Consider the following 72,089-nt stretch of genomic DNA (forward strand, 5'->3'; position numbering starts at 1 on the left):
ATTTTAGTATAAGTGAAGCAACATTTTACATACACACACACACACACATTTCTTGGAGGAAGGCATATGAAATTTACACATTTTATCCCATGATTCCCAGCCCCAACCAAAAAAACAAAAGAGCTATATTCTCCAAGTGGTTTCAAAGGACTTTAAGGTTACCAAGTGTATTGTGCATGACCCCAGTACTTGCTTTGCAAATAAGATTTAGTTTCAGCATCCTACCTCTTTATGAGGCCTTTCTTGACTAATTCAGTTGGAAGTGATTGTCCTCACTATGAAGAATTCACATAGTACTTATCTTTTCTTACATAATTTGGCATCTACTGTTTTGTAGCTGAGTTTATTCTTGACATAGCTGCTGATCTCTTCAACCAGAATATAAGTTCCTAGAGCAAAAGATGAGTACACTTCTCGTATCTATATTCTTCAGATCATCTTCCATGTAGTTGAATGAAAGAGGCAGCAAAGTTACTGCTTAGTTGACATAAATGTACAACTTAAAGGTAGGAAACAAGCCATTGTGGGTTTGAATTCTGGCTTCTGTCTACTAATACTGCAACATTTAGCAAGTTGCTTAGCCTACTTTAGTCTTAGTCTCCCCAATAATAATATCAACCTGATAGAGTTGTTGTAAATACTAAAAGTGATAATTTATGTACAGTAGTACCTAAAGAATGATAACTTCTTGTCATTAAAAGATGGGTGAAACTTTTGGTTAAAGATGGAGGAGTAAAGGTATTTTTACAACATTTTTCTCTTTTGAAACTCAATTAATAATATGAAAAAAAACTACTCTTAGTGAAATAGGAAATTTGGTAAAAGCTCAAATCATAAATTACAAATTACCTAAAAAATGTTGAGATATCTAAAATAGCATGCTGAGCACTGACATTGTCACTTATTTATTCATTTGAAAACATGTATTGAGTATCTATTTTACACTAGGCAGTATGATAGGGGCTAAGAATACAATGATAAACAAAAAAATTGACCCAGTTGTTCTCATCAAGAAACATGCTTTCTTGGACTTCTAAGGAAAAACATAAAAGTTTCCCAACTTAGATGTCATCATCCTGAAAGTGATATATAAATTATTTTTTATTCTAGTAATTGAATTTAAAGGTATGGGTAGGAAAAATAAGTTAAAGAATATTTGCACACAATGAGCAAAAGTAAAGGAGGAAGAAAACATAAGACAATAAAAAACATAAGAAGAACATGCACTGTAAGAGAACTTGCCCAAGAACATGCAAGAATATTAACAAAGAGTCCTTTACAGTCTCAAATATATGTTATCTATATTATCTATATCTATATCTATCTGCCTATCTATCTATCTATCTATCTATCTATCTATCTATCTATCTATCTATCTATCTGTAATATAGATATAGATAACATAGTATCCCTAAAGAGACTTAAAAAGAGTATCAGAAAATGAAAGTAAAATAAAAACAAACTGGCAGTGTTCAAGAATAAGAGAGAAAAGCAAGGAGATTAAAACCAGAAAAACTATGATTGCAAAAAAAAAAAAAGAATATGTTGGATTGGCTCAGGGAAATTTTAGAAATTGAAAATTAAGAAATGAATATATCCAAATTATTGTAGATGTGTGGCCAAGATGGCAGAGTAGGAAGATCCTGAGCTCAGCTCCTCCCATAGGCACCCCAAAATTACAACTATTTATGGAGCAACTATGTATTAGAACAACCTGAAGAAATGATTTTCCACAACTAAAAATATAAAGAAGGAACCACAACGAAACAGGTAGGAGGGGTGGAGATGTGGTATACTCAACACCCAGACCCCTGGGTAGTTGACCCACAAAAGGGAAGATAATCATGATCACAGATTCTCCCCAAGGAGTGAGGGATTGGAGCCCAACATCAGACTCCTCAGCCCCAGGATCCTGCATCATATATAAGAACCCCCAGGATGTCTGGCTTTGACACTAAGAGGGGCTGGTGTATGGGAGATCAAGAGGGCTGTAGAAAAGAGAGACTCTACATTTAAATGGCACATGCAAAATCCCATAAACTCTAAATCCCAGTGCAGAAGCATTAATTTGAAAGGAGCCTGGATCAGAACCACTAGCTGATCTTGGATAGCCTCCCAGACATGCAGGAGACAACTGGGACTCCCCTTGGAAACATAGACAGTGGTGGTGGCCATTTTTCGGAGCTTGTTCTATCCCAAAGACACTGGTGCTGGCAAGCACCATTTTGGTGTCCTCCTACAAACCTCTTTGTGTTCAGGGCTTACCTGCCCATCAGAGTGCTGGTACCAGCACCAAAATCCCCTGTGCCATGCAACCAGCTATGCTAGGACCCGATCCTGCCCACCAATGGGCTGGCAAACACCATAAAAGGCAGGTCCTGGCAGCAAAAGTACCAAGGGCCAACCTCCCCCCCCCCCAGTGCACCCAGTGTAGTTGGTCCCACAGCAACAGAAGGGCCCACACAGTACACATAGAGAGCATCATCAGAGCATATAGCTCTAGTTATCAGAGGGGAGTGTGATGCTGAATCTCTAAGATGTCTCCTACAGAAGGCCATTTCTCCAGATTGGGAAAGGTAACTGACCTACTCAATACATGGAAATACATGCAAAGAATCAGGCAAAATGAGGGAACAGAGGAACATATTCCAAAAAAAAAAAAAAAATAGACAAAATCTAGAGAAATAACTTAAAAAGTGGAGATAAGCAATCTATCCAATAGTGCTCAAGGTAATGACTTATGATGCTCAAAAACTTCAGGAGAAAAATGGATAAAAAAATGACAAATTTGACAAAGTGTTATAAAATATTAAAGAAGAACTAAACAAAATTGAAGAATGCAGTAACAAATAAAAAATACACTAGAAGTAATCAACTGTAAATTAGATAATACAGAGGAAAGGTCAGTGAACTGGAAGACAGAGTAGTGGAAATCACCCAAGTTGAAGAGAAAAAAAAGAAAAAAATAATAATAATTAGGATAGTTTAAGAAACTTTTGAAACAACATCAAGTTTACTAACATTTTCATTATAGGGGTCCTCAAAGTAAAAGAGAGAGAGAGAGAGAGAGAAAAGGGCAGAAAACTTATGTGAAGAAATAATAGCTAAAAACTTCCAAAACCTGGGAAAGGAAACAGACATTCATGTTCAGTAAGCAGATCCCCAAACAAAATAAACCCAAAGAAGTCCAAACCAGGACATAAGTAAAATGTCCAATTTGAAGATTAAAAATAGAATCTTAAAAGGAGCAAGAGAAAAGCAACTAGTTACAAACAAGGGAAGTCCCATAAAATTATCAGCTGACCTTTCACCAGAAGCATTGCAGGCCAGAAGGTAGTGGCACAGTATATTCAATGTGATGAAAAGACAAAACCTACAACCAAGAATACTGTACCCAGTAAGACTACCATTTAATTTTGAGGGAGAGATAAAGAGTTTTACAGATAAGCAAAAGCTAAAAGAGTTCAGCATCAATAAACAGGCTTAATATAAAGAAATGTTAACAGGATTTTTCTAAGCTGAAAAAAGACCAGAACTAGAAGTATGAAAATTACAAATGAAAAAATCTCATTGGTAAAGGCAAATTTACAGTAAAGGTAGTAGGTCAACCACTTTTAAACCTAGTAAAATGATTAAAGGACAAAGGTAGTAAAATCATCTATGTCCACAATAAGTAGTTAATGGATATACAAAACAAAAATATGTAAAATATGATATCAAAAACATTAAATGTGAGGGAGTGTGTAAAAATGCAGGGTTGTTAGAATGAGTTTTACCTTAAATACTATCAACTTAATGATATATATATATATATCATATATATATATATGATATATATATATTTTATATATCATACATATATATATATATATCATATATATATATGGAGACCAAAACCCAAAAACCTATAATAGTTATACACATTAAAAAAGAGAAATGAATCCAAACACAACACTAAAGATGATCCTCAAATCACAAGGGAAGAGAGAAAAGATGAAGAAATGAACAGAAAAGAACTACAAAACTGCCTGAAAACAATGAACAAAATGGCAATAAGGACATACATAACAAGCATTACTTTAAATGTTAGTGGATTAAATGGTCCAATCAAAAGGTATAGGGTGGCTAAATGACTGAAACAAAAAACAAGACCCATATATATGCTGCCTACAAGAGACTCACTACAGATCTAAAGAAACACACAGACTGAAAGTGAAAGGATGGAAAAAGGTATTCCTTGCAAATGAAGATGAAAAGAAAGTTATGGTGGAAATACTTGTATCGGCTTTAAAACAAAGACTGTAAGAAGAGACAAATAAGGACATTCTATAATGATAAAAGGATTAATCCATCAAGAAGATATAAAGGGGGCAGAGTCAAGATGGCAGAGTAGGAGGACACAAAGTTAGCATCTCCTCACAGGTAGGGCATCTACCAGGCATTGGTGGGGGACCTCGGACACCAACGAGGATGGGAGGAACTGCTGAGTGACCAGGTAGGATGCTGGGGAGAGTGAGGGGGGAAGATAAGTGGAGGTGGGACAGGACTGGCACCCCTGAGGGGTGGCCAGCAGAGGGGAGGGGTTCTCCCACCTGGAGGGGCCCACTCACCATGAAGGGATCAATGGGGAAGGGACAAGACCAAAGGGTGATAGGAGGATAGGCAGGGAACACGGCCAGCATTTCCCCCATCAACTTGGGCCCAGGAAGCATGCTGAGGTCCAAGGCCAGATCTTCCCCCCTCCGAGGCCCCCTGTAGCTATGTGGGGCCTGGGGGCATGGAAGGGAGGGAAGGGGGAGGAAAAGTAGAGGCAAGATGGGATTGGTACTCTGAGAGGTGGCTGGGAGAGGGTAGGGGTTCCCAAGCTCGGAAGGGACTCACTCATGGTGAAGAGATCAGTGGGGAAAAGAAGAGATCCTAGGGGGATTGGAGGATGAGAAGGGAAAGCAGCCAGCATTTCCCCTGCCCACTTGGGTCCTGGCAAGCATGCTGGGGTCCTGAGCCTGAACCTCTGCACTCCAAGGCACCCTCCAGCTGCATGGGTCCTGAGCCTAGGATCCACCACTGCTAAACCCCTCAATTGCCTAAGACTCACTCCTGCCTAAGCTCTGCCCCCAACAGCCAAGGCCTTTTCTGCCTTTTTTTTTCCTATTGTAGTTCTATTTTACTTTGGTGTTGTTGTTTCATGTAGATTTTTATTTTTTTCTAAAATATTTTTTATTTTTCTCATTTTATTTTATTTTTTATTCTTTGTTATTGTTCTGCTTCTTTTTTTCTCACACTGCATGGCTTGTGGGATCTTGGTTCACAGGCCGGGGGTCTGGACCGAGCTTCCATGGTGGGAGCATGGGATCCAAACTGCTGGACTAACAGAGAACTTCAGACCTCAGGGAATATTAATCAGAGTGAAGTCTCCCAGAGATCCTTATCTCAGCACCATGACCTGGCTCTACCCAACTGCCTGCAAACTCCAGTGCTGGAAGCCTCAGGCCAAACAAACAGTAAGACAGTAACACAGCCCTATCCGTTAAAAAAAATGAGATGATTAAAAAAAGCATTACAGATGAAGGAGTGAGGTAAAAACCTACAAAACCAAATAAATGAAGAGGAAATAGGCAACCTACCTGAAAAATAGTTCAGAGTAATGATAATAAAGATGATCCAAAATCTCGGAAATAGAATGGAGGCATAGATCGAGCACATACAAATGTTTAACAAAGACCTAGCAGAACTAAAGAACAAACAAACAGGGATGAACAACAAAATAATAGAAATGAAAAATAGACTAGAAGGAATCAATAGCAGAATAACTAAGGCAGAAAAACGAATAAGTGACCTGGATTATAGAATGGTGGAAATCACTGTCACAGAACAGAATAAAGAAAAAAGAATGAAAAGAATTGAGGAGAGTCTCAGAGACACCTGGGACAATATTAAACGGACCAACATTGGAATTATAGGGGTCCCAGAAGAAGAAAAGAAAGGGTATGAGAAAATATTTGAAGAGATTATAGTCAAAAACTTCCCTAACATGGGAAAGGAAATAGCCAACCAAGTCCAGGAAGTGCAGAGAGACCCATACAGGATAAACCCTAGGAGAAACACACAAAGACACATATTAATCAAACTAACAAAAATTAAATTCAAAGAAAAAATATTGAAAGCACCAAAGGAAAAGCAACATATAACATACAAGGGAATCCCCATAAGGTTATCAGTTGATTTTTCAGCAGAAATAAGCAGGTCAGAAGGGAGTGTCAGGATATATTTACAGTGATGAAAGGGAAAAACCTACAACCAAGATTACTCTATCCAGCAAGTATCTCATTCAGCTTCAATGGAGAAATCAAAAGCTTTACAGACAAGCAAAAGCTAAGAGAATTCAGCACCACCAAATCAGCTTTACAACAAATGCTAAAGGAACTTCTCTAGGTGGGAAACACAAAATAAGAAACAGAACCACAAAAACAAACCCCAAACAATTAAGGAAATGCTAATAGGAACATACATATTGATAATTACCTTGAATGTAAATGGATTAAATGCTCCAAACAAAAGACATAGACTGTCTGAATGGATGCAAAAACAAGACCCTTATGTTTGCCGTCGACAAGTGACCTGTTTCAGACCTAGGGACACGTACAGACTGAAAGTGAGGGGATGGAAAAAGATGTTCCATGCAAATGGAAATCAAAAGAAAGCTGGAGTAGCAATAATCATATCACATAAAATAGACTTTAAAATAAAGACTGTTAAAAGAGATAAGGAAGGACACTACATAACAATCAAGGGGTCCATCCAAGAAGAAGATATAACAATTGTAAATATATAGGAGCACTTCAATACATAAGGCGAATGCTAACAGCCATAAAAGGGGAAATTGACAGTAACACAATAATAGTGGGGGACTTTAACACCTCACTTACCAATGGATAGATCTTCCCAGCAGAATATAAATAAGGAAACACTATACTTAAATGAAACAATAGACCAGATAGATTCGACTGATATGTATGGGACAATCCACTTGAAAGCAGAGAATACACTTTCTTCTAAGTGCACATGGAACATTCACCAGGATAGATCACATCTTGGGTCACAAATCAAGACTTGGGAAAGTTAAGAAAATTAAAATCACATCAAGCATCTTTTTGGACCACAATGCTATGAAATTAGAAATCAATCACAGTAAAAAAAAATGTAAATAAAAAACAAAAAAAAAAACACACACATGGAAGCTAAGCAGTGTGCTGCTAAATAACCAAGAGATCAATGAAGAAATCAAAGAAGAAATAAAAAATACCTAGAAATAAATGACAACAAAAACATTACGACCCAAAACCTATGGGACACAGCAAAAGCAGTTCTAATAGGGAAGTTTATAACAATTCAAGCTCACCTCAAGAAACAAAAAAAATCTCAAATAAACAATCTAACCTTATACGTAACACAACTAGATTATGAGGAACAAAGATAACCCAAAGTTAGTCGAAGGAAAGAAATCATAAAGATCAGAACAGGAATACATGAAGTAGAAATGAAGAAAACAATAGCAAAAATCAATAAAAATAAAAGTTCATTCTTTGAGAAGATAAACAAAATTAATAACCATTTAGGGGGTTTGGGCAAGATGGCGGAAGAGTAAGACGCGGAGATCACCTTCCTTCCCACAGATACAGTAGAAATATATCTACATGTGGAACTGCTCCTACAGAACACCCACTGAACGCTGGCAGAAGACGTCAGACCTCCCAAAAGGCAAGAAAATCCCCACGTACTTGGGTAGGGCAAAAGAAAAAAGAAATAACAAAGACAAAAGAATAGGGATGGGACCTGCACCAGTGGGAGGGAACTGTGAAGGAGGAAAGGTTTCCACACACTAGGAAGCCGCTTTGTGGGTGGAGACTGCGGGTGGCAGAGGGGGGAAGCTTCGGAGCCACGGAGGAGAGCGCAGCCACAGGGGTGCGGAGGGCAAAGCGGAGAGATTCCCGCACGGAGGATCGGTGCCGAGTAGCACTCACCAACCCGAGAGGCTTGTCTGCTCACCCGCTGGGGCAGGCGGGGGCTGGGAGCTGAGGCTCGGGCTTCGGAGGTCAGATCCCAGGGAGAGGACTGGGGTTGGCAGCGTGAACACAGCCTGAAGGGGCTAGCGCACCACAGCTAGCCGGGAGGGAGTCCGGGAAAAAGTCTGCAGCTGCTGAAGAGGCAAGAGACTTTTTCTTGCCTCTTTGTTTTGCGACACGCAAGGAGAGGGGGATTCAGAGCGCCGCCTAAACGAGCTCCAGAGATGGGTGCAAGCTGCGGCTATCAGCGAGGACCCCACAGCAACAGGGGCGCAGAGGGAAAAGCGGAGAGATTCCCGCACAGAGGCTCGGCGCCCAGCAGCACTCACCAGCCCGAGAGGCTTGTCTGCTCACCCGCCGGGGCAGGCAGGGGCTGGGAGCTGAGGCTCGGGCTTCGGAGGTCAGATCCCAGGGAGAGGACTGGGGTTGGCGGCATGAACACAGCCTGAAGGGGTTAGCACACCACAGCTAGCCGGGAGGGAGCCCGGGAAAAAGTCTGCAGCTGCCAAAGAGGCAAGAGACTTTTTCTTGCCTCTTTGTTTCGCGGCGCGCAAGGAGAGGGGATTCAGAAGGTCGCCTAAACTAACTCCAGAGACAGGCGCGAGCCGCGGTTATCAGCGCGGACCCCAGAGACGGGCATGAGACGCTAAGGCTGCTGCTGCCACCACCAAGAAGCCTGTGTGCGAGCGCAGGTCAGTCTCCACACTGCCCCTCCTGGGAGGCGGTGCAGCCCGCCACGGCCAGGCTCCTGTGATCCGGGGACAACTTCCCCGGGAGAACGCACGGTGCGCCTCAGGCTGCTGCAACGTCACGCCGGCTTCTGCCGCTGCAGGCTCGCACTGCCTCCTCCGTACCGCTCCCTCCCCCCTGCCTGACTGAGCCAGAGCCCCCGAATCAGCTGCTCCTTTAACCCCGTTCTGTCTGGGCGGGGAACAGACACCATCAGGCGACCTACATGCAGAGGCAGGTCCAAATCCAAAGCTGAACCCCGGGAGCTGTACGAACAAAGAAGAGAAAGGGAAATCTTTCCCAGCAGCCTCAGAAGCAGCGGATTAAAGCTCCACAAACAACTTGATGTGCCTGCATCTCTTGAATACCTGAATAGACAATGAATCATCCCAAATTTAGGAGGTGGACTTTGGGAGCAGGATATATTAATTTTTCCCCTTTTCCTTTTTTTGTGAGTGTATATGTGTATGCTTCTGGGTGAGATTTTGTCTGTATAGCTTTGCTCTCACCGTTAGTCCTAGGGTTAGGTCTGTCCTTGTTTTTTTGTTTTTTTTTTTTTACTTAAAAAAATTATTTTCCCTAAAAAATGTTTTCTTAATAATGTTTTCCTTATTTTCTATTTTTAAAAAATTAAAAAAAATTTTTAATAAGTTTTTTCATATTTTTAACTTTAAAAAATTAAAAAATTTTCTCTTAATAAATTTTTTTCTTAATAATTTTTTCTTATTTTTTATTATAATAGCTTTATTTTATTTTACTTTATCCTCTTTCTTTCTTTCTTTCTATTTTTTCTCCCTTTTATTCTGAGCCGTGTGTATGAAAGGCTCTTGGTCCTCCAGCCAGGCATCAGGGCTGTGCCTCTGAGGTGGGAGATCCAACTTCAGGACACTGGTCCACAAGAGACCTCCCAACTCCACGTAATACCAAATGGCGAAAATCTCTCAGAGATCTCCATCTCAACATCAAGACCCAGCTTCACTCAACGACCAGCAAGCTACAGTGCTGGACACCCTATGCCAAACAACTAGCAAGACAGGAACACAGCCCCATCCATTAGCAGAGAGGCTGCCTAAAATCATAATAAGGCCACAGACACCCCAAAACACACCACCAGACGTGGACGTGCCCACCAGAAAGACAAGATCCAACCTCATCCACCAGAACACAGGCACTAGTTCCCTCCACCAGGAAGCCTACACAACCCACTGAACCAACCTTAGCCACTGGGGACAGATACCAAAAACAACGGGAACTACAAACCTGCAACCTGTGAAAAGGAGACCCCAAACACAGTAAGATAAGCAAAATTAGAAGACAAAACAACACACAGCAGGTGAAGGAGCAGACCTAACAAATGAAGAGGAAATAGGCAGTCTACCTGAAAAAGAATTCAGAATAATGATAGTAAAGATGATCCAAAATCTTGGAAATAGAATAGACAAAATGCAAGAAACATTTAACAAGGACGTAGAAGAACTAAAGAGGAACCAAGCAACGATGAAAAACACAATAAATGAAATTAAAAATACTCTAGACGGGATCAATAGCAGAATAACTGAGGCAGAAGAACGGATAAGTGACCTGGAAGATAAAATAGTGGAAATAACTACTGCAGACCAGAATAAAGAAAAAAGAATGAAAAGAACTGAGGACAGTCTCAGAGACCTCTGGGACAACATTAAACGTACCAACATTCGAATTATAGGGGTCCCAGAAGAAGAAGAGAAACAGAAAGGGACTGAGAAAATATTTGAAGAGAGTATAGATGAAAACTTCCCTAATATGGGAAAGGAAACAGTTAATCAAGTCCTGGAAGCACAAAGAGTCCCATACAGGATAAATCCAAGGAGAAACACACCAAGACACATATTAATCAAACTATCAAAAATTAAATATAAAGAAAACATATTAAAAGCAGCAAGGGAAAAACAACAAATAACACACAAGGGAATCCCCATAAGGTTAACAGCTGATCTTTCAGCAGAAACTCTGCAAGCCAGAAGGGAGTGGTAGGATATACTTAAAGTGATGAAGGAGAAAAACCTACAACCAAGGTTACTCTACCCAGCAAGGATCTCATTCAGATTTGATGGAGAAATTAACACCTTTACAGACAAGCAAAAGCTGAGAGAGTTCAGCACTACCAAACCAGCTTTACAACAAATGCTAAAGGAACTTCTCTAGGAAAGAAACACAAGAGAATGAAAACACCTACAATAACAAACCCAAAACATTTAAGAAAATGGGAATAGGAACATACATATCGATAATTACCTTAAATGTAAATGGATTAAATGCTCCCACCAAAAGGCACAGACTGGCTGAATGGATACAAAAACAAGACCCATATATATGCTGTCTACAAGAGACCCACTTCAGACCTAGAGACACATACAGACTGAAAGTGAGGGGATAGAAAAAGATATTCCATGCAAATGGAAATCAAAAGAAAGCTGGAGTAGCAATTCTAATATCAGACAAAATAGACTTTAAAATAAAGACTATTACAAGAGACAAAGAAGGACACTATATAATGATCAAGGGATCGATCCAAGAGGAAGGTGTAACAATTGTAAATATTTTTGCATCCAACATAGGAGCACTTCAATACATAAGGCAAATACTAACAGCCATAAAAGAGGAAATCGACAGTAACACAATCATAGTAGGGGACTTTAACACCCCACTTTCACCAATGGACAGATCATCCAAAATGAAAATAAATAAGGAAACACAAGCTTTAAATGATACATTAAACAAGATGGACTTAATTGATATTTATAGGACATTCCTCCAAAAAACAACAGAATACACATTTTTCTCAAGTGCTCATGGAACATTCTCCAGATAGATCATATCTTGGGTCACAAATCAAGCCTTGGTAAATTTAAGAAAATTGAAATCGTATCAAGTATCTTTTCCGACCACAACGCTATGAGACTAGATATCAATTACAGGAAAAGATCTGTAAAAAATACAAACACATGGAGGCTTCACAATACACTACTTAATAACGAAGTGATCACTGAAGAAATCAAAGGGGAAATCAAAAAATACCTAGAAACAAATGACAATGGAGACACAACGACCCAAAACCTATGGGATGCAGCGAAAGCAGTTCTAAGAGGGAAGTTTATAGCAATACAAGCCTACATCAAGAAACAGGAAACATCTCGAATAAACAACCTAACCTTGCACCTAAAGCAATTCGAGAAAGAAGAACAAAAAAATCCCAAAGCTAGCAGAAGGAAAGAAATCATAAAGATCAGATCAGAAATAAATGAAAAAGAAATGAAGGAAACAATAGCAAAAATCAATGAAACTAAAAGCTGGTTCTTTGAGAAGATAAACAAAATTGATAAACCATTAGCCAGACTCATCAAGAGAAAAAAGGAGAAGACTCAAATCAATAGAATTAGAAACAAAAAAGGAGAAGTAACCAATGACACTGCAGAAATACAAACGATCATGAGAGATTACTACAAGCAACTCTATGCCAATAAAATGGACAACCTGGAAGAAATGGACAGATTCTTAGAAATGCACAACCTGCCGAGACTGAACCAGGAAGAAATAGAAAATATGAACAGACCAATCACAAGCACTGAAATTGAAACTGTGATTAAAAATCTTCCAACACACAAAAGCCCAGGACCAGATGGGTTCACAGGCGAATTCTATCAAACATTTAGAGAAGAGCTAACACCTATCTTTCTCAAACTCTTCCAAAATATTGCAGAGGGAGGAACACTCCCCAACTCATTCTACGAGGCCACCATCACCCTGATACCAAAACCAGACAAAGATGTCACAAAGAAAGAAAACTACAGGCCAATATAACTGATGAACATAGATGCAAAAATCCTCAACAAAATACTAGCAAACAGAATCCAACAGCACATTACAAGGATCATACACCATGATCAAGTGGGGTTTATTCTAGGAATGCAAGGATTCTTCAATATATGCAAATCAATCAACGTGATACATCATATTAACAAATTGAAGGAGAAAAACCATATGATCATCTCAATAGATGCAGAGAAAGCTTTCGACAAAATTCAACACCCATTTATGATAAAATCCCTGCAGAAAGTAGGCATAGAGGGAACTTTTCTCAACATAATAAAGGCCATATATGACAAACCCACAGCCAACATTGTCCTCAATGGTGAAAAACTGAAACCATTTCCACTAAGATCAGGAACAAGACAAGTTTGCTCACTCTCACCACTATTATTCAACATAGTTTTGGAAGTGTTAGTCACAGCAATCAGAGAAGAAAAAGAAATAAAAGGAATCCAAATCGGAAAAGAAAACATAAAGCTGTCACTGTTTGCAGAAGACATGATACTATACATAGAGAATCCTAAAGATGTTACCAAAAAACTACTAGAGCTAATCAATGAATTTGGCAAAGTAGCAGGATACAAAATTAATGCACAGAAATCTCTTGCATTCCTATACACTAATGATGAAAAATCTGAAAATGAAATTAAGAAAACACTCCCGTTTACCTTTTCAACAAAAAGAATAAAATATCTAGGAATAAACCTACCTAAGGAGACAAAAGACCTGTATGCAGAAAATTATAGGACACTGAGGAAAGAAATTGAAGATGATACAAATAGATGGAGAGATATACCATGTTCTTGGATTGGAAGAATCAACATTGTGAAAATGACTCTGCTACCCAAAGCAATCTACAGATTCAATGCAATCCCTATCAAACTACCACTGGCATTTTTCACAGAACTAGAACAAAAAATTTCACAATTTGTATGGAAACACAAAAGACCTCGAATAGCCAAAGCAATCTTGAGAACGAAAAATGGAGCTGGAGGAATCAGGCTCCCTGACTTCAGACTATATTACAAAGCTACAGTAATCAAGACAGTTTGGTACTGGCACAAAAACAGAAATATGGATCAATGGAACAGGATAGAAAGCCCAGAGATAAGCCCATGCACATATGGTCACCTTATCTTTGATAAAGGAGGCAAGCATATACAGTGGAGAAAAGACAGCCTCTTCAATAAGTGGTGCTGGGAAAACTGGACAGGTACATGTAAAAGTATGAAATTAGAACACTCCCTGACACCATACACAAAAATAAACTCAAAATGGATTAAAGACCTAAGTGTAAGGCCAGACACTATCAAACTCTTAGAGGAAAACATAGGCAGAACACTCTATGACATAAATCACAGCAAGGTCCTTTTTGACCCAGCTCCTAGAGAAATGGAAATAAAAACACAAATAAACAAATGGGACCTAATGAAACTTAAAAGCTTTTGCACAGCAAAGGAAACCATAAACAAGACCAAAAGACAACCCTCAGAATGGGAGAAAATATTTGCAAATGAAGCAACTGACAAAGGATTAATCTCCAAGATTTACAAGCAGCTCATGCAGCTCAATAACAAAAAAGCAAACAACCCAATCCAAAAATGGGCAGAAGACCTAAATAGACATTTCTCCAAAGAAGATATACAGATTGCCAACAGACACATGAAAGAATGCTCAACATCATTAATCATTAGAGAAATGCAAATCAAAACTACAATGAGGTATCATCTCACACCGGTCAGAATGACCATCATCAAAAAATCTAGAAACAATAAATGCTTGAGAGGGTGTGGAGCAAAGGGAACACTCTTGCACTTTTGGTGGGAATGTAAATTGATACAGCCACTATGGAGAACAGTATGGAGATTCCTTAAGAAACTAAAAACAGAACTACCATACGACCCAGCAATCCCACTACTGGGCGTATACCCTGAGAAAACCATAATTCAGAAAGAATCATGTACCAAAATATTCATTGCTGCTCTCTTTCCAATAGCCAGGACATGGAAGCAACCTAGGTGTCCATCATCAGATGAATGGATAAAGAAGATGTGGCACATATATACAATGGAATATTACTCAGCCATAAAAAGAAATGAAATGGAGGTATTTGTAATGAGGTGGATGGAGTTAGAGTCTGTCATACAGAGTGAAGTAAGTCAGAAAGAGAAAAACAAATACAGTATGCTAACACATATATATGGAATCTAAGGAAAAAAAAAAAAAGAAAAGGTCATGCAGAACCTAGTGGCAAGACGGGAATAAAGACACAGACCTACTAGAGAATGGACTTGAGGATATGGGGAGGGGGAGGGGTGAGATGTGACAGGGTGAGAGAGTGTCATGGACATATATACACTACCAAATGTAAAATAGATAGCTAGTGGGAAGCAGCCGCATAGCACAGGGAGGTCAGCTCTGTGCTTTGTGACCACCTAGAGGGGTGGGATAGGAGGGTGGGAGAGAGGGAGATGCAAGAGGGAAGAGATATGGGAACATATGTATATGTATAACTGATTCACTTTGTTATAAAGCAGAAACTAACACACCATTGTAAAGCAATTATACTCCAATAAAGATGTTAAAAAAAAAAGAAATGAAATCAATAAAAAAAAAAAAGACAGAGTCATGAAAATAGAAAATGAAAACAGACTGAATACTGGTAAGGAGACTAAATCAGTAATCAAAAACTCTAAACAAACAGAAGTCAAGGACCAGATGGTTTCACTGGTGAATTGTACCAAATATTTAAAGAATAATTAATACTAATCCTTCTCAAAGCCTTCCAAAGAATCAAGGAGGAGAAAACACCTCCAAATTCATTTTACATGGTCAGCATTACTCTGAAGCCATAACCAGTGAAGGACACCACAAGAAAACTAGAAACCAATATCCCTAATGAAAATAGAGGAAAACGTCATCAAGAAAATATTAGCAAACTGAATCCAACAATGCATTTAAAGGATCATACACTGTGGTGAAGGGAGATTTATGCCAGGGTTTCAAGGATGGCTCAAAATGTACAAATCTATTAACATAATACCGCACATTAACAAAATGAAGGATAAAATTCATGTAATCATATCAGCACATGCAGGTAAAGCACTTGAAAAAATTCAGTGTCCATTTATGATAAAAACTCTTAAAAATTGAGTATAGAAGTAACATATGTCAACATAATAAAGGTCATATATGACAAGCCCACAGCTACCATCAGACTCAACAGTGAAAAGCTGAATGTTTTTCTTCTAAGATCAGGAACAAGACAAGGATGCTCGCTCTTGGCACTTTTATTCAAAATAGTAATGGAAGTCCTAGCCACAGTAATAAGGCAAGAAAATAAATAAGTAAATAAAAAAGAAAGAAGGAAAATGTGTACAAATTGGAAAAGAAATAAAAGTGTCACCATTTGCAAACGACATGATATTATATAAAGAGAACCCTAAAGTTTCCATCAAAAACAGTCAGGCTATTAAACACATTCAGAAAATTGCAGGATACCAAATTAATATTTTTTAAAAAAATAATTTGTGTTTCTATACACTAATAACAAACCATCTGATAGAGGAACTAAGAAAACAATTCCATTTCCAACTGCATCAAAAAGAATAAGAAACTAAGGAATAAATCAAAGCAAGGAGGTGAAAACTTCACACAGAAAACTATAAAATATTGATGAAAGAAATTGAAGAAGACATCAAAAAATGGAAAAATATTCTGTGCTCATGGATTGGAAAAATTAATATTGTTAAAGTGTTTGTATTATCCAAAGCCATCTACAGATTCAATGCAATCCCTACCTAAATTCCAATGGCATTTTTTGCAGAGATAGAATAAACAATTTAAAATTTGTATGGAACTGCCAAGACCCCAAATAACCAAAGCAATCTTAAAAAAGAATAACAGAGCTGAAGGCATCATACTCCTTGATTTCAAGCTATTACAAAGCTATATTAATCAAACAGTATGGTACTGACATAAAAATATATGCATAGATCAATGGAAAAGAATAGAAATCTCAGAAACCCACATATATGGTGAATTAATATACAACAAAGGAACAAAGAACATACAATAAGGAAAGGACAGTCCCTCCAATAAATGGTGTGAAAACTGGGCATTCACATGACAAAGAATAAAACTGGACCAATATCTTATACCATATACAAAAAATAACTCAAAAGGGATGAAAAGCTTGAAGGTAAGGCCTGAGATCACAAATCTTCAAAAAGAAAAGATAGCTGGTAAGCTTCTTGACGTCAATCTTGGGCATGATATTTTGAACTTGACACCAAAAGCAAAGGCAACAAAAACAAAAATAAACAAATTGGACTATATCAAACTAAAAAGCTTTTGCACAGCAAAGGAAACCATCAACAAAATGAAAAGAGATCCTATCAAATGTGAGAAAATATTTGCAAATCATATATATGCAAAATATACGAAGAATCCATACAACTCAATAAGAAAAAAAAAAAACCAAGCAAACAAATAATTTGATTAAAAATTGGCAGAGGACCTGAATAGACATTTATCCACAGAAGACATACAGTTGGTCAGTAGGTATATGAAATGTTGCTCAACATAAATAATCATCTGGGAAATGAAAATCAAAACCATAATATGACATCATCTCATATCTGTTAAAATATCTATTAAAAAATATCAAGTGTTGGAGAGAATGTGGAGAAAAGGTAACGACCCTTGTGCACTGTTGGTAGGAACTTAAACTGGTACAGCACCTATGGAAAACAGTATGGAGCTTTCTCAAAAATTCAAAATATATTCAATAAATACCATATGATTCAGTAATTCCACTCCTGGGTTTATCCAAAGGAAAGAAAACACTAACTCAAAAACATATCTGCAAAGCCATGTTTATTGCAACATTTTTACAATAGGCAAAACATAGAAGCAACCCAAGTGTCCATCAAAGAATGAATGGATAAATAAATAAATAAATAAATAAATAAATAAATAAATAAATAAATATATATATATATATATATATATATATATATAATTCTACCATAATAAAGTAAGAAATCTTGTTATTAGTGAGAACAATATGGATGATCCTTGAGTGCATGATACTAAATGAAATAAGTCAGACAGAGAAAGACAAATATCATATGATCTCAGTTATATGTGGAATATAAAAGTAAATGAAATAAGAGCAAAAATAGACAAATGGGACCTAATTAAACTTAAAACTTTTGCATAGCAAGGGAAACCATCAACAAAATGAAAAGACAACCTACTGAATGGGAGAAAATATTTGCAATAAGGGATTAATATCCAACATATATAAACAGCTCATGCAACTCAACATCGAAAAGAACCAAACAACTTCATTAAAAAATGGGCAGAAGAACTGAAGAGGAATTTTTCCAAAGAGGAAATGCAGATGGCCGACAGGCATGTGAAAAGATGCTCAACATTACTAATCATTGCGGAAATGCAAATCAAAACCACAATTAGACATCACCTCACACCTGTCAGAAATGCTATCATCAAAAAGAACACAAAAAACAAATGTTGGTGAAGATGTGGAGAAAAGGGAAGACTGTTGGTGCGAATGTAAATTGGTGTAGCCACTGTGGAAAACAGTATGGAGGTTTCTCAAAAAACTAAAAATAGAACTAACATATAACCCAGCAACTTCACTCCTGAATATATATCAGAAAAAAAACACTAATTAAAAAAGATGCATGCACCCCAATGTTCATAGCAGCATTATTTACAATTGCCAAGATATAGAAGCAACCTAAGTGTCCATCAACTGCTGAATGGATAAAGAAGATGTGAGAAATATATATATATCACATCCACACACACTGGAATACTACTCTGCCATAAAAAAAGAATGAAATGTTGCCATTTGCAGCAACATGGATGGACTTTGAAGGCATTATGCAAAGTGAAATAAGTCAGACAGAGGAAGACAAATACTATATGATATCACTTATATGTGGGAATCTAGAAAATACAACAAAGTAGTGAATATTATGAAAAAGAAGCAGATTCACAGATATAAAGAACAAACTAGTGGTTACCAGTGGAGAGAGGGGAGAGAGGCAATATAAGGGTAGGGAAGTGGGAGGTACACAATATTAGTTGTATGATAGGGTAAAATGATTGTACAACACTGGGAATATAGTCAATGTTTTCTAACTGTAAATGTAGTTTAACCTTTAATAATTGTACTAGAAAATCTGAATACAGATATAGAAAAGAGATTGGTGGTTGCCAGAGGCAAGGGTGGTGGGTGGGAGAAATAGTTGAAGGTGGCCAAAAGGTACACATTTCTAGTTACAAAATAAATAAGCCATGGTTATGTAATGTGCAGCATGGTGAATATAGTTAATAATATTTAATTGTATATTTGAAAGTTGCTAAGAGTGAGAAATTTAAAAATTCTCATCACATAGGATAAAAAGAATTGCAAGTGGGCATGGTGATGGCTGTTAACTAGACTTATTACAGTGGTCATTTTGCAATGGATACCAATATCAAACCATTTCACTGTATACCTGAAACTAACATAATTTTATATGTGGATTATATCTAATTTGAAATATTCTAAAATATATTATTTACTATTCTCTTAAAAATCAAATATTTAAATGGTAAAAATATGCCTAGATTTTACTCTATTATTATTTGCATGACCAAATAATGTAGAAGGTGCCTTTCTTACAGATTTTGCAATGGTACAAACACACTTCAAAAACAAAAAATAGCAGGAAATTAACAAACCAAAAATCCTCTAAAGATTTACTGTGGCACTTCTTCATGTGATTGAAGCATATGGAGTAGTATATGAAGATGTGAAAGAAATGATATAAAAATTTTGCTCTTCAAAATAAGTATCACATTAGTACTTAATCTTCAATCAAGTACTTCATTTGTTTGTTCTCTCTGGACAAATTCTGTCTTCCTCTATTTCCTCAGCCTCTTATTTGTAAAGAATATTTTTTGGTTGACTTTGGAACAACATATTATTTAGCTACACTCAGGTCTTACCAGAGTTTTTCAGTGATTTGTTTTGGTTTATATTTTCTTATAAATGAGGATTAAACAATCTTTAGAAAACTTTAATTGTGAAATATATTGAGAGTTAGCATTCCTATTTTATAAACAAAATAGAAAGATGGAGAAGCCATTTGTTTGTGATCACTCAGAAAATTTGTGATTGATGGAATAGAGAATCAACTTGTTTCAGTTCTACATTTATTTTTACAGAATTTATTTTCCAAAGCCCACTGGCAATAATGAAAAACTAAATAATTATCTAACAAATAAAATTACTTTGGAAATCTACAGCTATAAAATAAATTACTTATAAATTAATCAAATAAACTAGTCCTTATGATCCAATGATTGTTGGAATAATCACAATTTGTTTGCTGTTAGAACAAACCCAAGAATCCTTAATAACATTCAAGATTTTCTCATCTTAATACCAAGCATGGAAAAGATAATTGAAATGAACAAGGGAGAGAAAGGAAAGAAGAAGAAGATAATAATAAAGAAGAGGGATTTCCTTGGTGGTCCAGTGGTTAAGACTTCACCTTCCAATGCAGGGGATCTGGGTTTGATCCTGGTTGGGGAGCTAAAATTCCCATATGCCTCACAGCCAAAAAACGAAAACATACAACAGAAGCAATGTTGTAACAAATTCAATGAAGACTTTAAAAATGGTCAACCTCAAAAAAATTCTTTAAAAAAAACCCGAAAAACATTATAATAAAGAAGAAATATTTTCCTGTGTCCAAAATGGAGTAATAATGGTATTTTTTTAAAAAAGACTGTCCAAGTGAAATACTTTTGATGAATTAAGGTTAATGATACAAAAAAGACAAATGCTTAGAAATTCCAATTTGTTCTGGAATTTTATAGCCTGTCTACACAGAAAACTTAGTCTTTTAGCATATAAAGAACTTGTCATATACCTGTGGGGTAAGCATGACTTGTTATTATAAAACTCAGGATGGGGAGGACCTCCAAGATGAAGGAGGAGTAAGACGTGGACATCATCTTCCTCCCCACAAATACATCAAAAATACGTCTACATGTGGAACAGCTCCTACAGAACACCTACTGAAAGCTGGCAGAAGACCTCAGACCTCCCAAAAGACAAGAAACTCCCAATATACCTGGGTAAGGCAAAAGGAAAAAGAAAAAAAAGAGACAAAAGAATACGGACAGGACCTGCACCTCTGGGAGGGAGCTGTCATGGAGGAAAAGTTTCCACACACTAGGAAGACCCTTCACTGGTGTAGACAGGGGGTGGGTGCAGGGGAAGCTTCAGAGCCACAGAGGAGAGTGCAGCAACAGGGGTGCTGGGGGCAAAGCAGAGAGATTCCTGTACAGAGGATCAGTGCCAACCAGCAGTCACCAGCCTAAAGGATTGGTTTCTCACCCGCCGGGGCGGGTGGAGGCTGGGAGCTGAGGCTCAGGCTTTGGAGGTCAGATCCCAGGGAGAGGACTGGGGTTGGCCACGTGAACACAGCCTGAAGAGGGCTACTGCACCACAACTAGCTAGGAGGGAGTCCGGGAAAAAGTCTGAAACTGCCTAAAAGGCAAGAGACCATTGTTTTGGGGTGTGCGAGGAGAGGGGATTCAGAGCACCGCCTAAACGAGCTCAGAGATGGGAGCGAGCCCTGGCTATCAACGCAGACACCAGAGACGGGCATGAGACACTAAGGGTGCTGCTGCAGCCACCAAGAAGCCTGTGTGCAAGCACAGGTCACTATCCACACCTCCCCTCCCGGGAGCCTGTGCAGCCTACCACTGCCAGCATCCCTTGATCCAGGGACAATTTCTCTGGGAGAACACACGGGGTGCCTCGGGCTGTTGCAATGTCATGCCAGCCTCTGCCACTGCAGGCTTGCCCCGCATTCTGTACCCCTCCATCTCCCTGACCTGAGTGAGCCAGAGCCGCCAAATCAGCTGTTACTTTAACCCCATCCTGTCTGGGCAGGGAGAAGCGCCCTCAGGTGGCCTACACACAGAGGCAGGTCCAAATCCAAAGTTGCACACCAGGAGCTGTGTGAACAAAGAAGAGAAAGGGAAATTTCTCACAGCAGCCTCAGAAGCAGTGGATTAAATATCCACAACAACTTGATCTACCCTGAATCTGTGGAATACCTGTAAACAATGAATCATCCCAAAATTGAGGCAGTGGACTTTGGGAACAACTGTAGACTTGGGATTTGCATTCTGTATCTAATTTGTTTCTGGTTTAAGTTTACCTTAGTTTAGTATTGAGAGCTTACTATCATTGGTAGATTTGTTTATTGATTTGGTTGCTCTTTTCCTTTTTTTTAATACATATATATATATTTTTTTCCTTTTTCTCTTTTCCTGAGTGTGAATGTATATGCTTCTTTGTGTGATTTTGTCTGTATAGCTTTGCTTTTACCAATTGTCCTAGGGTTCTGTCTGCTACTTATTTATTTATTTTTGTATAGTTTCTGGAATTGTTATCATTGGTGGATTTGTTTTTTTGGTTTGGTTGCTCTCTTCTTTCTTACTATTTGTAATTACATTTTTATTTTTAATAATATTGTTTTTTATTTTAATACCTTTATTTTATTTTGTTTATTATTTTTCTTTCTTTCTTTTATTTCTCCCTTTTCTTCTGAGCCGTGTGGCTGACAGGGTCTTGCTGCTCCGGCTGAGTGTCGGGCCTGAGCCTCTTAGGTGGGAGAGCCGAGTTCAGGACATTGGTGAACCACAGACCTTCCAGCCTCATGTAATATCAAACGGGGAAAGCTCTCCCAGAGATCTCCATCTCAAAGCTAAGACCCAGCTCCACTCAATGACCAGCAAGCGACAGTGCTGGACACCCTGTTCCAAACAACTAGCAAGACAGGAAAACAACACCACCCATTAGCAGAGAGGCTGCCTAAAATCATAATAAGGTAACAAAACCCCCAAAACATACCATCAGATGTGGTCCTGCCCAACAGAAAGACAAGATCCAGCCTCAACCACCAGAGAACAGGAACCAGTTTCCTCAAAGAGAAAGCCTACACAACCCACTGAACCAACCTTACGCACTGGGGGCAGACACCAAAAACAATGAGAACTACGAACCAGCAGCCTGTGGAATGGAGACCCCAAACACAGTAAGTTAAGTAAAATAGGAAGACAGAGAAACACACAGCAGATGAAGGAGCAAGGTAAAAATCCAGCAGACCAAACAAATGAAGAGGAAAAAGGCAGTCTACCTGAAAAAGAATTCAGAGTAATGATAGTAAAGATGATCCAAAATCTTGGAAATAGAATGGAGAAAATACAAGAAATGTTTAACAAAAACCAAGAAGAATGAAAAAGCAAACAAACAATGATGAAAAACACAATAAATGAAATTAAAAATTCTCTAGAAGGAATCAATAGCAGAATAACTGAGGCAGAAGAACGGATAAGTGACCTGGAAGGTAAAAGAGTGGAAATAACTACTGCAGAGCACAATAAAGAAAAAAGAATGAAAAGAATTGAGGACAGTCTCAGAGACCTCAGGGACAACATTAAATGCACAAACATTCGAATTATAGGGGTCCCAGAAGAAGAGAAAAAGAAAGGGACTGAAAAAATATTTGAAGAGATTATAGTTGAAAACTTCCCTAATATGGGAAAGGAAATAGTCAAATAAGTCTAGGAAGCTCAGAGAGTCCCATACAGGATAAATCCAAGGAGAAACATGACAAGACACATATTAATCAAACTGTCAAAAATTAAATACAAAGAAAAAATATTAAAAGCAGCAAAGGAAAAGCAACAAATTACCTACAAGGGAATCCCCATAAGGAAAAGAGCTGATTTCTTAGCAGAAACTCTGCAAGCCAGAAGGAAGTGGCAGGACATATTTAAAGTGATGAATGGGGAAACCTACAACCAAGATTACTCTACCTAGCAAGAATCTCATTCAGGTTCGACAGAGAAATTAAAACATTTACAGTAAAGCAAAAGCTAAGATAATTCAGCACCACCAAACCAGCTTTACAACAAATGCTAAAGGAACTTCTCTAGGCAAGAAACACAAGAGAATGAAAAGGTGTACAATCAAAACAATTAAGAAAATGGTAATAGGAACATACACATTGATAATTATCTTAAATGTAAATAGATTAAATGTTCCAACCAAAAGGTACAGACTGGCTGAACGGATACAAAAAAAAAAAAAGACCAGTATATATGCTGTCTACAAGAGACCCACTTCAGACCTAGGGACACATAGAGACTGAAAGTGAGGGGATGGAAAAAGTTATTCCATGCAAAATGAAATCAAAAGAAAGCTGGAGTAGCAATTCTCTTATAAGATAAAATAGACTTTAAAATAAAGCCTATTATAAGAGAAAAGGAAGGACACTACATAATTATCAGGGCATCAATCCAAGAAGAAGATATAACAATTGTAAATATTTATGCAGTCAACATAGGAGCACCTCAATACATAAGGCAAATGCTAAAAGCACAAAAGGGGAAATCGACAGTAACACAATCATAGTAGGGGACTTTAGCAACCTACTTTCACCAATGGACAGATCATCCAAAATGAAAATAAATAAGGAAACACAAGCTTTAAATGAAACATTAAACAAGATGGACTGAATTGATATTTAAAGGGCATTACATCCAAAACTATAGAATACATTCTCTTCTCAAGGGCTCATGGCACATTCTCCAGGATAGATCATATCTTGGGTCAAAAACCAAGCCCTGGTAAATTTAAGAAAATTGAAATTGTATCAAGTATCTTTACCGACCACAATGCTATGAGACTAGATATCAATTACAGGAAAATAAAACGTAAAAATTACAAACACATAGAGGCTAAACAATACACTACTAAATAACCAAAAGATCACTAAAGAAATCAAAGAAGAAATCAAAATATACCTAGAAACAAATGACAATGAAATCACAATGACACAAAACCTATGGGATACAGCAAAAGCAGCTCTAAAAGGGAAGTTTATAGCAATAAAATCCTACCTCAAGAAAAAGGAAAAGTCTCAAACAAACAACCTAACCTTAAACGTAAAGCAATTAGAGAAAGAAGAAGAAGAACAACAACAAAAAAAAAACCCAAAGTTAGTATAAGGAAAGAAATCATAAAGATCAGATCAGAAATAAATGGAAAAAAAAAAAGATGAAGGAAACAATAGCAAAGATCAATAAAACTAAAAGGTGGTCCTTTGAGAAGATAAACAAAATTGATAAACCATTAGCCAGACTCATCAAGAAAAAAAGGAAGAAGGCCCAAATCAACAGAATTAGAAATGAAAAAGGAGAAGTAACAACTGACACTGCAGAACTACAAAGGATCATGAGAGATTACTACAAGCAACTATAGGCCAATAAAATGGACATGGAAAAAATGGAAAAGTTCTTAGAAAAGCACAACCTTCTGAGACTGAACCAGGAAGAAATAGAAAATATAAACAGACCAATCACAAACACTTTAATTGAAACTGTGATTAAAATTCTTCCAACAAACAAAAGCCCAGGGCCAGATCGGTTCACATGCAAATTCTTTCAAACATTTAGGGAAGAACTAACGCGTATCCTTCTGAAACTCTTCCAAAATATACCAGAGAGAGAAACACTCCCAATCTCATTCTATGAGGCCATCATTACCCTGTTACCAAAACCAGACAAATATGTCACAAAGAAGGGAAACTACAGGGCAATATCACATATGAACATAGATGCAAAAATCCTCAGCAATATACTAGCAAAAAGAATCAAACAACACATTAAAAGGGTCATACACCATGATAAAGTGAGGTCTATCCCAGGAATGCAAGGATACTTCAATATATGCAAATAAATCAATGTAATAAACCATATTAACAAATTGAAGGAGGAAAACAATATGATCATCTCAATAGATGCAGGAAAAGCATTTGACAAAATTCAACACCCATTTATGAAAAAACCCTCCAGAAAGTGTGCATAGAGGGAACTTACCTCAACATAATAAAGGCAATATATGACAAACCCACAGCCAACATTGTACTCAGTGGTGAAAATCTGAAACCTTTTCCATTAAGATCAGGAACAAGACCAGGATGCCTACTCTCACTACTATTATTCAATATAGTTTTGGAAGTTTTAGCCACAGCAATCAGAGAAGAAAAAGAAATAAAAGGAATCCAAATCAGAAAAGAAGAAGTAAAACTGTCACTGTTTGCAGATGACATGATAATATACATAGAGAATCCTGAAGATGCTACCAAAAAACTAAGAGAGCTAATCAATGAATTTGGTAAAGTAGCAGGATTCAAAATTAATGCACAGAAATCTCTTGCATTCCTTTAGGCCAGTGATGAAAAATTTGAAAGGGAAATTAAGGAAACACTCCCATTTACCATTTCAACACAAAGAATAATATACCTAGGAAGAAACATACCTAAGGAGACCAAAAACCTGTATGCAGAAAACTGTAAGACACTGATGAAAGTAATTAAAGATGATACAAACAGATTGAAAGATATACCATGTTCTTGGATTGGCAGAATCAGTACTGTGAAAATGACTCAACTACTCAAGCATTCTACACATTCAATGCAATCCCTATCAAACTACCAATGGCATTTTTCACAAAACTAGAACAAAGAATTTCACAATATGTATGGAAATAGAAAAAACCCTGAATAGCCAAGCAATCTTGAGAAAGAAAAATGGAGCTGGAAGAATCAGGCTCCCTGACTTTAAACTATACTACAAAGCTACAGAAATCAAGACAGTATGGTACTGGCAAAAAAAACAGACATATACATCCATGTAACAGGATAGAAAGCCCAGAGATAAACCCACACATATATGGTCAAGTTATCCTTGATAAAGGAGGCAAGAATACACATGGAGAAATGACTCCCTCTTCAGTAAGTGGTGCTGGGGAAAATGGACAGCTACATGTAAAAGAATGAAATTAAAACACTCCCTAACACCATACACAAAAATAAACTTAAAAAAGATTACAGACTTAAATGTAAGGCCAGACACTTTAAAACCCTTAGAGGAAAACATAGGCAGAACGCTCTGTGACACAAATCACAGCAAGATCCTTTTTGACCCAGCTCCTAGAGAAATGGAAATAAAAACAAAAATAAACAAATGGGACATAATGAAACTCAAATGCTTTTGCACAGCAAAGGAAACCATAAACAAGACGAAAAGACCACCCTCAGAATGGGAGAAAATATTTGCAATTGAAGCAACTGACAAAGGATGAATCTCCAAAATATACAAGCAGCTCATGCAGCTCAATATCAAAAAAAAAGAACAACCCAATACACAAATGGGTAGAAGACCTAAATAGACATTTCTCCAAAGAAGATATACAGATTGCCAACAAAGACATGAAAGGATGCTCAACATCAATAATCATTAGAGAAATACAAATCAAAACTACAATGAGGTATCATCTCACATATGTCAGAATGGCCATCATCAAAATATCTACAAACAATAAATGCTGGAGAGCATGTGTAGAAAAGGGAACACTCTTGCACTGTTGGTGGGAATTTAAATTGATACAGCCACTATGGAGAACAGTATGGAGGTTCCTTATAAAACTAAAAATAGAACTACCATACGACCCACCAATCCCAGTGCTGGACATATACCTTGAGAAAACCATAATTCAAAAGGAGACATGTACCACAACGTTCACTGCAGTTCTATTTACAATAGCCAGGACATGGAAGCTACCTAAGTGTCCATTGACAGATGAATGGATAAAGAAGCTGTGGCACATATATACAATGGAATATTACTCAGCCATAAAAAGAAACAAAATTGTGTTATTTGTAGTGAGGTGGATGGGCCTAGAGCCTGTCATACAGAATGAAGTAAGTCAGAAAGAGAAAAACAAATATGTATGCTAACACATATATATGGAATCTAAAAAAAATATCGTTCTGAAGAACCTAGTGTCAGGACAGGAATAAACACGCAGACATAGGGAATGGACTTGAGGATACGTGGCAGGGGAAGGGTAAGCTGGGATGAAGTGAAAGTGTGGCATGGACTTATATATACTACCGTATGTAAAACAGATAGCTAGTGGGAAGCAGCCGCATAACACAGGGAGATCAGCTCGGTGCTTTGTGGCCACCTACAGGTGCGGGATAGGGAATGTGTGAGCAAGATGCAAGCGGGAGGAGATATGGGGATATATGTATATGTATAGCTGATTCGCTTTGTTATAAAGCAGAAAGTAACACACCATTGTAAAGCAATTATACTGCAATAATGAAGTGAAAAAAAAAAAACTCAGGATGACAGAATCCTGTATTTTATGGCTTCAGTAATAGATGAGTGTAGTTTAAAAGGAGCACAAAGGAACAATATTTATGGTATATATGTCTTGGTCATTGTCCTATGGCTATTCTTGTAGATTGACCACCTGTAATAAAAATATAACGTGCTGATAAAAAAGAAAAGAAGTTTAAAGAAAGCTATAAACTCATACCTTGAAGAAAACTCAAGTTCTTGGGGATTGTGATATTTAGTTTTATATGTCAACATGGCTAGGCTATAGTACTCAGTTATTTAATCAAAAACTCATCTATGTTTTGCTATGAAGATATTTTGTAGTAAACTATCAGTTTAAGTAAAGGAGATTACCTTGGATAATGCAGACAGGCCACATCCACTAGGTTGAAAGGCCTTAAGAATGAAAACAGAGGTTTCCCAAGGAAGAAATTCTGCCTCAAGTCTGCAGCATCAACTCCTGCCTGAGTTTTTATGTAACCATCCAGGCACACAAATTACAGGCTTGCCAGTCTCTTCAATTACATGAACCAATTCCATGAAATTATTCTCTCTCTGTCTCTCTGTCTCTTTCTCTATATATGTATGCCCAGTAAATATCCTACATATATCCAATATATATTATAATTATTATATATTGTATATATATATACCTTATTGTTTTTGTTACTCTAGAGAACTCTGAGTGATTGATATAGTGTGTTATAAACAAAATTTGAAAGTTCTGAGTTGGTCTACACACCAATACTTAAGGTAGTAACTATGCTATTGTTTAGATCAAATGGATCAATTGGGTGTGTAAAGAGTTGCTAAAGTGCAAGGAATTGCAGTCACACAAATAGGTCTCAGACTTGAGAAGTCACCTTAGCTTGAAACTTTGGTTGGATCTTAGCTAACTTGTTGTCCTTGTGAAGCACTGGCTACAGAAATAAACCAACCCCCAAATCTCAGTGTCTTAATAAAACAATTTATTTTTTTCTCACATTAGATGAGGAGGCTCTATAGTTCCACTCCCCTTCAAGCTTTTCTTCTGAGATTTTCTTTTCATCTCATGGCTTCATCCATTTTGAATGCAATAGTCCCCCTTTATTTGTGAGGGATACATTCCAAGATCCTCAGTGATTGCCTGAAATTGGCATATATATATATATATATATATATATATATATACACACATATGTATATGACATATATATATATTTTCCTAGATGGTGCTAACAGACACTTAGCTTACACAGCATAGATACACTGGACAAAAGGATGATTCATGTCCCTGGAGGAACAGAATGGGACAGCAGCGTGGGATTTATTTATGCTACTCAGAACAGTATGCAATTTAAAACCAATGAAGTGTTTATTTATGGAATTTTCCATTTAATATTTTTGAACTGCAGTTGACTACATGTAACTGAAACCATAGAAAGTAAAATTTCTAATAAGGGGAGACAAGTGTATGGCCTGGAACATTTTGATGGAAGGAATTTTCACATCTTGATGCATGAGGAAATCATTCAGGCTCATACTTGATTTGGCTTGAATGTTATGCTAAGTAAAACTGTCTTATAGTCTGTCAAACATGCATTGTACATCTGCTTTAACTCTTAAAGAGAAGAATGCATTTAAAAATCAAAATGGAGTAACTATCAATTTACATATGGAGAACAGTATGGAGGTTCCTTAAAAAACTAAAATTAGAACTACCACACGACCCAGCAATCCCACTACTGGGCATATACCCTGAGAAAACCATAGTTCAAAAAGAGTCATGTACCACAATGTTCATTACAGCTCTATTTACAATAGCCAAGACATGGAGACAACCTAAGTGTCCATTGACAGATGAATGGATAAAGAAGGTGTGCCACATATATACAATGGAATATTACTCAGCCATAGAAAGAAACAAAATTGAGTTATTTGTAGTGAGGTGGATGGAACTAGAGTCTGTCATACAGAGTGAAATAAGTCAGAAAGAGAAAAACAAATACCATATGCTAACACATATATATGGAATCTAAAAAAAAAAAGTTTCTGAAGAACCTAGGTCAGGACAGGAATAAAGACGCAGACGTAGAGAATAGACTTGAGGACACGGGGAGGGGGAAGGGTAAGCTGGTACGAAGTGAAAGAGTGGCATGGACATATATACACTACCAAATGTAAAATAGATAGGTAGTGAGAAGCCGCCACATAGCACAGGGAGGTCAGCTCGGGGCTTTGTGACCACCTAGAGGGGTCGATAGAGAGGGTGGGAGGGAGATGCAAGAGGTAGGAGATATGGGGATATATGTATATGTATAGCTGATTCACTTTGTTATAAAGCAGAGACCAACACACCATTGTAAAGCAATTATACTCCAATAAAGATATTTTTTTTTAAAATGGAGTAACTGTGATTCAGGTATCCAAAATAGAGCTGGGTGGCCACCGTGGATGTGGTTTCAGATACTTCCCTGAATTACTGAGAACTTGAATTTTCTGATCTGTATCAGACTCTAGGACACCATCATCCATTCTCAAGATAATATCTGCTAGAAGCTGCCAGCTGCAACCTTATGGTCTCAAGGTCTCCTCTTGTAACTATGCAACCATTTTGGACCCCAACCAATCCTTGCTTAACAAGCACCCTTACTTCTTTCCAGATCCATTTATTCTTGATAAACAACTTATGTAATTTTGTGGTCTTTGCCTATATAAGCCTCATCAATTTTGTATCCCAGCAGAATGCAATTCAAGTGCTTCTTGAATCTATGTCTCCTAGGCTATAGTCCTCAGTTTGGCTCAAATAAGACTCCTTTCTATTCCTATTATAGATTGTTTATTGATCATTTACCTTGTCAATTTCATAGGCCAGATGTTTGTCACACTGCTTCAGCCTAACTGTAAGGGGGACTGGGGGATGTAGTCTTCCTGTGCCAAGGAAGAGGACACAAGATTTTTGAGAATTTAGCCAGTTTCTCTAGGACATTTGATCAGTTTTGGGAGGAGCATAGTTATAGGTGACATAAACACATTATGGCTCTCTGCAAAACAGAATCCTTTAATGCCCAAATTTCCTGAAAGCCTTTGAAGTCAGAAAGCACACCAAGGAGTATTGTGTCTGTTCTTGTGTCCATCAGATTCTGGACAGGCTGCCACAACTTCCCTCACAAAGGCTGGTCTTACTTTTCTAAGGCATTTAATTGAGTTTTTCTATGCATGTTTTTCAGAGAGACAAAGATAATTTAATCAAAGCAATTAATTGTGTCTATCCAGAAATCAATCAGACCACATATATACTACAGATACTGCATAGATTTTCTAGGCTGTATGTAAAATATCTGCATCAGACTAAGTCAAAGGAAGTATCTTAATTTTAAAGATTTAAATGTTTTTGAAAATAATTTATTTGCTTTAGAAAAAAGAAAAATTATAGACTTAAGAGCTTTTTAATATTTTTCCAACAAGAAAAGATAAATTCATTTGATTGCTAAATGGAATATATTGCTTAAAACAATATATTAATGAACAAACTCTTCACTGCCTAAAGCTGTCACCCAGGATTTCAGTGCTATGATGAAGAATAATATTAGGAGTGCCATTCTTCCTGCGCCAGGCCACAAATATAAATATCCACATATTTCATGTGTCAGAATACCTGCGTTCAAGGAAATATTAATTCCATATTCCATTTCTTAAATGCCAGCCTAGACTTCACTGAGTTGGCATGTAAGATGAGAAAATGCTTAGAGAATATGTCAAAAAGCCTTGGTAAGTGCATGTATTAGGACAGAGTTCTCAGGGTCGTTGGATTATAACATCTCTCTTCTTTCTGTGGACATTTTTCCCTAGGAAACACTTAGGTGGTGTTTGCATTTGTTTCTTGTGATCTATCTGGCAGAGCACTGCAGTATTTTAGGTTGCAGGTTAAGGCTAAACACCAGAGCTAACCTTGTAAGTGATCAGAAAAGGCTCCAGGTGTGATTCTAACAGTACTTGGAAAGTCTCCTGCTCCATATCTCTCATTAGTCTCTCACAGGGACCAAAGTCCCACCATGACATATTTATTCCTTTAAGATATGAAGGATTAGCCTTTCAGAGTCCTCAATGAAATTACAGTCTCCAGGAAGAGGGACCAGCTTTCCTAATTGCCTTCTTTGGAACCCTAGTGCCTCAGTATATCCCCTGTCAAAAAGGCATTCCATGACCAAATAAGTTTGGAGACATTGCCATTTCCCACTCTCTATCCCCTCCACCAAGATTCACAAAGTATCTTAGCATATTAAATCCTTGGAAATGTCTTTCCATAAAAAAAAAATAAGTTTACCATTTTTAAAAATTCAGCATTTGCCAAACATATTTGATCTTGAAATCTTTTTTACATGAAATGTCCACTAAAAACAACCTGATGAACTAATGTTTTCAGGAACACACTTGAAAAACTCTAACATAAAACATTCTTTGCTGAGTCCCCACATGGTTTTGTTAGCAGTTCATTCAGCATGAAGTCCTGGTAAAATGAGTTCCACGAAAGTTATCTGGGTGGGGATGGCAAAGATTGTCAGGATCCGGGTAAGAATTCAAAAGGGGATATTGAGAACAATGCTGAAAACATATCCGTACTCTCTCTCTCTCTCTCTCTCTCTATATATATATGTACACATATACATACACATATATGTGTATACATGTATATATATACACACACATGTGTGTGTCCATACAAATGTTATTTAATTCAATGTTACTCAAATATACAACATAGTACATAAAAATACATAGAAATAAAATGAAAAGAAGTAAAAAAAAGACTTCTAATCCTATTGTCCATAATCCTATCATCCAGAGATGACCACTTTTAATATTTGGTGTATTTACTTTCAATATTGTATAGACTTATTTAAACTTGAATGCACACACAAAGTAGTATATATAAAACTTAGTGGATATTGTAATGTATTTATAGTTTTACATCTCACTTTAATCGCTTAACATTATTTTGTGAATATTTTCCCCATACTGTTTAAAATACATCACAAATATTATTTTAATTTTTTAATTGCTGCATGCATAATAAATGGTATAAATGTGCTATAATTCATTGAACCAGTTGTATTTTCTTTTTCTTTTTTTCTCTGTCTCATGTTTTTGTTTCAGCTTTATTGAAGTATAATTGACAAATAAATATTGTATATGTTTAAGGAGCACAGCATGATGGTTTGATGCACATATACATTGTGAAATGATTGCCACAATCAAGATAATTAACATATCCTTCACCTCACATAGTTACCACTTCCTTCTTTTATTACATTTTCTTGAATAATTATTATATTTTCAACTACTTTTGTCCTTTGATGAATGTTGTTTACATAAATTTTAATCAAATTACTGATTGCATATATAGCATAGACTTTTAGAAGTGTATTTATTTTTGGGAAATTATAAAGTCTTTTTTGTGTTTTGCTAAATTCTCTCACATTATGTGGGTGTGGAGAGTTGGAAGCAGAGTTGAGGAATGAAAGGAAGAGTTAATTTATCCTCAGCTATGGACGCTGAAAGATATAGTTAAAGGAAGGGAATTCTGCAGGGTATTACAAGATTCTGCCTGACAGAAACTAAGTTTTCCCCAACATGTAGCCTCTTCGTATATACTAATAATATTGTTAGTTGAACACATTATCACTCAGCTGAAAACTATATTTCTAAGCTTCGCTTGCAGCAAGGCGTGGCCACATGGCTAAGTACTGGTTAGTGGAGTGTAAGAAAAGTGATGGGTGCTATAGCTGGGTTTTTTTCCCGAAATAGAAAAGCATTTTCCCTCTTTCACCTTTTCTCTTTCCTGCTGGATTGGATGTAAACACGATAGTGGGAGATGAAGCAGCCATTTTAAATCAAAATATCTAAGCTGCATTTTGAGGATGGTGATGCAACAATGAAGAAGGGAAGGATCCTGGTTCCCTAATAGTTGTAGAGTGGTTATGCCAGCCCTGAATTACCAACCCAAATTTTGCATGAGATAAGCACAAATTTATATCTTACTTAAACAACTACTGTTTTGTTTTTGAATCTCTGTTACATCAGGTGAGCCAGCTGTAATACACTTCCCATGGCTAGCTATGGGCTTCATTCCACAGTTCTCTCTTCCGAGGCTCACAAGTTAAATTGCCCTAGCTGCAGAGCTACGCTCAGGACGCAGGCTCCTTGGAAAATTCTCTGTTGATACAGCAAAAATAAATGACAAAAAGAAATCATCAAGAGTGAAATGTTGTAAAAGTCTCGTGTTCCAGAAACGGGGTTTGTGCTTATTCATGAATCCTATTTCTTTTTGCCTTCGTAAGTCATAACTAAATGTTCAATCTCTATTTAATCCCCTAACTGAAGCAGATTATTTATTAACATAGAAAGCAGCTATTTTGATTCAAGCTGATGATACATAGAGCTAATGTTGAATTTTCTTCTTTCAAAATTATCATAGATTAGATTTTCACCGTATCCTAAAATAGATTCTTAAAAGCATCTTGCTGTTCATGTAAATGTTGACTTCCTAAAACTCACTGTTATGGACTTGCTAAAGTCTTTCTCAATGACTTTTATGCTTCTTAAACTACAAAGTCACAGAGATTCAGAGTGGAAAATCCAGCTGTTCTCAACTCAGGCTGTACATTAAATTCATCTGGGCTAGCCTTTTAGATGATAGTGACATCTAATCTACATTCTCAGAAATTGAGTAAATTGGTTTGAAGGAAAGGGTTGAGTCAACAGCAATTTCAAAAAGCTTCCCATAAAACTTTTTAAAAATTAAAGTATAGTTGATGTACAATATTATGTAAGTTACAGGTATACAACATAGGGATTCACAATTTTTTAAGGTTATACTCCATTTATAGTTATTATAGAATATTGGCTATATTCCCTGTGTTGTAAAATATAGCCTTGCAGCTTGCTTCATATATAATCGTTTGTACCTCTTAATCCCCTATCCCTATATTGCCCCTCCCCATTTTGTTTCCCCACCGGTAACCACTAATTTGTTCTCTATATCTGTGAGTTTTTTTCTTTTTTAGTTATATTCACTAGTTTGTTGAATTTTTTAGATTCTACATATAAGTGATATCATACAGTATTTGTCTTTCTCTGTCTGACTTATTTCACTTTGCATAAAAACCTCCAAGTCCACCCATGTTTTTGCAAATGGCAAAAAATTCTTTTTTATGGCTAAGTAGTATTTCATTGTATATATATACCATATCTTCTTTATTCATTCATCTGTTGATGGACACTTAGGTTGCTTCCATATCTTGGCAATTGTAAATAATGCAGCTATAAATGCTGGGGTGCATGTATCTTTTTGAATTAGTATTTTTGTTTCTTTTGGATATATACCCAGGAGTGGAATTGCTGGGTCATATGGTAGTTCTATGTGCAACCTCAATTGGGGACCATGGATCTAATCCTACCCTTAGCTGTATATTAAAAATGCTACTCACATAATTCTGAAGTCCAGCTAGTTACATGGACTATTAATGTAGTTCATACCCTTTATTTTATAGGTAGGCAAACTAAGATACAGAAAAATGAAGGGACAAAATCAAGTTTGGTGCAGGCCCAGGTTTAGAAGACAATATAGGAACAGATTTTCCAGCTTATTACTCACCTGATCCTAACATGCAATAGAAGAATCAGTGAAAGTGTTACCAGAAAAAGGAATGGCAGGGGATAAAAGAAAGTTAGTAAAGTTGAAGTAATTATAAAGAGGCTCTAAGTTAAAATTACATGTAACTTCAGTAAGACTGATAGGAAAGAAAAGGTAATAGAGAATTTTATTCCATTAACTTTTTTTTCTAGATTACCTACTATCCCCTCACTGGTGAAGGGTACAAAAGGAACATAACACAGGATTTCTACTCTCAAAAACTTATAATATAGATATTTGTTAGGACCACAGCTGTGAAACTTCAAGGGGAAACTGTGTCAGAGCCATCTTAGTCTTTTTTGTTGCCAAATGATAGGGCTTGCATTTAATAGGTACTCAGTGTTTACTGAGGAAATGAATATATGCTAAATAAATATAAACATAATAGAAGCTTAGCAAGAAGAAAACTCACTTCAGGTTGCAGTAGTCAGGAAAAACTTCATGGAGCAGGGATGTGAGTCAACATTTGAGGGTAAGGGGATTTTGTATAAGTATAAAAGAAGGGGGTAGGTAATTCAGGAGGAGAAAGCATGCAAAAATATGCATAAGAGAAATATGGCATGGATGACTTCAAGAGAGGAGATTGACTGGCTGGAACAGAGTTTATTTTGGGGATCAGTAAAAAATATCTGCTGAGGTCAGATTATAGAAAACTTTAAATGGTGCTCAATTGAGGGTTGGATCCTGAGGGCAACTGGTGCCCATTAGTAATTTCTGAATAGACAGATGATCTAATGAAAACAGTACCACAAGACATCAGAAGGACATCTCCTATACATTGGGGCTTCATAATGGTTCTCTTCTATGAGAAAGGATTTTAATCTAGACCAGCTCTACTTACCTGCAGAAAAGGAAAAATACTGCTGGCATGGAGAAGTTAGAGTTCATAACTGCCAATACATAAAAAAAGTTACATTGTTAAGTAGGGGATTACTGCTAGGTATCATACTTGTACTTTTATAAAGTAGCATCCTCAAGAGACTGTTAATGTGGTCAATTATCTTTTAGGTTTAGTGGAATACATTTTTAGAACTAAAACACAATATAGAGCAACAAGTGACTAAATTGGTAGTTTATTTGTTTAATTATCATTCACATCTCTTGCTGAAGCCAGTAAGTTCTCTTTAAACAATTAGGTTATTTCTTAAATAGACTAGTATTCTTATCATGAGGTTTTCTTGAACTTGAGCTATTTGCACACGTTTTACGATGGGACCATGAGAAATTGCTAAATTATCTGACACTAGAGAGATATTACAAGAAAATTCTGATATTTTGCTGCAAAATATTGTCAATTATGGAGGTTGTCAATTTAACAATAGGCTTATTCACTATGGTGTTTGATTAATGTGAAATTATTCAGTTGGCTACCTTGTAGTTGGCCTATTTTTGTGTCCAATTAGTATGCTAATAATGGTAATTATGTTCTATACTGCATGTCTCATCACCTAGAGGGTTTTTAAAATGATAAAATAATGAGAATAAACAAGCTGATGCTAACATTCAGTGGGCCATTCTAATTACTTACTGAGAGCACGCTGGGGAATCAACACTCAACCAGGGAAAATGATTCTTGCTTACTTTGTTAAAACTACTCTTTCCAAAGAGTGGTAAGAGTTTGCTGCTGTTCTCTTTATTATGGAGATATTTTATATTACAGCCATCTTTTAAATTATTTTTTTATTTTTCTATATTTATTAAAATGAAGATAATTAAATTATATTAATCTTTTTACTAGAATTTGTAGTAAGAGGTCAGAAAAACAAAAAATGGACAATGCTCACTTGTGCACCTTTGTATCAAATAACTATTATTTCTTTTTTTCCCCTCCACTGTCTATAAAAGAACAAACTAAAAACAAAACAAAACAAAATCCCTCTACTGACAACACTTCTTGTATTTGGAGGAGTACTGTGAGAGGTGATGACTTTTGCTAAGTCCTCAACAAGATAACCAAACACAGTAGTACACAGAAGTTATTTCTTCTCAAAAACATAAAACAAAAGCTCTCTTTTGTTTGGTTAATAAGCCCTTATTTTAAGATAGCTATACAACCCATTTGGACAATCAGTATGGAGTTATAGATCAAGCTATTATGACTATTTATCATTATATTATTATAAAATATATTCTATAATTCAAATTATAATACATAAAATTTAAATTTATAATTGATAATTGATATCTTTTTGGCTTTTAAGAAAGATCTGCAGTGGATCATGGAGGTTTTTCTATGAATCATTTAAACTTGTGGTTTGAACTTTCACAAAATAATTTAAAATATTGCACAATCTCTTTCCAACTGTCCTTAAGATAATATAACAAAGAGAATTCCATTCCTTGGAAGCATCATGGTGGGTAGAAAAAGCACTGAACTGAGCTTCTGATCCCCTACTCATCTGATGAGAAACGATAACATTAAACAAGTTTGTTGTGTTCTCTAATGTTTAGTTATTTCAACTGCAAAATAAGAAGGTTGAATTAGAACAGATTTTCTGAAATTGTGTTCCATGAGTCTATTATATTTTAAGTGATATTTAAAAAATTTGCATTAAAAGGGTTTCTGTAGTTAAATACAGTTTGGAAATGCTGGATCAAACCAAGGTAAACACATTTGTTTACTGTAGGATTTCTCAGAATATTTAGTGTACTAATATACTTTATGGATAGCCAATTAGGGTGATATGCAGCATTTATTAATTTGATCATTAAAACACATTTATTTATCAAACAACTTTTATTATCTCATGGGGCACTAGCATTTTGCAAATTATAGTTTGGAAAATATTGGACTAGAGAAATCTAATATTTTCCCTCACTAGACTGTAAGCTCTATGACAGTAGTGATGATATATGTCTTGTGTCTGCCACAGGCTAGGTGTTTGCATCAAGCATAGTACTTGAACATAATATATGCTTAATAAATATTTGCTGAATGAATTAATAAATGAACAAACATACATACATACATACATTGTTTCTATAAGTTCAGCACATAAGGGGTAGGAATGATTTTGGGGTCCTGCTACCCTCTCTTGTTGTAAGTTTCCATTTTCCATTGCACGTGTCCTAATGCCTATGCCTCTCAACTCTAGTGAAATCAAAGTAACAAGCTCTTCGTATTGTCATTTTACATTCCATTCCTTATTAACTTAATAGGAATAATATAGCTAATACTTACTGAGCAGTGACAAAATGTTTGGCACTGTGCAAAATATTTTGCTTATATCAACAATCTGAATCCTTTCAACAATTCTATGTGAAATGTATCATTTTATCTCCTTTACAGTGTTAAGTAAAGGTTCCACAGCAAATGGCAGTTCTAGAATTTAAATATTGACTTCAGAATGTGAACTCTTAACTGTTATAATATACCTCTCACTCTGATGTCATTTGACTTGTGCAATGTCCCAGCAATTGTTGAACAAATTGTTTTATAATATTTTGGATCTAACTTTATTCTGGTAGATTTATCTCTATCAGATTGATTCCCATCTTTTTGACCTCCCATGATCCTCAGTGCTGATCAGTGTTAAATCACCTAGCACATCACAACTTATAAGTCAACCCCCAAATACTCTCATTCCATACTTTTCTACCTTGATTGCGTCCAAGCACTACATACTACCCTATGTAGTGATGTTAGTATTATGCATATTTTAACTAATGAGAAAACTGAAAAAAACTTTCTATTACCATCCTGCTTAATAAGGTGAAGATATGTATTTTTTTAGATCTACATTTGTTTGTATGTATCCAAAGCAGATATCTACAACTAATATTTGATATGAATCTTATTCCTTCTTGGGAGCAGAGACCACTGTTATAAATCATATGTAGTATTCAGTGTGACATGGTTACATAGGAATGTCCTGAGCTACAAATTCATATTTAATTGTGTGATACAGAAGATAAGTGTTATGACTTTATTAAATTAACATTTGCTAAGTGGAGCACAGGGTGCCAGATGGTGAGATGCGGTTAAGCAAAAGACCACAGTAGAAATTGAAATACAGAAATTTATTACTCACAAGACCTGGAGGAAGTACATAACTTGCCTCAAGGGGCAATAAGGGGAAGTCAAGGCAGGGTGCAGGCAGAGAGAGAGGCAGGACCTGGGGCACATGCCTTTATTAGGGTCCATGGATAGAATGCTTTGGGGTTCCTGGGATAAGACCAGATTGGTCAATTCGAACCAAAAAAAAAAAACAGGGTTTTAATAGCTCCATGGGTCTTATCGAAGGGGCACATAGAGAAAGGCCCTGGGAGGCTGGGGAAACTGTTGATCACAAGGGTTGTTGGGGAATTCATATCAAGAAGCATGCACTTGAATAAGGGGGCTAGTGTCATTTTAAGGCCCCTGCAGGCTGCTTGGCTTAACAAAATGTATACTGAAGCAGCAATACCATGGAGTAGCTTAGCTAAACTCTTGGTAGTAAGTCTTGCCACTAATCAATGGAGGGATTTTTTATTTTATTTTTTTTAGTTTAGCACCCATTTTCAGTTTGCTCCCTACCATAAAAAGGAACAGAGCATACATAAAAATCCCCAGAACCTATATTGTGAAAGTATGAGAAAGAAAAAATTTGGTAGAAAACTCAGGAAGGAAGAAGTGATTGGATTAGGCAAAGAACTCCAGAACCCTGAAAGCTAACAAAATTACTCCCATGGCTACAAAGGAAAAGAAGAAACAAATTTTGCAGGGGCTATTGAAGTTAAACAAAGTACCCGGGAATTTAATGATAAAAATATCTATACTTGAAATGAACTTGAAGCAATCACGTAAGTAAAAATTGGAAATCTACAAATTTATATAAGATCCCTAAATAGGAAAGGGATCAGTTATAAGACAAAAGGTGTAAGACAAAAACGTTGGGGGAAACAGAGATCAGAAGAACGTGGTAGAATTTGACCCAGGAGGTACCAGAATAGATACTATCCTCATATTCATACAGGTAAAAATTCTTCTTGATCTTACTGGCAAAGAACTAACTGGAAGTTTATCTCTAAAAATCACGGTGTGAATTTCATATTCATATTGTTGTTAATCATATCATACACAGAATATATTTGATACTATAATAGTGGAAATTTTTATCAACTTTAAGGGACTTTTTGCTGTTTCCATAAAGTCCCAATGCTATTTAGTTACCTATACCAGGCAGACCTTTCCTAAGTAAATTGAAGTCAATATTCCTGTGCCCAAAATAGATTAAATGAAGGAGCAGTCACTCTTACAGCATACTGTTTTACTTATTTCTAACTGTGAGTGCACATGTTACAAAGATTTATATTTATTATCCCCTTCCTGCCACAGAAACTGATACATATTTAGTTCTCAGTAAATCTATTTGAATGAATGAATGAGTTATTGCATTAGTTTACCCAACAAAACCAAGTCCTTCACAAAATGTTCTCACATTAGATCCAGCACGGGATGAACTATAGAAAAAAATCTGTCTGCTGTTAGACACCTATGTATAGTCAGCTCTGTGTTGTCTGTCCAGCCTTTTATTAACTGGAAACATTCATTAGCTGGCGCTTCAACATTTCAGTAAGAATTGATGTTCATAATGATGACCCTGGAGCACTTAAAGTCCTGAAGTGTCTTCTGATGCATCAAAGCAAGATTCAATTATGCTCAGTATAGGTTTTGTGTTCAATGTATTTCATTGTATTACAAGGCTTTGAAAACTGACAAGTTGGCTGTGGTAAATATGTTCACTTTCTATCAGCCAAGATGTTTGATTAACTAACCTGCTCTATAGTACCCCTACCCCAAGTAATGACTGGAAATAGAACGCTGATTTTTTGTGTGTGTTGAGAAAAACTATGATACTAAGATACACTAGATTTCTTCCTGTAACATAAATATTACACTATTTTTGGAGCAATTAAATATTTTCTATTTGTTGTTTGTAAGGGAACAGAACTCAAATGACAATTTGCTGTTCTTGAGACTAAGGAAAAAGTAAATGAGGTTCAGACTAAATTGAAAAAGTTTTATCTAAGTGTTCTGTTTTGTAGAGTGTCTGTAGTTATGGTGCACATTGTAAATACTGGTAAAAATATGCTTAAAATTATAATGGAAGTGGAACGCTTTCAATAACCTCCCCCCTCTAAGGAGAGAGAAAGCCGAAAGCTTATCATATATTTTGGGCTTTTTAACTACTCATTTGGTTGCTTTTACTTTTAAGACTTTCCACACTCATCTTCCACTAGCCAGGTGAAAGAACATCCCTTTCCTTTCACAGGAGTGACACAGGAAAATACTGTCTCTACACAAAGATTGCAAACAAAACAAACAAACACAAAATCTTTCTTTGGATCTCAGGTGGATAAAAGTACTGCATTCAGGGGCAAAATGAAATATCACCAAATCTATTTCAAATGCTTCAAAAGAGTAATGAGAAATAGGTTTTCACAAAAAAAGATGCATTCATTTATTTATTGATAACAAGAAGATACCTTTTCTGCAAATAGCATTTCATCCTGAAACTCCATGGCTATTGGAGGGGCAATTTGTATACTAAGATCCACTGAGAGGTGTCATGCTGTGTGCTTTGTCCCATTGTGATCTAGTTCAATAATCACACCTTTTCCATAGTACTATACCTGGCAATTCTTTATGCTTGGGCTTGAGGATGGTTTGCTGTTATGCTTACCAGACAGGTGAGTGCTGAGAGGCTCCAGCCATTTCCAAGAAAGAATCATTCATTTTACAAATTATCATAAGAGTGAAATTATAGACAATAGGGTGAACTATTAGAGAAATGAAAATATAAATCTTTCTCTCCTTTCCGTGAACTTGCTACCTTCTTTCACTCCCCATCCTCCATCCCAGGTTGTAGGGGCCAAACTTTGTTCCTAAAGGCTATACTCCATCTCTTCCCCCCTCAGTCTCTTGCCCCCTGCTCCCTTGCTCACCCTCTGCCTTTTGGGTAACACAAACAGTTTATGATTTCTCTATAATTAAGATGGAACTGCCCAGATATTCTCTGAGACAGATGAACTTGTAGGTTAGATAAGACAGAACTGGACCAAACCAAGGGATAGAAAATCACCTTACCAAAAGAGGGGGATGATAGGAACTGTAGTTTCCTTGGGTGGCAGCACTATGCCCAGTTTACATGCAGCAGCCTCATCAAGGGTGGCTGGGCAATGGTTGTGGCATCGGACAGTAAGTGCTAGAAAAAAAAATAAGACAATCAAATGTCACAGCCCAGTCACAACATAGATCCTAAGTAAAATAGGAAGTGAGTTTGTTTCAGTGCCTTCCTCCCAAATTATTTCCCTCAGCTTTATTATCTTCTGTCTAGATGAATTGTACCCTTTCACAATTTACCTTTTCAAAAGCTAATATGTACAAGAATTGATGAAAACAATCCATATTAAGATGTATTTTATGGACAGTGTCATAATATGTAACTTTTTTTAGTTGCACCTATATTTTGAGAGAAAATTAATGAACACATTTCTAAGTCTGATATTTCAAGAAGAGCAAGAATATATTTTCTGTAAAAACCTCCCCAGTGTTTATCAAACATCCTACACATCCTAAGGCCAGCTTTATCTTTCCATAAATTAATATGTTTTTTTTTTTTACTATACTACCTTCCTCTCTAAAATGGTATATATATCATTTTCTAAATCACTTTCAATGAATGATGTCCCCGTTAGTAAATATGGTCATAATTGGGATTATCCTGATTAAAACTATGTTGCCTTTCTAAACTCCCCACTTTTTTCCTAGTAATCATTCACTGATTTTCTTAATAATATTTGAGAATCTCATCTTTACAACAGCTCTCAGCTCCTTGAGTACCTGTGTGTTGATATCTTTTATTTGGCTCAGGACACAGCTATTCATACAGTAGGTAATTAATAAATGCTTACTCTATGAGAAAGAAAACAAAAATATTAAAAGGAAATTTCAGCCACTTGAAAAACAAAAATTGTTTTAGACTAAGCAAAGTTTCTAAATATTTTATAATTAGCATGTTCTATTTTTCTCCTTAATTTACTGGGTAAGTTTCTAAACTGATTGCTACTTTTCTACTCAGCAATCTCTGTTACCAAATGTTATTGTCAGGATGCTAAAAATACAATTGTTTCTTATGGTTGGTTGGGAATTCCATTGCTGAGAGAAAAGGGACTCTACAAGACATTAATTCTTACCAAAGCAACAAAGCATACATTTTTCTGCTCATGTTTTCCCTCCAACCAAAATTTTCACTGACAGCCCTGGAACCCATTAACAGACTTCTACCCTTTCGGTAAATTTTTAAATCGTTCTCTTAGTAAAAGAAAGTACTTGAAGTGATAGTCTTTTGTTTCCATCTATAAGGAATTATTTGTTTTTTGAAGGATGTCATCTCAAGTCTATGAAATTCATAATAAAAATTTACAGCAGTATTGTTTCTATTTTTATTTTATCGCCTTGGTAATAAACTTTTGGTGCCATTATTTACAATAAGTTATTCAAATAGTTATATAATTGTACCCAGATATAAAACTCAATCCTGTCCTTTGCTCAGTGTAAAATTATTTCTGACACAAAATATGTTAATACAATTTCCATACAGGCCAGTACATCTAGAGTCACTCAAGTAATATTTAGTTACATGAAATATAATATTTAGACACGTGAAACCCTCTGTAATCTGACACGCTTGGGAATGAGAAGTTCTGTTTAACCAAATATTCCTACTAATATAGAGTTAGCATATATAACAATGATTCAGTATTTCAGAAAGCTCTTGAAATGTCATCATTATGATTATCAATTTCAATTGTACTGTGGATATGCAGAAGTGATGGTTAATAGAGAGTTTTATGCCTGCTAAGAGAGAATTTACTATATTTTGGAAAATATGAGTTACTAATACTTATTTATCTTTTTTATTCCTGATGTAGAGAGGGTCTGGGTCCTCACAAAGCATAAAATTCAATCATATTATATAATTCTGAACACGTATTTATTTTTCATATTTCTCCTCTGTGATTTAAATAAGAAAAGTTGTCAAAGAAGATGCTAAAGATAAGGCTAGGGTTTTATCTTAAAAGAAAAGGAAGGGGCTTCCCTGGTGGCACAGTGGTTAAGAACCTGCCTGCCAACGCAGGGGACATGGGTTCGAGCCCTGACCCGGGAAGATCCCACATGCTGCGGAGCAACTAAGCCCGTGCGCCATAACTACTGAGCCTGCACTCTAGAGCCTGCAAGCCACAACTACTGAAGCCTGCGTGCCTAGAGTCCGTGCTCCGTAACAAGAGAAGCCACCGCAAGAGAAGCCCGCGTACTGCAATGAAGAGTAGCCCCCACTCGCCGCAACTAGAGAAAGCCCGCGCACAGCAATGAAGACCCAATGCCGCCAAAAATAAATAAATAAAATAAATAAATTTATAAAAAAGAAAAGGAAGGAAATAAGACTTTTCACATTCCTCCTTCTGGGTTCAGACATTTTATTTGTAAATATTTAAATTCAGTCAACATTTATTGATTTCCTATTGAATTACATTATTGATAATTAACTAGGCCACTACATATGGAACTGTATAGACCTATTTAATTCAGCAAATACTTATTTTGTGACAGAATCTTTTTAGGTTAAAATATAGAAATAAATGAGGTAACATCCCTTTGTCACCTAGTAGCTTCCATTTTGATTTGTAGAGATAAAATTTCATCATGGTATTACCAACTTCACTCTAAAGTTTTAATACTTGATATGGAACAATTGGGCCACTCTGCTTCCTGGGAGAATAAATATTCTAGATCATGCTTTTGCAGGCATACATATATTGATCCTTCTTAAGGTATGTAGTGGAGGAAAGTAGAACAGGCATTATCCACTTACATGCAGTTCTGATGCTTCTTGTCTTAATTAAACTTAAATGTTCAAATGTATTACTACCTCATTCTAAAAAAAGAGCATTGTTCTAGAATTCAAAGAGAACATTTCAATAATTAATATTCTATTAGAAGAAAGATATAACATCTGAAAAGAAAGTGTGAAGAAAGTCCACAGAGTGGAGAAAATATTTGCAAATCATATGCCCAAAAAAGGTCTAGTATTCAGAATACATAATAAACTCTTACAAGCCCAAAAATAAACCCACACACCTAAGGGCAATTAACCTTCAACAAGGGAGGCAAGAATATGCAATGGAGAAAAGACAGTATCTTGAGCAAGTTGTGTTGGAGAAGCTGGACAGACAGCCACATGTAAATCAGTGTAGTTAGAGCACTCCCTCACACCATACACAAAAATAAACTAAAAATGGCTTAAAGGCTTAAATATGAGACATGACACCATAAAATTCCTAGAAGAGAACATAGACAAAACATTCTCTGACATAAATTGTAGAAATATTTTCTTAGGTGAGTCTTCCAAGGCAAAAGGAATAAAAGCAAAAATAAACAAATGAGGCTTAATCAAACTTATAAGTTTTTGCACAGCAAAGGAAACCATAAACAAAACGAAAGACACCCTATGGACCAGGAGAAAATATTTGCAAAGGATGTGACTAACAAGGGCTTATTTTCCAAAATATACAAACAGTTCATACAACTCAATGTCAAAAAACAAGCAACCCAATCAAAAAATGTTAAGGAGACCTAAATAGACATTTCTCCAAAGACATACAGATGGCCAACAAACACATGAAAAGATGCTCAACATCACTAAATATTAGAGAAATGCAAATCAAAACTACAATGTGGTAACACCTCACACTGGTCTGAATGGCCATTATTAAAATGTCTACAAATAATAAACGCTGGAGAGAGTGTGAAGAAACAAGAACCGTTCTACATTGGTGGGAATATAAATTGGTGTAGCCACTATGAAAAACAGTATGAAGTTTCCTTAAAAAACTGGAAAAAAGAGTTACCATATGATCCAGAAATCCCACTCCTGGGCATATATCTGCAAAAGACAAAACTTTAATTTAAAAAGATACATGCACCCCAATGTTTATAGAAGAATTATTTACAATAGCCAGGACATGGAAGCAAGTTAAGTGTCCATCAACAGATGAATGGATAAAGATGTGGCATATATATATCATTGAATATTATTCAGTCATAAAAAAAGAATGAAGTAATGCCATTTGCAGCAACAGGGATTGACCTAGAGATTATCACACTAAATAAAGTAAAACAAAGAAAGGCAAATATCATACTTTATCGCTATATATGGAATCTAAAAAATAGTACAAATGAACTTATTTACAAAACAGAAACAGACTCTCACAGACATGGAAAACAAACTTATGGTTAACAAAGGGCAAGCGGGGGTGGGGGGTGGGGGAGGTATAAATTAGGAGTACAGGATTAACAGATACACACTACCAAATATAAAATAGATAAACAACAAGGATTTATTGTTTAGCACAGGGAACCGTATTCAATATCTTGTAATAACCTATAATGGAAAAGAATTAAATACAAAGAATATATGTTATATATACAACATTATTCTTTGTAATTATAAATATTATATATATAATATAATTATATATTCTTTGTAATTATATAAATATATATTACAGAACTGGCCCTAACTCAGGCCTTTAATTAAAATGAGTGGCTTTGTGCTGGTACATATCATCTCAAAATTCATTTTCAGACATATAAAAACACTTAAAAATAATCACTTGACATGTGAAGTTTTCAGTACCTTCATTTGGGAATTATTAAAGGTTCCTCTCTCAATGACATAGTTTGAAAATATGTTATGAAATAAAAAATACTAATCAATTTAAGACACAATAGCTAAAAATATATCAATATGCTTGAACTCCCCTAAACTTGCAAATAACCATTAAAATCATTATTGTTGTGAAAAAAGCATATGTACATTTCAACATACATTTCTAAAACAAAACAGCAAGAGTAGACAAGGAGTATACTCAGTACAAGAAATGTTCTAAACACGATAAAGGCTATCTGTTTGAAAAGCAAAGCACATATAACTTGCAATAAAGAAACAATATTATGACCAGTAAGAAGAGAAATATACCCACTTACACAACTATTAGTTAAAAATCTTTTCACTTTAGAACAGTTTTAGGTTTACAGAAAAGTTGTGACGGGAATAGAGTTCCCGTATAATCCACACCCAGCTCCCTAACTAACATGATATATTGTTAATATCTCGGTTTGGTATGTTTGTCACAAATAGTGATCCAATACTGATACATTATTAACTAAAGTACAAACTTTATTTAGATTACCTTAGTTTTTACCTAATATCCTTTTTCTCTTCCAGGGTTATATACAGGGTACCACATTACATTTAGTAGTCATGTAGTCTTTGGCTCCTCTTGGCTGTTACAGTTTCTTAGACTTTCCTTGTTTTATATGACCTTGACAGTTTTGAAACAAACTGGTCAGGCATTTCATAGTTATGTCCTTCAATGAGTTTCTTTGGTGTTTTTGTCATGATTAAATTGGGTTGTATTTTTTTGGGAGTGAGACACAGAGATAAAGTGCTGTTCTGATCATATCATATCAAAGGTATATACTATCAACGTGACATTACTGTTAATGTTAATCTTAACACCTAATTTTTTTCATGTTTCTTCATTACTGGAGAAGTTACTGTTTATTTGCCATTTCTATGGTGTACTATGTGGAAGGAAGTCATTATATGAAATTTACACTTAAGGAGTGTGGACTTATGCTCTACCTCCTTAAGTGTGGAATATGTATATAGTTTATTTTAAATTTTCTACATGGGAGCTGTGTCTATTACACTCTATTTATTTATATCTATATGGACTCCTCAATATTTATAATTGGGGTTATAATACAACACTATTTAAATAATTTTTTTGCCTAAACTGTTCCAGCTTTAGTCATTGGGAGCTCTTTCAGTTTCATCATTGGGAGCTCTTTCAGTTAGCTCCTTGCCCATTTGATATACTTTCATTTTTGTTGTTGTTTTGCTTCTTTTCTGGCCTTATAAGATGCTCTACCCTCACCCTAAACTCAGCTATTTCTCCAGGTAACCCTGGTTCCTTTCATTGGAAAATAGTATTAGAAAGTAAAAACTAGGGTTTGTATTGTGCTCACTGCCACTGAGCTTAGTGCTCACTGCCGCTGGTTTTAGTCCCTCTCAGTTGACAAAGTAAAGAAATGTTAATATGTACACTAAGCCAACTATAAATATATATCTACAAATCTACAAATATTTTTATATGTATCCATCTGTATCTATATTAAGTTAAACATGAGTTCATACTGATGCCCCTGATTCTAAACCCAGCATCAAAACAATTATCTTGGTTTTCCCCTTGTTTATCTGTAGCTACTCACTCTGACACTAACAAACTAAGTTTCCACAATTGTTATCCATTTACTTAACTAGTTATAAACTGTGATGGGAAAAATATCCTAATTACAGTAACATTTATAGAACATGAAATGTTTAGGAACAAATCAACAAAAATCACAGAAAGCATATGAAGGAAACTACCAAATGTTGAATAAAGACATACAGGAACCATAGCTAAATGCAGACATGTAAATATTACCCCCAGATTTTCTATAAATTAAATTAAATTACAATAAAATTTCAAATGAGTTTTTTTTTTGCGTAGAGACTTAAATGAGTCTAATGCTCATATGAAAGAGTGAATAAGCAAAGAATATTTTGGAATATAATTGGAGAAGCATTGTTCAACAGATAATTAAGGGTACTACAAAACTACAATATTTAAATTGTGAGTAGAAAGCTCAGAAATACATTTAAGTGCATATAAAATTTTAGTATATGATATAGTTGTATATCAAATCAGTGGATGAGGGTAGATTGTTCAATAGATGTAGGTATAACAAGTAAACAATCATTTTGACCACTACAATTTTATACTCCAATTACATACCCTAAGTCAACATTTCGTATGAGTTAACTAAAGAGAATGAAGGAAAAAAGTCATATGATCATTGCAACTGATACAGAAAAAGTGTTTGATAAACTTCAAAATTCTTTCTTGATAAAAAAACACTCCATTCTAGGAATAGAAGGACACTTCTTCAACATGATGAAGGCCATATATGAAAAACCAATAGCTAACATCATAGTATTCAATGGTGAAAGACAGAAAGATTTCCTTTTAATGTCAGGAACAAGACAAAGCTTCCTGCTTCCACAATTTCTATTTAAAATACTGTTAGAAGTTCTAGGCGAAGCACCAGGTAGGAAAAAGTTATGAGAAATAAAGCACATCCAAATTAGAAAGGAGGAAAAAATTATCTTTGCTTGTAAATGATGTAATTATATTTGTAGAAAGCAAAGATCACACACAAGCACACGAATATTAGACAAACACATTCACACAAAAAGTACGTTGCATTTCTATACACCAGAAATGAATAATACAAAATGTAAATTAAGAAAACTATTTTATTTACAATAGCATCAAATAGAATAAAATATTTAGCAATAAATTTAACCAAGGAGATGAAAGACTAATACAAATTACAAAACATTACTGAAATAAATTAAAGAATACACTAATAAGTGAAAAAATATCCTGTATTCATGAATTAAAAAACTTAATAAAAAAATGTTAAAATATTACCAAAAGCATCTATAGAAACAGAAAACAAAACCTACAAATCCATATGGAAATTCCAGTGATCCCAACTAGCCAAAAACATCTTGAAAAGGAGCAAAGTTTTGAGGACTCGCATTTGCTGATTTCAAAACTTGCTGTAAAGCTACAGAAATCAGAACAATGTGATACTGGCATAAAGATAGACATATAGACAAATGAACTAGAATAGAGAGCCAAGAAATAAACTGTTACATCTTCGACTTATTTATTTTTGACAAGGGTGCCAAGATCATTCAATGGGGGAAATAATAGATTATTCAACAAATGATACTGAACAACTGGATATCCTCATGCAAAAGAATGAACTTAGCTTACACAATATACAAAAGTTAACCAAAACTGATCAAGACCTATATTTGTCACAGTAGGAAAGGAAGGGGGACCATCCCCTGGGGCCTATATTATTTAATGATACAGAACTTTCTCGTCCCCGAAATTAAGCTCAAGAGGGGTCATTTCCGGGTCCCACAGGTGTGTGCAGATTTGAGCCACTCTGGCTGCTGGGAAGGATTCAGGTGGGAATCAGAACGAGAGCAGGGCAGGTACCTCTCTGGGTTAGGAGTCTGGGCGGGCAGTAGAGGCTGAGGGGTACTCCAGGGGCTAAACCCTAGGAGACAGCCCCCTCTTAAGCTCACCCAAAAGAAAGATGAGTCTGGTTTTAGCTGAGCAGTTAACAGTTTTTTTCTTCTCAGCTTGTTTCGTGATAATTTTTTTTAAGTTTAGCTTTATTGAGGTATAATTGACAAATAAAATTGGAAGATATTTAACGTGTTAAAAAGAAAAAAAGACCTAAATGTGAAAGCAAATATGTAAAACTCAGTAGAAAATATAGAAGGAAAGTTTTCATGAAATTGAATTTGGAAATGATTTCATAGATATGACACCAAAAGCACAAGCAATAAAAGAAAAAAATAATAACTTGCATTTCATCTAAATTAAAAACTTTTTGTGCATTAAAGGACACAATCAAGAGAGTGAAAAGAGGACACAGCATGGGAGAAAATATTTGCAAATCATCTATCTGATAAGTAATTTATATCCAGACTATATAGAGAATTCCTACAACTGAAAACAAAAACAAAAACCCAATTTTAAAATAAGCAAAGAACTTGAATAGACATTTCTCCAAAGAAGATACACAAATGGCCAATAAGCATATAAAAAGATGGTCAATAACTCTAGTCATTAGAGAAATGAAAATGAAAACCACAATGAGAGGCCATTTTGTACCCATTTGGATAGCTATGATCAAAAAATAGATAACAACAAGTGTTGTCAAGAATTTGGAGAAATTGGAACCATTGCACATTGCTAGTGGAAATTCAAATGGTACAGTCACTGTATAAAAAAGTTTGGCATTTCCTACAAAAGTTAAACATAGAATTACCATATGATCCAGGAATTTCACTTCTAGGTATATGCCCAGAAGAATTGCATGCAAGGACTCAGATATTTGTATACAAATGTTCATAACAACATTATTTACAATAACCCAAAGGTGAAATAACCTAAGTGCTCATCAACAGATGAATGAATAAACAAAATGTGATATATACATATAAGGGAATGTAATTCAACTTAAAAATGAATGAAATTCTGATACAACTACCACATATATAAACCTTTAAAACATTATGCTAAGTGAAATAAGGTAGATAATATTTTAAAATATTACATGATTTTAAATATGAGGTATTTAAAATAAACAAATTTATACAGACAGAATATAGAATAGAGTTTACCATGTCCAGGAGAGGGAAAAATGGGGAGTTATTTTTTTAATAGCTCCAGAGTTTCTGTTTAAGATAATGATAAATTTCTCAAGATTGATATTGATGATATTGGCACGACCTTGTGAATGGACCTAATGTCACAGTTGTACAGTTTAGAATGATTACAATGGTAAACGTTATGTTATGTATATTCTACCACAATAAAAACAGACTTTTAAACCAAATAAACTAACAACAAACTCTAAAAGGCAATATAAGAATTTAAAAAATTTGATATGAGTAAATAATATAATATCAGAAATTAGGCTAAAATACTTTTTATGAAAGTGACAAAGAATGACATAAAATTCTGGGTTACAATGATGTTTATTGTTATTATTATAAAATTTTGCAAACAAAGATTAAATACAAGTTAAATTATGTATACATTCAGACAATGGAATACCAGGTTTAAAAATCAGTGTTATATTTTTTGACATGTAAGGATGTTTAAAATATAATTTTAGATACGGAAGCAGGTTACTAAGCAGTGTGTGCACTATGTTCTCATTCTTATAATTATATATATATATATATATATATATATATATATATGTATATAAGGGACTATGTGAAAGGAATATATATGAAAATAAAGGAATATATGAAAATATTGACAATTTTTCTCTGGTGATGGAATTAAAAATAATAATTATAAATGTAACCATCCAATAAGTATGTATCATTTACTTAATATCCAGACATTTTGCTAACTTTACTGAATTTTCATATAATATTTACAATACTCCTGTGACAGGAGACATTATTATTATTGTTTATTTAATACAGATAAGGAAAATGAATAATAGAGATATTTATAAATGTACACACGGTCATAAAGCTGATAAATGGAAATATAAACATTGGACAGAATGCAGGGAGCAGGTATAAATGGACCCAGAAAAGGATACAGTAACAGACAGACCAGGGAAGGAGAGCTGAATTGAAGGGACATCAAAATGGTGGTGAATTTACCATTTTCCCTTTTGGTATCATTCATACTTGACTCAAAACCAGCATGAAATTCAGATGTGGACAAGTGGTGTGGATAGAAAACTTTAAGAGAAGCTCTTGTTATCTGGCCTTGGAAGTGTTAAAGACAATATCTGAAGTTCAGAAAGAGTGGAAGGCATCCCCCATCATTCTCTCCTTCACCAACTACCAAGAAATCCCACAGTGCTGCAGGAGCAGTAATGTCTGAGTAGATGTGTGAAATTCTGAAAGAGGTAAATCTTACTTGTGAATCAGAGAAGGTGCGATTCCAAGAATGTGTGGGGGAATCCCAGTTGCTGTATTTTCCCTTTCTGTTTGCCCAAGATTTTGCCCAGAATGCAGATGCAGTCATAGAAATTACATGCTAAAGTGGCATTAAACAAACAAACAAAACAAATACCTTGTTTTCTGTTGGAGAACTGTGAAATGTGGTTTCAGGAAATCTGAAAGTATCTAAGGAAAAATGTAAATAGGAGAGACTTCAAGAGAGCTATCTCATAAAGTGATGTTTAAACTCCTGGGATCACTCCCAAGCAGCTCACATGGGGTTGTGACCCAAAATAGTATACTAAAGGCTTTGAGAACTGAACTACTAAGTAGACCATTGCCCAGGTCCCAGAGTAGGCACTAGGTAATGTTCATGCAAGACATAACTGTAGCACTGCAAAGGCTTTAAAAACCAAACTGACATTAAAACTACAGTCCACATAATGTAAGTCAGACCTTGTAGCCTGAACCCAACCAGTTTGGCTGCCTCCTGAAGTAATTTTAAAACTCAACATTTTCATTAGGATTTAAACAAGACCTAGAGTGCCAGAAAAACATATTTAAAATGTCAAGGATACAATCCAAAATTACTCAGGATGAGAAAACCAGGAAAATCACTATTTGACAAGGACAAAATCAACGTATGCCATTCCCAAGATGATACAGATGTTAGAATTATCAAGACATTAATGCAGCTACTAGATCTGTATTCCAAAAAGTGAGAGTGAACACTCTTGAAACCAACAAAATGATAAGTCTCAGCAAAGATATAAAAAGTATTCAAATAGAAATTTTAGAACTGAAAAATATAATAGCTGAAATTAAAATAAAAACTCATTGGCTATGCTCACTAGCAGATTTAAAATTACCAAGGGGAGAGCCAATGATCTTAAATATAGATTTTGAAATATCCAATCTGAAAAAAGAGGGAAAGAGATTCAAATAAATTAACAGAGGCTTGATAAACTACATAATGATAATAAAATGACTGACATTCATACTGTCACAATCACAGAAGAGGAGAAAAAATAATGTGGTGCAGAAAATACATTTGAAGGAATACAGCTGAATACTTACTAATTTTGGCCACAAATATAAACATAGATACACGAAGTTCAGAAAACTTCAAATAGGGTAAATTCAAATAAATATGCCCATCATCATCAAACTGCAGAAAGCTAAAGACCAATTTTTAAAATCTGTAAAATATCCAGAGAAAAGCTATGCTAAATATATGGGGGGAAGCAATTTCAATGACTGCACATTTCTCATCAGAAACAATGGAGACCAGAATGAAATGGAATAACATTTGTAAATTACCTGACTGTAAATACAGAATTCTACATCTGGTTAAAATAACCTTAGGAATAGAGGTGAAATAAAGACACATTCAGATGAAGAAAATCTATGAAAATTCATTGTCAGCAGTCCTGCTCCGAAACAGATGCTAAGGAAAGTTCTTCAGATGAGAGGGCATTGCTATGAGAGAGATACTTGATGCACAAAAATAAATGAATACCAGGAACATTAAATATATAGGTAAATATATTGGGTATTCTCTGAAATTCTATCAAATATAAAAAACAAAGGGTATAACATTGTCAGATGGGATTTTAAATATATGTAAAGGCAATACATATGACAAATACAACAAAAAGGAGGAATGGTAAAGGAACTTATTTTATGATAAGCTTATTGCATTTCAGTTGAAGTGGTGAAATATTAATTCTAACTCAACTGTGAAAGTTAAGTATGTAAATCTTAATCCTTAGAACAACTATTAATAAAACCATGCAAATAGATATAGTAAAAATTCAATGAACAAATTGAAATAAAATACTAAATATATCCATAATCTCATCCCCCCCCCAAAAAAAAACAGCAGAGGAAAAACTGAGGAATGAAAATTAGAGGGGAAAAATTAGCACCAGCAGTGAGAATAAATAACCTTCAGTGCTTTTCTAAAGATTCTGAGGTCTGATGGGCCTGAGTATCATGGAAATGTAAAGAATAAGAATAAGCAAATTAGGACCACTGTGTTTCAGCTTCCTTTTAGTCATTGTGACATATTTCACAGCTTCTTAAACAACTAATATGAAAATCAAAAATTGGGCTCAAATTTCTTAGTGCATTAATTTTATCATGGGATTTAAATTGGTCCCATCTAATTATTCTACCATTACATCGCAACAGAAACAGGAACTTGTCGGTTATCCACTTTCACTGTTTAATATTCCTTTATAGGACTGGGCTTGTGTGGATTTATTAGAGGGTTACTGATAAATAAATGTCATTATTTATAACGGAAAAGTGTTGCTATGCAGATACACCTAGAATGGAATACCTGAGAGAAGAAATTTACATTTATCTGATTCTTCAAAGTCCTTCTCCAAGCTCCATTGTGTCACTCCTCATGCTCACAATGCATTTTATAGTGAGAAGAAAGCTGAAGCCTAGAAAAGGGAAATAATGACCAAACATTCAGAGCTATCAAGAGACAGAGTCCTGACAACAGAGATCCTGACATCTGGTGTTGACTTTCATAACAAAACAAGAAGAAATTAAAAATATGCCTTCTTTTTATCTGAACAAAAATTATTGAAGTTAGGAAAAAAAGAAACAAAAAATATTACTATCATTTTTCATTGATTACTTTAAATTTGGAAACTGTTGGCAATTATCTTAACTATTCACCTGCCACAACAGGACTGGAACTCAGGGTCATCATTTTTACCTCTATTTTGAAAAGTATATATATATATATATATACACTTTCCAAAAGTATATATATATATATACACACATATATATATATATATATTATTGATATTAGTCATCTCCATTTCTTGAAGGACACATTCATGATAAAGATATATATTTTCAAGGAGAAAATGTTTTACATTTCTCTATTTTCTGGTAAAATCAAATCATTTAAATATGTTTTTGGTAACATATTGCATAGAAAAGGTAAGTAACCTATATATTATATCTCTAGTTAGCATTTTGTGAGTAGATTGTGCTTATCCATATTCTTTCCTGTAATTAAAGAAAAATTATCTGCTACTATTGTATTACTTTATTTCCTGCAATACTATTTGCCATATTTATTGATATAACTGACAAATAACATAGTTATTAAATTATTACAATGTAATAATCAAATATATGCATATATTGTGAAATGATTATAAAATAAAATTATTTAACACACCCATCACATCACATAGATACAATTATTATTATTATTTTGTGTGTGGTAAGAACATCTAAGGTTTATTCTCTCAGCAACTTTGAAATATACAATACAGTAGTGTTGCCCATAGTCACCATGCTGTACATTACATTCCCAGAACTTATTCAACTTATAACCGGAAGTTTGTACACTTTGGTCAGCTTCGCCCATTTAACCCACTCCTACACCTGCCCTGGCAACTAACAATCTGTTCCTTGTTTCTCTGATTTTTTTTTTATAAGATTCCACATATAAATGAGATCATACAGCCTTTGTCTTTCACTGTCTGACTTATTTCACTTAGCACAATGTCCTTAAGTTTTATCCATATCATTGCAAGTGGCAGGATTTCCTTTTATATGGCAGAATAATACTCAATTGTATATAAATACAGCACCTTATCTTTACCATTTCATTCACTGATGGACACTTAAGTAGTTTCCATATCTTGACTATTGTAAATAATGCTGTCTTGAATGTAAGAGTGTAGATATTAGTTCAAGAAAATGATTTCATTTTCTTTAGATATTTTCTCAGATGTGGAATTTCTGGATCATATGGTAGTTCTATTTTTATTTTCTTGAGGAACCTCCATACTGTTTTCCATAGTGGCTCTACCAACTTACATTCCTACCAGCAGTGTACAAAGGTTCACTTTTCTTCACATCCTCACCAGAACTTACCTCTGGTCTTTTTGATAGTGGCCATTCTAACAGGTGTGAGGTGATATCTCATGCTACTTTTCATTTGCATTTCCGTAATGATTAGTTATGTTGAGAATCTTTCCTTTTTCCAGTTGGCTATTTGAATATATCCTTTGGAAAAATGTCTAATGATGTCTTCTTCCCATTTTTAAATTGGATTTAAAAAAAAAAATTAACTATTGAGTTTTATAAGTTGCTTATATATTTTGGGTATTAACTTCATCAGACACGTGGCTTACAAATATTTTCTCCCATTCTAAAGGTTGCCTTTTTATTTTGTTGATGGTTTCTTTTGCTATGCATTTTTAGGTTTATGTATTCCCATTTGTTGATTTATTTATTTATTTTTTTGATTGTCCATTGGTGTCATATCCACTAAATCATATCTAAGACCAATGTCAAGGAGCATTTCCTTACATTTATTTCTAGGAGTTTTATGGTATCAGGTCTTACATTTAAATCTTTATTTCACTATGAGTTAATTCTGTGAGTGGTTTAAGATAACGGTCCAGTTTCATTCATTTTCATGTGCCTATCCAGCTTTTCCATCACCACTTATTGAAGAGGCAACCCTTTTCCCATTGAGTATTCTTGGATCCAATGTCAAATATTAACTGAATGTATATGCATGGGTTTATTTCTGGGCTCTTGATTCTGTTCCATTGGTCTGTGTGTCTGTTTTTATGCCAAAACCAAGATGTTTTGATTACTATATTATTCTAATATACCTTGAAATCAGAAAGTGTGATGCCTCCAGTTTTATTATTCTTTCTCAGGATTGTTTTCACTATTCTGGGTCTTCTGTGGCACCATACACATTTTAGAAATGTTTTTTCTTATATCTGTAAACAAATAATGCCATTAGAATCCCGATAGGGATTGCACTGAATCTGTAGATGTCTTCAGTTAGTAAGCACATTTTAACAGTATTAAGAAGTCTTCTAATTCATGAACATAGGATATATTTTTATTTATTTGTGCTTTCAATTCTTCTCATCAATGTCTTACAGTTTTCATTGTACAGATCTTTCATCTTTTTGATTAAATTAATTCCTAAGTGTATTCTGATGCTATTGTAAATGGGATATATTTTTAATGTCTTTTCAAATAAATTGTTACTACTATAGAGAAGAACACTTCAATTTTATATGTTGCTTTTGCATCTTGAATTTGTTTATTAGTTCTAAAAGCCTATTGGTGGAGTCCTTAGGATCTTCTAGATATAAGATCACATCATCTGGGCGCAAGTGCGGCTATGAGTGCAGACATCAGAGACTGTCATGAAATGCTAAGGCTGCTGCTGCAGCCACCAAGAATCCTGTATGCAAGCAAAGGTCACTATCCACACCTCCCCTCCCAGGAGGCTGTGCAGCCTGCCACTGCCAGGGTCCCGTGATCCAGGGACAACTTCCCTGGGAGAACACACAGCATACTTCAGGCTGTTGCAAAGTCACGCCAGCCTCTGCAACTGCAGGCTCACCCTGCATTATGTACCCCTCCCTCCACCCGGCCTGAGACAGCCAGAGCCCCCTAATCAGCTGCTCCTTTAACCCCCTCTTGTCTGGGTGAAGAACAGACGCCAGAGGGAAACCTACATGCAGAAGTGGGGCCAAATCCAAAGCTGAAGCCCAGGAGCCATGCGAACAAAGAAGAGAAAGGGAAATTTCTCCGTGTAGCCTCAGGAGCAGCAGACTAAAAATCCACAATCAACTTCATCTACCCTGCACCTGTGGAATACCTGAATAGACAATGAATCATCCCAAAATTGAGGTGGTGGACTTTGGCAGCAACTGTAGACTTGGGGTTTGTTGTATGCAACTGACTAGTTTCTGATTCTTATGTTTATTTAGTATAGTTTTTAGCACTTGTTATCATTGGCAGATTTGTTTATTGGTTTGGTTACTCTCTTCCCTTTTTTAGAACTTTTTAAATTTTTAAATAATTTTAATACTAATTTTTATTTTAATAACTTTATTTTATTTTATTTATTTATTTCTCTTTTCCTCCTCACTTTTCTTCTGAGGCGTGTGTCTGACAGGATGTTGGGGCTCCATCAGGGAGTCAAGCCAGAGCCTCTGAGTTGGAACACATGAGATCAGGACATTAGACCACCAGAGACCTCCAGACCCCATGTAATATCAATCAGTGAGAGTTCTCCCAGAGATCGCCATCTCAATGCTAAGATCCAGCTCCACTCAACAACCAGCAAGCTCCAGTGCTGGACACCGCATGCCAAACAACAAGCAAGACAGGAATACAACCACACCCATTAGCAGAGAGGCTGCCTAAAATCATAATAGGTTCACAGACACTGTAAAACAAACCACCGGACATGGACCAGCCCACCAGAAAGACAAGATCCAGTCTCATCCACCAGACACAGGCATCAGTCTCCTCCATCAGGAAGCATACACAACCCACTGAAACAACTTTACCCACTGGGGGAAGAAACCAAAAATAATGGGAACCTGCAGCCTGTGAAAAGGAGACCCCAAACACAGTAAGTTAAGAAAAATGAGAAGACAGAAAAATACGCAGCAGATGAAGGAGCAAAGTAAAAACCCACTAGACCAAACAAATGAAGAGGAAATAGGCAGTCTACCTAAAAAAGAATTCAGAGTAATGATAAAAAAGATAATCCAAAAATCTTGGAAAGAGAATGGAGGGAAAAAAAGGAAACGCTTAAAAAGAACATAGAAGAACTAAAGAGCAAACAAACAATGATGAACAACACAATAAATGAAATTAAAAATTCTCTAGAAGGAATCAATTGCAGAATAAATGAGGCAGAAGAACAGACAAGTGACCTGGAAAATAAAAGATTAGAAATAACCATGGCAGAGCAGAATAAAGAAAAAAAGAATGAAGAGAATTTAGGACAGTCTCAGAACCTCTGGGAAAACATTAAATGCACCAACATTCGAATTATAGAGGTCCCAGAAGAAGAAGAGAAGAAGAAAGGAACTGAGAAAATATTTGAAGACATTATAGTTGAAAATTTCCCTAAAATGGGAAAGAAAATAGTCATTCAAGTCCAGGAAGTGCAGAGAGTCCCTTACAGAATAAAACAAAAGAGAAATATGCAAAACACATGTTAAGCAAACATTCAAATATTAAATATGAAGAAAAAATATTAAAAGCCCCAAGGGAAAAGCAACAAATAGCATACAAGGGAATCCCCAAAAGGTTAAAAGCTGATCTTTGAGCAGAAATTCTGCAAGCCAGAAGGGAGTGGCAGGACATATTGAAAGTGAAGAAAGGGAAAAACCTACAAGCAAGACTACCCAGCAAGAATCTAATGCACATTCGATGGACAAATTAAAACCTTTACAGACAAGCAAAAGCTAAGAGAATTCAGCCCCACCAAACCAGCTTTTAAAACAAATTCTAAAGGAACTTCTCTGGCAGGACAAACAAGAGAAGGAAAAGACCTACAATAACAAACCCAAAACAATTAAGAAAATGGTAATAGGAAGATACATATTGATAATTACCTTAAATATAAATGGATTAAATGCTCCAAACAAAAGACATAGACTGGCTGAATGGATACAAAAAATAAGACCCTTATATATGCTCTCTACAAGACACCCACTTAACCTAGGAACACATACAGACTGAAAAAGATATTCCATGCAAATGGAAATCAAAGAAAGCTGGAGTAGCAAATCTCATATCACACAAAATATACATTACAATAAAACCATTACAGGAGACAAAGAAGGACACTACATAATGATCAAGGGAGCAATCCAAGAAGAAGATATAACAAATGTAAATATTGATGCACCCAACATAGTAGCACCTCAATACATAAGGCATATGCTAATAGACATAAAAGGGGAAATTGACAGTAACACAATAATAGTAGGGAACTTTAACACCACTTTCAACAATGGACAGATCATCCAAAATGAAAAAAAATAAGAAAACAAAGCTTTAAATAACACATTAACAAGATGGACTTAATTGATATTTATAGGGCATTCCATCCAAAACCAACAGAATTTACTTTCTTCTCAAGTGCTCATGGAACATTCTCCAGGATAGATTATATCTTGGGTCACAAATCAAGCCCTGGTAAATTTAAGAAAATAGAAATCATATCAAATACCTTTTCCAACCACAATGCTATGAGACTAGATATCAATTACAGGAAAAAATCTGTAAAAAAATACAAACACAAGGACGCTAAACAATACACTACTTAATAATGAAGAGATCACTGAAGAAATCAAAGAGGAAATAAAAAAATACCTAGAAACAAATCACAATGAAAACATGAAAACACAAAACCTATGGGATGCAGCAAAAGCAATTCTAAGATGGAAGTTTATAGCAATACAATCCTACCACAAGAAACAAGAAACATCTCAAATAAAAATCCTAATCTTACACCTAAAGCAATTAGAAAAAGAACCACAACAAAAGAAACCCCAAAGTTAACCGAAGGAAAGAAATCATGAAGATCAGATCAGAAATAAATGAAAAAGAAATGAAGGAAACAGTAGCAAAGATCAATAAAACTAAAAGCTGATTCTTTGAGAAGATAAAGAAAATTGATAAACCATTAGCCACACTCATCAAGAAAAAAAGGGAAAAGACTCAAATCAACAAAATTAGAAATGAAAAAGGAGAAGTAACAACTGACACTGCAGAAACACAAAGGATCCTGAGAGATTACTACAAGCAACTATATGCCAATAAAATGGACAACCTGGAAGAAATGGACAAATTCTTAGAAAAGCACAACCTTCCAAGACAGAACAAGGAAGAAATAGAAAATATAAACAGACCAATCACAGGCACTGAAATTGAAACTGTGATTAAAAATCTTCCAACAAACAAAAGCCCAGGACCAGATGGCTTCACAGCGGAAGTCTATCAAACATTTAGAGAAGAGCTAACATCTATCCTTCTCAAACTCTTCCAAAATATAGCAGAGGGAGGGACACTCCCAAACGCATTCGACGAGACCACCATCACCCTGATACCAACACCAGAAAAATATGTCACAGAAAAAGAAAACTACAGGGCAATATCACTGATGAACATAGATGAAAAAATCCTCAACAAAATACTAGCAAACAGAATACAGCAGCACATTAAAAGGATCATACAACATGGTCAAGTGGGGTTTATCCCAGGAATGCAAGGATTCTTCAGTATATCCAAATCAATCAATGTGATACACCATACTAACAAATTGAAGGGTAAAAACCATATAATATCTAAATAGATGCAGGAAAATCTTTTGACAAATTCAACACAAATTTATTACAAGAATCCTCCAGAAAGTAAGCACAGAGGGAACTTATCTCAACATAATAAAGGCCATATATGACAAACCCACAGCTAACATCGTTCTCAATGGTTAAAAACTGAAACCATTTCCACTAAGATCAGGAAAAAGACAAGGTTGCGCACTCTCACCACTATTACTTAACATAGTGTTGGAAGTTTTTTCCACAGCAATCGGAGGAGAAAAGGAAATAAAAGGAATCCAAATCAGATAAGAAGAAGCAAAACTGTTACTGTTTGCAGATGACATGTTACTCTACATAGAGAGTCCTAAAGATGCTACAAGAAAACTACTAGAGAAATCAATGAATTTGGTAAAGTAGCAGGATACAAAATTAATGCACAGAAATCTCTTGCATTCCAATACACTAATGATGAAAAATCTGAAAGAGAAATTAAAGAAACACTCCCATTTACCACTGCAACAAAAAGAGTAAAATACCTAGGAATAGACCTACCTAAGGAGACAAAAGACCTGTATGCAGGAAACTATAAGACACTGATGAAAGAAATTAAAGACAATACAAAGAGATGGAGCGATATACCATGTTCTTGGATTGGAAGAATCAACATTGTGAAAATGACTCTACAACCCAAAGCAATCTACAGATTGAATGCAATCACTACCAAACTACAAATGGCATTTTTCACAGCACTAGAACAAAGATTTTACAATCTGTATGGAAACACAAATGTCCCCGAATAGCCAAAGCAATCTTGAGAAAGAAAACGGAGCTGGAGGAATTAGGCTGCTGAACTTCAGACTATAATACAAAGCTACAGTAATCAAGACAGTATGGTTCTGTCACAAAAACAGAAATGTACATCAATGGAACAAGATAGAAAGCCCAGAGATAAACCCACGCACATATGGTCACCTTATTTTTGGTAAAGGAGGCAAGAATATACAATGGAGAAAAGACAGCCACTTCAATAGGTGGTGCTGGGAAAATTGGACAGCTACATGTAAAAGAATGGTTTTAGAGCATTCCCTAACACCATACACAAAAATAAACTCAAAATGGATTAAAGGCCTAAATGTAAAACCAGACACTATAAAACTTTTAGAGGAAAACTTAGGCAGAACACTCTAGGACATAAATCACAGCAAGATATTTTTTGACCCCCCTCCTAGAGAAATGGAAATAAGAACAAAAATAAACAGATGGGACCTAATTAAACTTAAAAGCTTTTTCACAGTGAAAGAAACCATAAACAAGATGAGAAGACAACCCTCAGAATGGGAGAAAATATTTGCAAATGAAGCACATGAAAAAGGATTAATCCCCAAAATACACAAGCAGCTCATGTGGCTCAATATCAAAAAACCAAACAACCCAATCCTAAAATGGGCAGAAGACCTAAACAGACATTTCCCTAGAGATGATATGCATATTGCCATCTAACACATGAAAGGATGATCAACATCACTCATCATTAGAGAAATGCAAATCAAAACTACAATGAGGTATCAATTCCCACTGGTCAGAATGGCCATCATCAAAAAATCTACAAACAATAAATGCTGGAGAGGGCGTGGGGAAAAGGGGACCCTCTTGCTCTGTTGGTGGGAATGTAAATTGATACAGCCACTATGGAGAACAGTATGGAGATTCCTTCAAAAACTAAAAATAGAACTACCGTACAACCCAGCAATCCTACCACTGGGCATATACCCTGAGAAATCCATAATTCAAAAAGAGTCATGTACCACAATGTTCATTGCAGCACTATTTACAATAGCCAGGACATGGAAGCAACCAAGGTGTCCATCATCGGATGAATGGATAAAGAAGATGTGGCACATATATACAATGGAATATTACTCAGCCATAAAAAGAAATGAAATGGAGGTATTTGTAATGAGGTGGATGGAGTTAGAGTCTGTCATACAGAGTGAAGTAAGTCAGAAAGAGAAAAACAAATACAGTATGCTAACACATATATATGGAATCTAAGAAAAAAAAAAAAGGTCATGAAGAACCTAGTGGCAAGACAGGAATAAAGACACAGACCTACTAGAGAATGGACTTGAGGATATGGGGAGGGGGAGGGGTGAGATGTGACAGGGTGAGAGAGTGTCATGGACATATATACACTACCAAATGTAAAATAGATAGCTAGTGGGAAGCAGCCGCATAGCACAGGGAGATCAGCTCTGTGCTTTGTGACCACCTAGAGGGGTGGGATAGGGAGGGTGGGAGGGAGGGAGATGCAAGAGGGAAGAGATATGGGAACATATGTATATGTATAACTGATTCACTTTGTTATAAAGCAGAAACTAACACACCATTGTAAAGCAATTATACTTCAATAAAGATGTTTAAAAAAAAAAGAAAATTGATAAACCGTTAGCCACACTCATCAAGAAAAAAGGGAAAAGACTCAAATCAATAGAATTAGAAATGAAAAAGGAGAAGTAACAACTGACACTGCAGAAATACAAAGGATCATGAGAGATTACTACAAGCAACTCTATGCCAATAAAATGGACAACCTGGAAGAAATGGACAAGTTCTTAGAAAAGCACAACATTCTGAAACTTAACCAGGAAGAAATAGAAAATATAACAGACCAATCACAAGCACTAAAATTGAAACTGTGATTAAAAATTTTCCAACAAACCACATCCCAGGACCAGATGGATTCAAGGTAAATTCTACCAAACATTTAGAGAAGAGCTAACACCTATTCTTCTCAAACTCTTCGAAAATATAGCACAGGGAAGATCACTCACAAACACATTCTACGAGGACACAATTGCCCTGATACCAAAAACAGACAAAGATGTCACAAAAAAAGAAAACTACAGGCCAATATCACTGATGAACATAGATGCAAAAATCCTCAACAAAATACTAGCAAACAGAATCCAGCAGCACATTAAAATCGTCATACACCATGATCAAGTGGGGTTTATCCCCGGAATGCAAGGATTCTTCAATATGCACAAATCAATCAATGTGATAAACCATATTAAGAAACTGAAGGATAAAAACCATATGATAATCTCAGGAGATGCAGAAAAAAAACATTTGACAAAATTCAACACCCATTTATGATAAAAAACCCTCCAGAAAGTAGGCATAGAGGGAACTTACCTCAAAATAATAAAGGTAATATTTGACAAACCCACAGCCAACATCTTTCTCAATTGTGAAAAACTGAAAACATTTCCACTAATTTCAGGAACAAGACAAGGTTGTCCACTCTCGCCACTATTATTAAAAAAGCTTTGGAAGTTTTAGCCACAGCAATCAGAGAAGAAAAAGAGAATAAAAGGAAGCCAGATCAGATAAGAGGAAGTAAAACGGCCACTGTTTGTAGATGACAAGATACTATATATAGAAAATCTTAAAGATGCCACCAGGAAACAATTAGAGCTAATTAATGAATTTGGTAAAGTTGCAGGATACAAAAGTAATGCACAGAAATCTGTTGCATTCCTATATACTAATAAAAATCTGAAGGAGGTACTAAGGAAACACTCATATTTACCATTGCCAAAAAAAGAATAAAATACCTAGGAATAAACCTACCTAAGGAGAGAAAAGATCTGTATGCAAAAATCTGTAAGACACTTCTGAAAGAAATTAAAGATGACACAAACCGATGGAGATATATACCATTTCTTAGATTGGAAGAATCAATATTGTGAAAATGTCTATACTAACCAAAGCAATCTACAGATTCAATGCAATCCCTATTAAACTACCAATGACATTTTTCACAGAACTAGAACAAAATACTTCAGAATTTGTATAGAGACACAAAAGACCTCCAATAGCCAAAGCAATCTTGATAAACCAAAATGGAGCTGAAGGAATCAGGATCCCTGTCTTCAGACTATACTACAAAGCTACAGTAATCAAGACAGTATGGTACTAGCACAAAAACAGAAATATAGATCAATGGAACAGGATAGAAAACCCAGAGATAAACCCACGCACATGTGGTCACCTTATCTTTGATAAAGGAGGCAAGAATATACAATTGAGAAAAGACAGCCTCTTCAATAAGTGGTGCTGGGAAAACTGGACAGCTACATGTAAAAGAATGAAATTAGAGCACTCCCTAACACCATACACAAAAATAAACTCAAAATGAATTAAAGACCTAAGTGTAAGGTCAGACGCTATAAAACTCTTAGAGAAAGACATAGGCAGAACACTCTGACATAAATCAGAGCAAGATCCTTTTTAACCCACCTCCCAAAGAAATGGAAATAAAAACAAAAATAATAAAATGTAACCTAATGAAACTTAAAAGCTTTTGCACAGCAAAGGGAACCATAAACAAGACGAAAAGACAACCCTCAGAATGGGAGAAAATATTTACAAACAAAGCAACTGGCAAAGGATTAATCTCCAAAATATACAAGACACACATGCAGCTCAATATCAAAAAGCAAACAACGCAATCCAAAAATGGGCAGAAGACCTAAATAGACATTCCTCCAGAGAAGATGTACAGATTGCCAACAATGAAAAGATGCTCAACATCACTAATCATTAGAGAAAAGCAATTCAAAACTACAATGAGGTATCACCTCCCACTGGTCAGAATGGCCATCATCAAAAAATGTACAAACAATAAATGCTGGAGAGGTTGTGGAGAAAAGGGAACCCTCTTGCACTGTTGGGGGGAATGTAAACTGATAGAGCCACTATAGAGAATAGTATGGAGGTTCTTTAAAAAACTAAAAATAGAACTACCATACGACCCAGCAATCCCAATACTGGGCATATACCCTGAGGAAAGCATAATTCAAAAAAAAATCATGTACCAAAATGTTCACTGAAGCTCTATTTACAATAGCCAGGACATGTAAGCAACCAAGGTGTGCATCAACAGATGAATGGATAAAGAAATATGGCACATGTATACAATGGAATATTTCTCAGCCATAAAATGAAATGAAATTGATTTATTTGTAGTGAGTTGTATGGACCTACAGTTTGTCATACAGAGTGAAGTAAGTCAGAAAGAGAAAAAAAACACCGTATGCTAACACATATATATGGAATTAAAAAAAAAAAAGGTTCTGAAGAACCTAGTGGCAGGACAGGAATAAAGATGCAGACATACAGAATTGACTTCAGTACATAGGGAGGTGGAATGGTAAGCTGGGATGAAGTGAGAGAGTAGCATTTACATATACACATTACCAAAAGTAAAATAGCTAGTGGGAAGCAGTCACATAGTGCAAGAAGACCAGCCTGGTGCTTTGTGACTATGTAGAGGTGTGTGATAGGGAGGGTGGGAGGGAGACACAAGGAGGGGATATGGGGATATATGTATATGTATAACTGGATCACTTTGTTATACAGCAGATGTTAAAAAATTAGAAAAATAAAAAATTAGAAAAAATTATTAGAACTTCTTCCTTTCCTTCCTTCCTTCCTTCCTTCCTGCCTTCCTTTCTTCCTTCCTTCCTTCCTTCCTTCCTTCTTTCCTACCTTCTTCCCTCCCTCCCTCCCTCTCTCTCTCCCTCCCTCCCTTCCTCCTTTCCTTCTTCCTCTAAATCTATTCAACACAGTAGCTGATTCAGTTGGTTGCCTACCAAGCAATGAATTGCCCTTTCATCTGTTAGCAGAATCCTATTTTTATGCCAGTGTCTATTGAATAAATACTAATTAGTCTAAGCTACTAATATTAAACTCATTCTAGTTGCCAGAAAATTAGTAGTAGGATAACATATTAATCAATTCTAGATAATGGAACCTGAGGGAAAATCTGCTGGTGGGCTTCTGGAAAGGTTCCACTGCTCTTAAAAGGAGCATAGACAAAAGATAGGAGAAGTTAATACAGACACCACAGAAATACAAAGAATCACAAGAGATTACTACAAGCAACTATATGCCAATAAAGTGGACAACATGGAAGAAATGGACAAATTCTTAGAAAGGTATAACCTTCCAAGACTGAACCAGGAAGAAATAGAAAATATGAACAGACCAATCACAAGTAATGAAATTGAAACTGTGATTAAAAATCTTCCAACAAACAAAAGTCTAGGACCAGATGGCTTCACAGGTGTATTCTATCAAACATTCAGAGAAGAGCTAACACCCATCCTTCTCAAAGTCTTCCAAAAAATTGCAGAGGAAGGAACACTCCCAAACTCATTCTATGAGGCCACCATCACCCTGATACCAAAACCAGACAAAGATACTACAAAAAAAGAAAATTACAGACCAATATCACTGATGAATATAGATGCAAAAATTCTCAACAAAATACTAGCAAACAGAATCCAACAACACATTAAAAGGATCATACACCACGATCAAGTGGGATTTATCCCAGGGATGCAAGGATTCTTCAATATATGCAAATCAATCCATGTGATACACCATATTAACAAATTGAAGAATAAAAACCATATGATCATCTCAATAGATGCAAAAAAAGCTTTTGACAAAATTCAACACCCATTTATGCTAAAAACTCTCCAGAAAGTGTGCATAGAGAGAACCTACCTCTACATAATAAAGGCCACATACGACAAACCCACAGCAAACATCATTCTCAATGGTGAAAAACTGAAAGCATTTCCTCTAAGATCAGGGAGAAAACAAGGATGTCCACTTTCACCACTATTATTCAACATAGTTCTGGAAGTTCTAGCCACAGCAATCAGAGAAGAAAAAGAAATAAAAGGAATACAAATTGGAAAAGAAGAAGTAAAACTGTCACTGGTTGCAGATGACATGATACTATACATAGAGAATCCTAAAGATGCCACCAGAAAACTACTAGCACTAATTAATGAATTCGGAAAAGTTGTAGGATACAAAACCAATGCACAGAAATCTCTTTCATTCCTATAGACTAATGATGAAAAATCTGAAAGAGAAATTAAGGAAATACTCCCATTTACCATTGCAACACAAAGAGTAAAATACCTAGGAATAAACCTACCAAGGGAGACAAAAGACCTGTATGCAGAAAACTATAAGACACTGATGAAATAAATTAGAGATGATACAATCAGTTGGAAAGATATACCATGTTCTTGGATTGGAAGAGTCAATATTGTGAAAATGAATATACTACTGAAAGCAATCTATAGATTCAAGCAATCCCTATCAAATCACCAATGACATTTTTTACAGAACTAGCACAAAAAGTCTCAAACTTTATATGGAGACACAAAAGACCCCAAATAGCCAAATCAGTCTTGAGGGAAAAAAACAGAGCTCTAGGAATCAGACTCCCTGACTTCAGACTATACTGCAGAGCTACAGTAATCAAGACAATATGGTACTGGCACAAAAACAGAAATATAGATCAATGGAACAGGATAGAAAGCCCAGAGATCAACCCATGCACCTATGGTCAATTAATCTATGACAAAGGAGGCAAGGACATATAATGTAGAAAAGACAGTCTGTGCAATAAGTGGTGCTGGGAAAACTGGACAGCTAAATGTAAAAGAATGAAATTAGAACCCTCCTAACACTACACACAAAAATAAACTCAAAATGGATTAGGGAAATAAATGTAAGACCAGACACTATAAAACTCTTAGAGGAAAACATAGGAAGAACACTCTTTGACATAAATCACAGCAAGATCTTTTTTGATCCATCTCCTAGAGTAATGGAAATAAAAACAAAAATAAACAAATTGGAACTAATGAAACTTAAAAGCTTTTGCAAAGCAAAGGAAACTACAAACAAGACGAAAAGACAACCCTCAGAATGGGAAAAAATATTTGCAAATGAATCAATGGACAAAGGATTCATCTCCAAAATATATAAATAGGTCATGCAGCTCAATATTAAAAAGACAAACAACCCAATCAAAAAATGGGCAGAAGACCTAAATAGACATTTCTCCAAAGAAGACATACAGATGGCCAAGAAGCACATGAAAAGCTGCTCAACATCACTAATTATTAGAGAAATGCAAATCAAAACTATAATGAGGTATCACCTCACACCAGTTAGAATGGGCATCATCAGAAAGTCTACAAACAACAAATGCTGGAGAGAGTGTTGAGAAAAGGGAACCCTCTTGCACCATTGGTAGGAATATAAATTGATACAGCCACTATGGAAAACAGTATGGAGGTTCCTTAAAAACCTAAAAATAGAACTACCATATGACCCAGCAATCCCATTACTGTGCATATACCCAGAGAAAACCATATTTCAAAAAGACACATGCACCCAAAGCTCATTGCAACACTATTTACAATAGCCAGGTCATGGAAGCAACCTAAATGCCCATTGACAGATGAATGGATAAAGAAGATATTGTAGATATATACACTGGAATATTATTCAGGCACAAAAATGAATGAAATTGGGTCATTTGTAGAGACCTGAATGGATCTAGAGACTGTCATACAGAGTGAAGTAAGCCAAAAAGAGAAAAGCAAATATTGTATATTAACACGTATATGTGGAATCTAGAAAAATGGTATAGATGATCTTATTTGCAAAGCAGAAATAGAGACACAGACATAGAGAACAAATGTGTGGACATCCAGGTGGGGAAAAGCGGGTTGGGGTGTGCTGGGAGATTTGGATTGACATATATACACTATCGATACTATATATAAACAGATAAGTAACGAGAATCTACTGTGTAGCTCAGGAAATTCTTCAATGCTATGTGGTGACCTAAATATTAAGGAAATCCAAAAATGATGTGATATATGTATATGTATAGCTGATTCACTTTGCTGTACAGTAGAAACTAATACAACATTGTAAAGCAACTATACTCCCATAAAAATTAATTTAAAAAAGAAATCAAATTGGAAATCTAAGAATACCTTGAGAAAAAATTAAAATGAAGATACAACATAGCAAACTTATGGGATACAGCAAAAGTAGATTTAAGATCCATAAATGTCCATATCAAAAAACAAAAAGACCTGAGTGGCCAGGATGGAAGAGTAGGAAGGCCCTGAGCTCACCTCTCCCAGGACACACAAAAATTACAACTATTTACAGAGCAACTATTGATGAGAAAAATGGAAGACTAGCAGAAAAGATCTTCTATAACTAAAGAGTAAAAGAACAAACCACAATGAGACAGGTAGTGGGTATGGCAATGTGGTATAGTCAAGACACATACCCAGGTGGATGACCCACAAAGGGGAGGATAATTACCATTGCAGGGGTTCTTTCCAAGTGAGGAGTCCATCTCCACATCAAACTCCCCAGCCTGGGTGTCTTGCACCAGGAAGATGAGCCCCCAGACTGTTTAGCTTTAAAGGCCAGTGAAGCTTACTTTCAGGGGAGCCAAAGGACTGTTGGAAACAGAGACACTACATTTACATTGCAAAGAGAAATCTCACATAATCTTACTGATCTTGGAGAGCTGCCTGGAGAGGCAGGAGGCAACCGGGACTCACCCTGGTGACACAGACTTTTGCAGCAGCCATTTATGGGAGTTTGTTCTACCACGTGGACATTGGTGATCACAAGCTCCATTTTGGAATCCTCCCTCTAGCTTATTAGCACAAGTACATGGTTCCATCCACCAAACTGTCATCTTCAGTACTGGGATGGTTCTGGACAAGTAACTAGCTGGGTGGGGACACAGCCCTACCCACAAGCAAGCTAG

Source organism: Eubalaena glacialis, chromosome X (assembly GCF_028564815.1).
Source record: "Eubalaena glacialis isolate mEubGla1 chromosome X, mEubGla1.1.hap2.+ XY, whole genome shotgun sequence".
Lineage (NCBI taxonomy): Eukaryota > Metazoa > Chordata > Mammalia > Artiodactyla > Balaenidae > Eubalaena > Eubalaena glacialis.